A 62,578-nucleotide genomic window follows, 5' to 3' on the forward strand; every position below is an offset into this window, starting at 1 on the left:
TTTATTAAACACTTATAATCGTCACTGATATCAATAAAGAACAACTAAGCCAACACTTTTCGGAAGCCTGACAATCATCACAGAAAAAAACAAATTTGAAAGCACTGTGTTCTCTGGAATGGAAAATGCCTTACTTTCCTGACTAAACCCCATAAAATTCCCCTCAAAATACACTTCAAAGTAGTTACTAAATAAAAAAAGCTCAACTCACCAACAACAATGCCGTAATAGTTAACGACAAGAAAGGTAAAATCATAAATATCAGCACATAGAGACCCGCGGCAAGGGTTTGCAGTCGTCGCTTTGGTGGCACATGCACCGGTGCCCACTCAATTTTCATTGTTTTTGTTTTTTATTTATTTATTTATCACACTCTTATGAAATTAATGTTTCGTCGGTTTTCTTAATTAACATATATTTATTATATATTTGCACTTCTATAGACTTTTCACTTCAGATTCCAAAGGCAACGTTCAACTCCACGCAACGTCTCAGTCACAACTGAGGCGACCGTATACTTTCTTAGCACCGCTTATAAGAATGGGTATCTACATATAGTACTGGGGAGTGTAATAAATAATAAAACAAAATAAAACGAGCACACAATCAACCTTATCAAACTAATTTTTTCGGTTAACAGCACTTTCAATAAAATGTTTGTCCTAGTTCAACGACGGCGCGTCAATTAAGCATACGCTTCGACAGTGAAGACTTACTCGCACTGCTGCTGATAAGCGTCGTAGAATATTTAGAACTAATCAAATATTTTTGATTTCATGACCACTAGCTAAGCGCACGCACATATTTGTCTGGCAACTTATAGACGAAGGAGTACGGGGGTAGTTGGATCATTCAGTGAAGTTTATGAGACATTGTAAATGTCGAATGCAACGCTGTTGCTGACAATTACGATCGATTATAGGACAAACTACCATTGACATTTCAACAAAGTTTTAAAACCCGATTGTTTATTATTAATTTTGATTGATAAAAAATGGTAACTTAAAATTTTGTATAGCTCCAAATTAAGAATCCAAAGACCGCGCTAAATCACTCGGAATTTCTATTGAAGAATCTTCAACTATATCTATATATAAAATCTAATGATATACTCACAATTTCAGGAACAGAAAAAGTCAAAAGGTCATAGTACCATTGAAATTGATGGAAATGATAAACAAGTTTAAGAAAACTGAAGTTGAACCCAAGTCAGGAAGACTAGTAGTGCACGAAAGAAAAGCAGAAATAATATGAGTGAAATTATTCTTATCTGTCAAAAAATTACTTTATTTTCAAAAAACCACGCACTTATCAAAATATCCGCGTAACACTTCCACACAAAATGTCTGCTACTATGTCCAAAAATGTCTAAATATAGCTAAATGCATTTCAGTGAGTGTGTCAAGTATAATATTTTACTCATGTTTGTACTATATATAGTATGTATCTATCACTGAGATTTACAAATTATGCTTCGCCCGTCGCTTTGTTCCAAAATAAATACTATCAAGGGTCGATTTCTTTATCTTTGAAAATATATTTCATATTACAGAGGGATTGCTCAATTTAATTATAGATCTGAAAGCTTTGGTTTCCAAGACTTGTAAGTCGTTGACCCAAAATTCTAAAGATAGCTAATAACTATGTTTTTTACCCGTTCTATTGAAAGTTAATGAGATATACATATGTATATTATGAAAATTGGATTTGTTGAACGTATCCAATGAATATCCGTTCAAGAATGATCATTATATAACCCAATAAGTGTAAGCAGTGTTTCTAAAAAAATAATTTAGATAAATATATTTATGTTGCCATCAAATTGAGCTTTTCAAAATACAAAATAAAACAAAGAGATCGCGAGAGAGAATGAAAGATCTATTTAAAGAAACAGAGTAGTTTAAGACAATAACTCATTAATAAACTTTTGGGTTTCTAGATTCAATTTTTCTTTGGGGCTTCGATTCTGTGGGATACTAGAAGACTCATGCATAGAAGAGTTATCTTCCCTATAGTCAAAATCTTCAATAAAAATTTGATGTCTCCTTAAACATTCTATATCATAGGAAAATGATAATTATATGGTTTTCTCCATAAACCTACTTTGTCTTCAAAATGTGATCGTGTCGAACATAACTTTTTCTGACGAATGTAGGGTTTATAGCTGCCTCCGAACATAGTAGATTCTATTAAGAACACCTGTTACGTTTCTTATTCGACAGTAGAACCATAGGCATCTGAAGCTTTGTCATAGGGGGCATTCTCTGGAAAAAAAGCCACATGAAAAAAAAAAGTTCTTTATTTTCTTTGGCAATTATATATCTTATAGTACATGTAAAACCTACAATAAAACATATGGTTTTAGGTCTGTGTAACGCGGGGTTGCCATATTGTAAGGGGCCAAAGTTTTTTGTAAAAAAATGTTCGAACCGCCATAACTTTAAAACTAATGAACAGATTTTAAAACACCATGTGACTTTTTTGTACAGAATTTCTCAAACTTTGAAACTGTATATCGTAAAAATTTTTAAAATTAATATTTCATAGCAAAAAATGAAAAAAAAAAATTTTTTGGAATTTTTAAGAACTTATGCCCCCTTCGATTTTTTTCGAAAATATCTTAAAATGTTCCTTATTTCATCACCTTTTTACCCCCCAAAGGGAATTTTGAGACAGGAATATTTGTATGAGCTAAATAAAAAACCAACTCAGAACATGATGAAAAATCATTGATTTATGCACTATTATTATCAGAATTTAGCGTAACCCAGGATTAACGACGTGGACGTAGCAGACATTTAATCCCTTTTTTGTTTTTTTATTTATTTTTTAATATTTTTTTTAATTGGACGTAGCATACATTTAATCCCTTTTTGTTTTTTTTTTTATTTTTTAATATTTTTTTTAAATTTTTTTGTATTTTTCAAATTTTTAATTTTTTTTTTGTTTTTTATTTAAAATGATCACGTACTTGAATCTAATCTACGTAATAACGGGTGATTTTTTTGAGGTTAGGATTTTCATGCATTAGTATTTGACAGATCACGTGGGATTTCAGACATGGTGTCAAAGAGAAAGATGCTCAGTATGCTTTGACATTTCATCATGAATAGACTTACTAACGAGCAACGCTTGCAAATCATTGAATTTTATTACCAAAATCAGTGTTCGGTTCGAAATGTGAAAATCCGCTTTTTTATCGACAAATTTTGTTCAGCGATGAGGCTCATTTCTGGTTGAATGGCTACGTAAATAAGCAAAATTGCCGCATTTGGGGTGAAGAGCAACCAGAAGCCGTTCAAGAACTGCCCATGCATCCCGAAAAATGCACTGTTTGGTGTGGTTTGTACGCTGGTGGAATCATTGGACCGTATTTTTTCAAAGATGCTGTTGGACGCAACGTTACGGTGAATGGCGATCGCTATCGTTCGATGCTAACAAACTTTTTGTTGCCAAAAATGGAAGAACTGAACTTGGTTGACATGTGGTTTCAACAAGATGGCGCTACATGCCACACAGCTCGCGATTCTATGGCCATTTTGAGGGAAAACTTCGGAGAACAATTCATCTCAAGAAATGGACCCGTAAGTTGGCCACCAAGATCATGCGATTTAACGCCTTTAGACTATTTTTTGTGGGGCTACGTCAAGTCTAAAGTCTACAGAAATAAGCCAGCAACTATTCCAGCTTTGGAAGACAACATTTCCGAAGAAATTCGGGCTATTCCGGCCGAAATGCTCGAAAAAGTTGCCCAAAATTGGACTTTCCGAATGGACCACCTAAGACGCAGCCGCGGTCAACATTTAAATGAAATTATCTTCAAAAAGTAAATGTCATGAACCAATCTAACGTTTCAAATAAAGAACCGATGAGATTTTGCAAATTTTATGCGTTTTTTTTTTTTAAAAAGTTATCAAGCTCTTAAAAAATCACCCTTTAATTAAAAAAAAGCAAAAACTAAAAAATCAAACAAAAAAAATTAAAAATTTGAAAAATACAAAAAAAAAATATTAAAAAATATTAAAAAATAAAAAAACAAAAAGGGATTAAATGTCTGCTACGTCCACGCCGTTAATCCTAAGAAAATAAAGAACTTTTTTTTTCAAGTGGCTTTTTTTCCAGAGAATGCCCCATAGATATTTTTATTTCTTAAAAATATGTTTATTCATTTCTAAGTGCTTGTAAAGCTGATAAGAACCACAAAATGCAATGCGTTATGATATAGGGAAATATGTATCACTTCACAACTTAAGCACTTAGGGGAAACTTATAGCCATTGTTGGAACCAAATATTCAAGCAACACTGTTTACTATTTATTTAAGATAAGCTGATATCTTTGAAAAAATACATATTTATTATCACCATATATATAGTGTCCGACCGATACCAAAATTTTGGCCGATACCGATGCCGATGCCGATTAATCGGCCAGTTGGCAAAGAATCGGCCGATGCCGATGCCGATGCCGATTCTTTCATCAACAACTTTATTTAGAAAATTAGTATAGTAACAAAATAAAAACAAAGACAAATAACACCACAAATAAGTAAACAACTCTATTCATATGTAAATATGAAGTTGTTTATTCATTTAATTAATATTCGAAACTAAATAAATTATTATTATAAGATATATGTTGATAGAACAAATAAGTTATTCGCGTTTTCTCAAAGCGAATCAGCAATCAGCAATATATCTTTTTTCCTTTAAGGTGGTATACCGGTGGGACATTTTCAAAAAATCGATTTTTTATTTTTTGCTTATTCGATAGTTTATAATTTCAAAAATATCCTGTGAAAGCGGTAAGATCGTATCTTGAATAGTTTTTGAATGGCAGCGTTCTAAAGTGCAATCGCTCACAGGTATAAGCCGCTATAGTCGAAACTTTAAACGCGTTTTTCACGAAACGACTTTTCACAAAATTACTGACATCATAACTCAACGAGATATTGACCTATTTAAACTGAATGTTCTTGAATATATTTACTATATAATGACCTACGATCTTTTTGATTTGATGAAAATTGTCAATTTGGCATCTAAAAACGACCATTTTTTACCTAAAAAATCGAAATTTTTTTCAGAACTACTTTTTTTTTGTGTTTCAGTTACTCATTCGGCCGTAATCATGTCAGCAGTTGGGGAACAGTTATGGCACCTCCCAAGACAGCCCATAACTCCTTTATTTTTCAAAATTTTTGAAAATAAAAATCTTAAAATATAGTATAGTTGAAAGTACACCTTATTATGTCCAAAAAACTTCGAAACATTCGATTGAGTACTTTCTTAAAAAAAATTCACTAAAATCGCCTAATTTTTCATGGGTAACACTGGTATAGCCCCCTAAGGTAAAATATGAGCATTAAGGCCAATATTCGAAAATAGTAGGTCTAGTAAAAATAATCCGTTATTTTCAAAGAGAAAGTCGGCAAATGGTGATAGTGACTCAATAGAAACTTCGGAAGGTTGTTTGGGAGGTTCTTTTCCATGTACCTTGTAGTCCAGGTCAGCACCAAGTGATTATTATGAAACTTTTAAAAATATATTAACCAAGTTACGAATGCTTCTATATCCTCAACAACTTTAAACAAAACTGTGCATATTTGACATAAATCGAATGATTCTAGCAGTGCTAAATAAAACCTTTCATTAATGCAAAAATATTGAATTTCTTTATACTAGACTTAAATTATCACCATGATGAATTTTTAGCTTAGTCAAATGTGATTCACTGTGTTTTATATGGTAAACAGAAGAATTAAAATTTTATGCTCTAACGAAATTGAAAAAGAAAAATGTATTTTAGTATAATCCGAAAGAAGTAGAAAGAATCGGCTAAGAATCGGCCAAATATGGCCGATGCCGATGCTTAATTTTGTGGCCGATACTGGCCGATGCCGATACCAAGGCCGATTAATCGGTCGGTCTCTACATATATATGTGTGTGTGACACTATTTTAAAACGCAAATAATTTACTTCAATTTCTACATCGATATTGTGTCATAAAAGTATGTGTATACCATATGCAATGCTTAAGTGCATGTGTATTGAAATCAAGTGATATTAACCATTGAGAAATTTATCACGAAAATTGTGTTTTTGTTGTACTTGAATTTTGCTCTTTATTTCCCTTTCCATATTAATTATACGCTCTGGTGCCCGAGTGAAACAACGACACATTTGGAACCTCACTTTGCAATTGACAGCTTCACGTAGCTGCTGAGAGAGTTTAAATTGCTAATACGAGAGTAGAAATTCGAGAACCTTCTGCTAAAACATCACACTAGTCAAGAAATAGAATAGTTATGACAAGAATGCCCTGACTAAAATCGGGTAGGGTATCAAGTATCGGGTAAAAAGTATCGACCTTACATATTATTTTCGGAAAGTTGGTACAGATGGAGAACTTAGTTAAGTCGGCAAATCAACTTTTTCTCAATGATTTATCGCTTTCACGATTTTCAAGTTTAGGAATCTTTCCTAAAAATATTCGTTTCAATCTGAAAATAATATAATCGACCCACTAGTAGTACCTCCGATGTACGTAGCGTGTTCAAAAAATAACGGAAATTGTAAAATTTAAAATTTCACGCGTTTTGAGAAAGGCTATCCCAAAAATCGAGTTTGAGAAGTTGTTCGACTATTGGAAGAAGTGCTGGCATAAGTGCATGATATCGAATGGGCTATTTTGAAGGCTACGACATTAATTTAGACGAATGAATATATATTTTTTTCAAAAAACGAAAATTCCCGTTATTTTTTGAACACACCACGTATAACAGTCATTATGTAATTTGAAACTAGTTGCTTTCTTTACAGGGTATGTATGTATGTATGCAAATTTATATTTCAAAAACTGTCTGCAACATTTTCAAGATATTCAAAATTTGTTCTAACCATTAATCACAGTGGTGTTTTAAATTTTTTTTTTTTGTTTTTTGCTTTTTTACTTGAAATTAAAAAGTAAATATTTGAAAGCGAATTTCAGCGGCAAATGTGAAGGTTGAACCAGGCTGAATTAAATAAATGTTAATTAAGTGCCTAAGCACAAAGTAATTGAATGGAACGCCTACAATGCAAATGGGTATGCACACTCATTGTTTACACTGAGTCAATATGCGTTGTCAATTGTTATTGTTTCATATAAAAAAAAATAAAAAAAAATAACAACAACACGTGTATTAATTAATGATTTTAGCGGATCACAAGTTTAATTTATTTTTGTTTGGAAAGTTTTTTTCACTTTTGGGCAAATTATTTAACATATACATATACATTATGTATGTATGTATGTGTACTTCCGATTTATTGCTCAATGATTTGTATCACTTTTTCTATATTTAATTTGACACATTTTTTAACTAAACTGAAAGTTAATTTTTTTTTTATTATTGTAGGACTTTCAAAATTTTCAAACAATATTAAATATTATTTTATATATATTTTTTTTATTATATTTATTTTTATATTTTTATGCATTATTTTATGCATTTTTTAATAATTTTCCCGCATACTTTTATTGCCTTTTTATTTTATCCACGTAAATATTTTTATAGAACCAAATGTACATATGTATGTAAGCAAGTAATGTCGTAAAAATACAGAAAATAAATTTCAAACGTTCTCAACTGACACTCGCAACCAGCGGCGATTTGCAACGACTAACCGCTTGTAATGCTTTCAAATGAATTTTTGATTCAACGCCGCAAATAACGAGTAGTTGTTAGCGATGTGCCGAATAGTCATATACGGTGTTATAAAAGGGGTGCTCGATTATATGAGTTAATTAAGAATACAGTAAAAGCTCTTTATTCGCGGGGTATATGTTCCGTAAATATGCCGCGAATACTGAAACCGTGAATACGGGATGGTAATTTATATGGGATTATAGGGGATATGTTCCTAGGTGACAAAGAAAAAAAAAAAAAAAAGTATTTAAAAAAATGATTTAATTCAAGTTTTTGAACATTTCAACTAATTATCTTAAGGCTTAGGCAATGGTTTGAAGAATTTTGTAATTTTTTCTTGCTTAGCAGTTTTCAAAAGCTCCTTCAATTCAGACTGATACACAGCAGTCGCATTAGCAATTTGTCTCTTAAAAATTAAACTTCGTTCCATAGACGGATCAATGTTCTTAAAGAAATCGCAGAGCTTCAGTAAGATTTTTAAAATTGAATGTCACGTTTCCAGCAGGGACCGTAACTCTTATGACTTTTATCAAAAAAATCAAAAAATAAGAGTTATTTTTGATTTTTATATATTTAGATCAAAAATAAAAATTATTTTTGATTTTTATTTTTTTAGATCAAAAAATAAGAATTATTTTTGATTTTTATATTTTTAAATCAATAATAAAAATCAATTCCAATATTTCGCATATAGTTCACCTAAAAATCATGATGGTGTAATCAAAACTTTTCTACGATGTTCCTTTATGTATGATTTTTTTTCATTAAAAATTGTAAAATAACTCTTATTTCCGGTCCCTGGTTTCCAGTGCTTGTTGAAGCCTCTTCTTCAATAGGTTGGGTTCAGTTCCATGTGAGCAATTTCTATATGGAAATATTACCAAAAGTTCAAAAATATTGCGAAAATAGTGGAATATTTAAAATTTTCTTGTAATAAGATCTATTTTACTTTTTTATTAGTCCATTCGACAAGAATATTGGGTTGGATACCTATTGGAATAACTTTATTATTATGTATGTGCTTATAAGATCCGCGAATAAAAAAATGTTTAGTCGCGAATATAGAAATTGGGTCTCATTTTTTTAATCCGCGAATAGTGAAAACGCGAATAAAGGAAGCGCGAATAAGGAGTTAGTTAGCCAAGTTATAGTTAGCCAAGTTCTTAAATATTGACAGATTTGAGAAGACAGTTAAAACTAATGCGCGGTTTCACAGTTCGTACTTAAGTTGTGCCCAAATAAAATCTTAGCTAAGCATTGTTGTTGACTGAGTAATAATTTGCGTTTCACAGTCGATGCTTATTTTCTATAAAATTCTATTATGATTTATGGCAGCACAATGAAAAACATTTGTTTACAAATACCATCTGACAAATTGAAATTATTGTTGATGAAAAATAACTTTGAGACGAATAAATTTAGAATCTGGGAAATGGATGGAAACAATAAAAGGACACCGAATTTCACCGCAAGCGAGTGGGGGCACCTATTGCAACTCGCAGGAAAGCATATAACCGTCATTGAATGCAAGAAATTCCAAAAAAAAAATTTTCAGTAAATAATTTTTATTTTATTTCTTTGACAAATAAGTCAATATTCAAAACAAAAATCAGCTGTTACTTAAGCACTACTTAAGTCTCCCTTTTTCAGTACTTAAGCAGAACTTAAGTATGAACTGTAAAACGGAATATTTCTGTTATATCTTAAGCACAACCTAAGCACTGACTGTGAAACCGGGCATAACAGTTACAAAATATCCTATAATATTTTTACTATAAATAATTCATATCATCGACCGAGTAGAAGATAGTTCTGTGTCAGATTTAGATTGATGAAAATCCACTTTTAGCAAATGATTCAAAAAATATGTATCTATCTCAGTGTGCCAGTGATCTGCTATAAGATTTGTAGTTAGGATTTTGACTGTGATGTAATCATCTTCCACTCAGATTGTTTTTAAATCTGTATATAAAATCACCTTTTCTACTTCAGTATAACCAAAAACTATTTCAAGGATTTTCAAGAGAAGACAATGCTTATTTGAATGCAAGAACACACCATAAAGCTTGAAAGTGTTCGTACAGATGAACTACCTCATTTGGAGATACATTGGTTTTCATTTTGGAAACCAATTTCGTGATTCTAAAATCACCTAGACCGCTTTAAAAGAAATTAGACGATGAGATATCTTAATCCTTTCTATTTGGAACTTGTAGAATACAATTTTTTTCGACGAAATATTGAAACAATAATTTGATCAACTCAAAGAATTCATGACGAGCTCTAGTCTATATTAGATTGAATTTTCGAACTCAGGCCTAAAAGAGTAAGAGAAACCCTTTGATGTTAAGTACCGGAACTAGAAACATCTTGTATGAATCAAAAAAATTCGGTTACAAATTTATTTCCGGTTTCAGCTAAAGTGTCATTACCTCCAAGTGTATTTCCTATAGGTCGAAACTTGCATATATAGATTATGCAATTTTCAATGTATTAAGATTAGTAGAATATTACTGGTAATGATAATAAAATAATTTTTCAATATACCGATAAATGTCAATGGGTCAAATAAGTTTCAGTCCCCATATAAAAGTCACTATTCTGAGTCAAGGTCATATCAAGGTCAACTTTAGTAATCACATAAGAAAGTCTGTATCTTGTAACACTATTCTCAAAATTAGTACTGTACAGTTAAGATCAAGGTCATATAAAGGTTAAAGCTCATTTTCGTTCCCACGATGGTCGGGTGTACGTGAATCCGGTATTTTACTGTTAACTGTGTAGAATTTTTCAAATTTACTTTTTGAATATTTTCTTCCGCAAATTTTTCGAAAATTATCAGTACAACCGTTAGTTCCGCTTTCCGAACGCAAACGTACATCTCCAACGCAAACACAGAGCGAACGAATTTACAACGCTTTGAAGCTTCTGTTCGAAACAATTGCGCGAATTCTTACAAAATTTACATATTTATTTTAAATGCATGTATGTATGTGTGTATATAATGAATAATAAATGTAAATGCGCTTGTAATGCACTCGCTGACACTTTTATTGCCTTTTATTTTGTTTTGTCATTCATTGCTGATAGTATTTTAGTATTTGTACTCAGTGTTTTATTTTTGCAATGTTAAGGCTATGTGTGTGTGTGTGTGTGCATGTGGGTATGTGTCATAACTGACCAGTGATCACTGTTGACCGTGAGTGACGTGTACAGCGCGTCACCGCTTGGCAACTCGCTCGCTGCCGCCTGCCTGACAGCTGATAAAGTGATCGAACAATGAATATATGCATGTGTGATATAGTTTTACAATAGATTTGTACCCCACATTATTCTTTATGCTTAATTTATTTTTGTTTTTATTACAACAACATATGCATAGTTACTTGGCTGCTTCCCCCAATTTTCTGAAACTTAACGGGCGTTTGTTGATTTTTTTTTTCAAATACTTTTATGAGTGTTATCAAACGTCTGGGCACTTGGGAGAAAGCAACGGTCGAAATCAGAGGTCGCTAATAGTGTACCATGAAGTGTCCTCGAAACTACTATAAAGATATTATATAAATTTGAATTTGTAGGTACATATGCCTTGCTATGATTTACCGTTTAAAAAGATAAGTATGCGTGTGAGTACAATTCGAAATATGTGTGTTCACACACTATTTGGACTATGGAATTCTCTTATCGGTCTTTAAATTGTGAACAAATGATTCATAATCTACATTCGAAAGCATATTTAACTAGTTGTGAGTTCCACTTTGTACCCAAAATTGCGTGCATTCAAATAAATAAGTGATTATCATCGCCATTTGTACGCTTAACTACTTTTATGACTGAATTAAAAGGCAATTTCCAATCATCGCATTTTGGAAATTAGCATTTATCGGCTAGACGAAACTAAAATCTACCGATTTTTCTTATATAAAGGGTGTTTTTTTAGAATCGCGTATAGAGATAGCTGTCAAACCAGCTGTCAAAGTCTAATATTTGCATATTTTAAGGCATAAAGCTCGAGTAACCATTATCATACAGAAATGTGGCTGTCAATTAACCATTTATGTAGTACAGAGTCCAGTTAGAAATCTTTTTACGAGTTTACGCCCATTCAAAGATCTTTACTGATACTGATCACCTGGAAACCAATATTAGATACATTATTGCCTTGTTGAATTCGGTTATACTGGGAAAAGTTGTGACCATTTTGAAATAAAGATTCAATAGCTCCAGAACAAGAACCTACTTGAATGAATTTTCCAATTTTTTTATTACTTTTATGTTTTATTTAAAACCATTTTTTACAAATAGCAAATATTCTTCCTCTCCTTTATGACTCTTTTGGATATTATGCCTCAAGTAATTTAAGCTTTGGTGGCTTGGCTTTCACCATTTTTGCGCCCACATCAAAACTATAGAGAAATGAAATCGATAAATTGGTTTAGGAACTTCGGACAAACGAAATATAGATTTCAGTCTATCAACTTCCGAGCGTTTGAGGAGTATAGACGAATCAAGTCGTAAAGGTACTTATCAGAATGGGAGGTGTCTCGCTTTTTTCGACTACTTAGTAGAACTTGGAACGCTATCTAGCTCTACAGAATCGGTCCAGACAGAGCAAAACCCTTTTAAAAAGAAACCTCTTTCGATTAACAACTAATGGGGATTAAAAAATCTTAGAAGTAATTATCGGACTTTATTATTTATTATTGCTGATATTGATATTATCGGAAGCAACAACCGCGCCGTTTGTTGTGCTTTTTCCCGCAGGAAAAATAAGGAAGCGAAGCGAATGGGTCTGGAGGTGAATGAGGATAAGACGAAATATCTCCTGTCATCAAACAAACAGACTGCGCATTCGCGTCTTGTCTCCCACGTCACTGTTGACAGTCATAACTTCGAAGTCGTATATAATTTCGTATACCTGGGAAGCAGCATCAACAACACCAACAATGTCAGCCTCGAAAACCAGCGCAGAATCACTCTTGCTAACAGGTGCTACTCTGGACTGAGTTGGCAATTGAAAAGTAAAGTCCTTTCTCGACAAACCAAAATCAAACTCTACAAGTCCCTCATCATTCCCGTCCTACTTTATGGTGCAGAAGCGTGGACGGTGTCAACATAAGATGAGACGACACTAGGAGTTTTCGAGAGTAAAATTTTGCGCAAGATTTATGGTCCTCAGAACATTGGCAACGGCGAATACCGCAGACGATGGAACGATGAGCTGTACGAATTATACGACGACATTGACGTAGTTCAGTGAATAAAAAGACAGCGGACACGCTGGGCTAGGTCATGTTGTACGAAAGGATGAAAACACTCCGGCTTTGAAAGTGTTTGATGCAGTACCCGCCGGAGGAAGCCGAGGAAGGGGAAGGCCTCCACTCATTTCTATTTCTAGGTTTGCCGATTTCTAGGTTTCCAACGCGTCTTGTATTATAAAAAAATACTTTAATTTCTACATTATCTCTATTGACATTTTCGTAAAGTTAAAAGGGCCATAGTCCTTGACTTCAAGACGTTTAACTGCTCGTCGACCTTAAGAATTTTTCTTCTGGCAATTGTGTATGAAGCTTTAGTTTTCAATGAGAATCGCGCTGCTGTGTATATCGATAGAATTTTATTGAAATGATTTAAGGTCTTGAACAAGTCTTGTAGAAATAAGCCGTTAAATAGCCGAAGCGCAATCGATTTATTGATCTTTTTTTGAAAATTTGCAACTTAGTGGTTGAAGTCTCTTATAAAGCAACACCAAAGCCACTAATTGACTTTGAAGCGCCATGCAAACATTCACCCAACTAATAATTTTATATTGACCTCTGCATTGCCTAGTTCAAATGATATAAACCATAAACATACACACGTACAAACATACTAAATACATTACAATTACACAGTTGCACTGCGATTTGCTTTTAAAACATGTTTTTCAACTTTTTAGTAAGCATTTTACACCATGACTTCTTTACACTTAATCACATACTCGTATGTATATGAGATAATTCTTATAGCTGTTCATACATACATACAAACATGTTTATTACATTTATATTTAATAGCTAAATTACAGCTAAAATGTTCACTAATTAAAGAGCCTTGAAACATGTCTTGATAATTGCATCTTTCAATAAAGGTCGTTGACTTTCATTGTGGTTAAATGTATGTATGTGCATATGTCAATGTTGGATATGGAAATATCAAGATATGGAAATAAATCCCTCTTTTAATTTACTGTTATATGTAATATTACGAAATGTTTTGTGATCAGCGCAGATTCAGTAGTTTTAGTAAGGTTATGTTCAATTACATACAAATCGTTGTTGAGAGAAGAATAGAGGTATCAAAATACGGGAGCGTGGTGAAAACGATATGCTATGAGATTAAAGAGACTCTGAAAACGATCGAAATAAATTTTGAACTTAAATATAAAGATAAGAATGGAGAAATTCAGTCATCTAATGATGTTAAGAACGGCGATTAGATGAATCTGTAATTAGATGACTTTAGAACATTCCTTTAAGATTTCAGGGCATCTACCCGAAAAATTACTGTTTTTTTTATTACAAAAAAATTCAAAATCATCGTAAATTAACTCAACTACCAAATCACTTACGCATTACAATCAACATTACTACTTAATTACCAGTTTGACATTTTCATGATTCTCTAAGTATTCAATTTTATGTGTCTCAAATAATTCCCTTACACCAAAAACGACTTTTTGATGAATTTCATCAACATATTCCGGTTGAGGGTTGTCACTTTGTTGTACTTCAATGGGTTTGCCAACTGTTGTAAATATTATAGAAAGCTTAATAAGTATTTTTAAATATAGTAATTAAATACCAAATAAATTAAATTCAGCATTACTCACCCACTTGTACAATGCGACGCTTAAATGGTATTGGAAAGCCACCACGCCCCTTTACTAGTACTATCGATATACCAAGCAAATATTTTATTATCAATTGCCAATACAAAGCCCATTTCCCGTCATAACGCTCGAAGCTGTCCACCTCACCAAAGGTGAAACACGGAACGATGGCAGCGCTAGGGGAGATGGTAAACAAGAATTTTATATATTGGCCGAAGGATCTTCTATATATAGTTCGGAGTAACAAAAAAAGTATAAATACATTTTTCTAAACAATGGCAACTCTAATAATATCTTTATTTCTAGGTAATTAGCATCAAGTCCACTCCTAAGTATCTTTTTCTTCTCACGTGGTTGGCTCAACTTACGTCTCCAGCTTATCTTTCTGGTTTAAACCCCATCAGAGCCTAGTCTAGACTATCAAACATTAGTCATTTTTGTAGGGGTTTTCCGAAAAGAAAGTCTAAATTGTACTAAAAGAGGTATGTAAGGCATTAAATTTAATGATACTTTTCAGTATTATTCAACTTGTCGGATTTAGTCGGAAGTCGGGTAGACAGGGTTCCCACGAAACTGAAAAGTCGGGTCTATGAAACTGAAATGGACTCAGATTTATATCTGGCCAAGAACAGTTCACTCGACAATATTTCCAAACCAATTTTAAGAAGGTTGCTGGTACTACAATACTTCACAGGGTCGCGTCGGCTCCTTGTCTTGGATACAAAATTCTGCTTTGATTGAAGAATACTATTGAGGTTAATCTATCTCTGGACGAAATCAGCGTTATTACTAATTACATATACTAATTCAAAACTGCCGTGGGAAAGTGGAAGAATTCACGACGAAATAGATAATCGAAACATTGGAACATTGTACCGCTTTTTTTGCATGATTTGTATGATTATGTTGGTGCAAAATAGATTTCTGCTTTTTAAGAAGCAATACCATACTTACCCACTTTTAATAGCCACACGAACGAAGCCTTTACGTCTCAAAAATGTCAACACATATTGGTCCGGACGAGAGTCTAAAGCCTCCTGTGCGCCACCAACCATAATGAAAACACCGTTAGATGTGTAACCATCATCCTGCCAGCGACTGGTCAAATAATGCAACAGCGACCTTTCCGAGACCGAAATAAAACCGCAAAATCGCAAATATTCATGGAAAAATGGCGTCAAAAAGGTGGCATTCAAAATCGTCTGTTTCGGACGAATGCCGGGAAAGAGTGCGAGCCAATTGTCGATGTCAAATGTGATGTTAATGGAGCAGCCATAACTGTTCGTACAAAATGTAATTTATATACAATTTTATTTAAAATATTATATTATTTATTTAAAATATCAACAATCTCCACATTCCATTTGAATACTTACGTAACAACACCGTGTGGAAAATTCGCGAATAAATAATGCCGATTAGCAGGTAAGTCTACAGTTTTCACTAATTCGATTGGAAAATAATGGCGTAGTTGCTTCCAAAACCAATTACTGCGCAGGAATCTGCAACTATATTATGCAAAAATTTTATTTGTATTAATCAAATTTATTTATTTTTTAATCTCACCCGTTTCCTTTGATGTTCCATGAAATGAATTTCGCGCTTGATAAGTGAATATAAAGAATGTAGCAGACTATCAATATCCTCCAAAAGTAGTTGCCATAAAGCTAAAATAATGATTAATAATATTTTACATTTTATAATATCTTCATTAATATTAAATAAAAAATAACTCACAAGCAAGCAAATTGTCACGATCCAGCAACACGGGAATACCATTACGACTAAAAAAAAGTATACTATGGCAGCAAGTAGTCCTATAATTTTCTGAAACCCACATCCTTGCTTTATTTTTGCCATATTTTTAAGATTTCTGCTTTATTCTTAAAATGTACCATTAACTTTTGTGTCACAACGCCAAGTGTTTAAAGCTGCCGACCGTTCATTTGTACGCACTCCAAATGCTAAAATAAATTATATTTATTGTAAAAACTAAAGCTTTAAAATTAATTAAGCCAATTATTGACATGGTTTTTATGCCCCGAGGTGTTGCAGTATACATTTTTTACGAATTTTATATAAATAATATGACATCTAGAACATGGATAAAGAAACTAGTATTTGTAACTAGCATTTTTACTAGTTTAGGCTTCTTGAAAATCAATAGCTCTTAAAGTTGCTCTTAAAACAATTCTGCAGATGTCTCACTAGGAAATAGAGAAGTCATACGGTGGCTGAATCGAATACAAACCGATAAACTCCACACCACTACGTCAATGTCACACGCTCCCGTATACAACAGTATGCTAAATAGATACTTATTCCTTCTAAGTTGTTTGGGTTTATTCAGTTGCTTATCCAACATGTCTTCCGTCCCACAACACAACTTGTATTCTGAATTTGCTGTTGGGCAATTTCATTAGACTACCTTTTTTACACAACCAATATAACAACAACTATTTAGTAAAGATTTCTGAATTTCCAACTGTCGCATTACCAAGTATTTTCCACAAGTTTCCATCTATATCTATCTAAAATAGACCAACTATGTAGTTTAATAATTAGAACATCTAATTACCAGCATTTTCGGCAAATCCTTTTGAATATTGCAGTAGTATATACATTTACTTATCCAAGCTCGGCGCTGATATCTTCGACAAACAACCATCACAAACCAGCGTATCTGTGCTTCAATGTAATTGAGTACTACTAAATCAGAAAATATTCAAATACGGACTTAAAAGTGCTCACTCAATGTCCGGTTAGCGCCAATTCGCCATTTAAAATGTTTTAAGTTTATTATTTCGTCTATTTCCGGCTGACTGAAACCAAAATTTAAAACAAATTGACAGTCATGAACCTTTTGCGTATTCACAATGCATATTTTGTGAACTTTCGTGGAAACGAAAATTTCATTCACTTAAACTTAAAGACTATTAATGTGCCACTTATATAAGCTAAGCAGTATTTCCTCTCAATGCATTCACATGTTTATATTCATAAATAATTCGGCGTTTATTGTATATTCGATTTTAAATACAAATTTAAATCTGTACACTCCGCTATTGTGAATCACAATTTGCTTAAAAGAATGAAGAAGCAGTGTTTATATTCGCATAATTTATTTTATAAATGGAACGGTAACCCTACGAGTTTCGCTCAATTTTGAATTTAACCAGCCGACTGCCATTATTTTGTATTTGTTCTTGCGCCATTTCGATATAAAATAGTTTTACGATTTTATCTTGGTTTACAGTTAATCTTTCAATAATTTCTATATTTTTATAAAAAGGTTGGGGAACTAAAGCGGTTTATAATGTCAAATTCCATATCTGAACATAGTTCGCTTGGTAGCATGTGTGAAGAAGTGCGTCCCTCTTTCCTACGTGCGCGTGATCCATCTGTAGATCGGTGTTTTCGACCGCGTCCTGACCGACAAGTAAGACTTTTCGATGAAATAACAGAGGAAGGCCAAACTGAATATAACAGCGATGCTGATGTTTCATCTTCTTACGAAGACGTCTCCACACCATTAAGTGAAGCCAGCAGTGATCTAAGCGCCGATTCAAACGCTGCTTTAGTATATTTACGTTTAAAACCTGTCACACAATCATCTACATCGTATACAATTTCGCCTGCTGGTAATGTGCTTATCACCGGACCACCTAATGATACATCATCTACCAGCAACAACAAAAATAAGATGGAACAACATTATAGTTTTTCTGCAGTGTTTGACAGCACAGTGAAGCAGGATGAAGTGTATCGTATTTGTATAGCACCACGCATTGAAAATCAGACTGACAGCTTTACAGTGCTAACATACGGCACATCGGGTTCGGGCAAAACATTCACATTACTGGGTAATTTGCGATTTATAAGCTTAACTAACAAAAACAATAAAAAAATATATTTTGTTAAAAATAGGTAACCCCAGTTATCCTGGTATTGTGCCGCGGGCGGTAGAAAATATATTTCGTATGAATGCGTCCAATATTTATCCACAACCTGCAATCAAATTAGAGAAAGGTTGCGCTTGTATATTGGATGATGAGGCACTAGCGCGTGAAGAAAACATGCGTCAGGTATTGTTAGAGTCATGCGCCGGACTAAATGCAGACCATGAGCTGCTGGAGCAAACGATAAAAGCCGAGCATGACTTTCAAACACTGGTGCAACAAGAAGTGTCCGTTTTTATTTGGATATCTTTTGTCGAAATATACAATGAATTAGTATTTGATTTGTTGGCACCACCAACACAACAGCCAAAAACCAGTCACCATATGGCGCAGCAACAACAACGAAAGGGTTTAAAAATTGTAACGAATGACGGCAAGGTTTTCATACAAGGTCTAACCTCAGTGTATGTGAAATCATGTTCAGAAAGCTTAAAGTTATTGCATTGGGGTTTACAGCATGTTTCTTATGCATCCACGTCTATTAATGCCAACTCGAGTCGCTCGCATTGTATATTCTTTATCGACATAATTAAATATTACAGCTCTGGTGTTGTTGTCGATGTAAGTCTTTGAAATATAGCTGTATTGTTATACTAAGCTGGTTACTTTTTATTTGCAGACTTCTTATAAATTCTGCGATTTAGCTGGTTCTGAACGTTTAAGTAAAACGCGAAACGTTGGTTCGCGCCTCAACGAAGCAAAAGGTATTAATACATCATTGATGACACTAGGCCGTTGCCTGGATGCAGCTAATAACAATAAAAAGTTGAAGTCAAAGGGTCAAGTGATACCAGTGCGCGAATCCAAATTAACTATGCTGTTACAAACTGCATTATTAGGCAAAGAAAAGCTAACGATGATAGTGAATGTCACACCTATGGATACATTTTATGAGGAAAATATGAATGTGCTGCGATTCTCTGCGATAGCTAAGAATATAACATTCAAACAGCCAGCGAAGCCGGTGAATAAATCGCGTTATTCGTTCGTCGTTGAAAAGGCGAAATCAGCAGCTGAAGAGATCATATTGTAAGCCTTTGAAACTAAAATTTTAAATTTTGTTGTATTAACATGTTTTTATATATCGTGCACAGTTTACGCAGTGAAGTGGAGCGCTTAAACTCGGAAATCGAATATCGTTTGCTTGAGCAAGAAAGACTTTTGCGCAAGGAACTGGTTGAATCATTTGAGAAGAAATTGGAAGAGAAGCAGAACGATTACGTTCAAAACTTGAAACGCGAACTACAAATGCAGCAACGTATGCATGATTTAAAGGTATATAATTTTTATTAATTTCCAGTTTATTTAGTGCTAAAATATTATTATTTTTTTTTTCAATTTAGATCGCTTCTCTTAAACGGCAATACGAAAACCAAATTGAAGATCTGCGTGAACAACTCGAAGGTGATGATGAGGAAATAGAAAAGAAACGTCGAACATTGGAATAACAGTAGCCTAATTATGTTCCATTATTTAAATTTATTTGTATAGACTACATTGTTGTATTAGTTGAACTTTATTATACATTTATTGTATTTGACTTTAATATTATTAAAATGTAATTTCGTTTCCTTACTTTTTATACTGGCGCTGTGCCATGCTTTTTGAAATAAATGGAAATTGAAATTTTTTTCTTAAAATACGTTTTTAGCAACAATTGATTTTAATTTATTTTTTCTTCAGTTGTTTAAGTGTCAAACTAAAATGTTTGTTTTGTAATTATGCTGCCGCAATCAACTTTGAATTCGCCTTACTTTTTAAAATTTACCAAGCAACAAAGAAACGAGCAATACAATTTGTTTTCTAATTAAACAAAAATCTTCAAATTAAATATTAAAACTAGTTACCACACTTGTTGATGAATTTTTACACATTATAATGCCGCAACGGATTAAAATATTTCAAAGACTTGCTTTTTAATAAGAAAGTTTGACGTTTATACAAATGTTTTCCATCTTTGATCATGATATGATTTTGAAATTCGAACTGATTCATAAAGTATTCATACATACATTACAACATAGTTTTTATTAAATTGTATTTACGCCTATGAGCTCCTTGCTATGCTTGTGGCAAAGCTTGAGGACCTTTCTCCAAGACTGCCTTAATAGTCTTCATCATAGTTGGTATGAGACCGATATGTCTGTCCACACATGCCACAGTACAATATTCGAATTGATATTGATATTTGGAGAGTTCGGCTTCGCTAGGGTTTAATGGCAGTCTTTCACGCGCGTTCTCGCTGCATTTCTTAAAAGTGTATAAGTTTAAACTATATAAGTTAAACATAAATAAATATTATTAAGGCAATGCACACCATGACACAATTTTGCAAACGTCCTTGAAACTGTCCCAATTCTTGTTGTAAATAATCCTGAGCTTTAGTTAGAGGCACAGCACAACCCTCAATACAAGTCTGCACGGTATCTAAAGTTCCACGTTGGTCGTCACAACACTTAGATGCACACAAATGCATTTCAGACTGCGTGGAATAAAGTGTTCGAGTGATACGTTATTTTTGAAAGCTGCATACTCACCTGCATTTTGCGTAAATGGCTCGAGTACATTTCATTGATCATATCGGATACGGCGCGTTCGACGCGTTTACGTTGTTGCTCTATCATTTACGAGTAAATACACTTATGTGGGCTGTTAAACGATGAATCTTTACGAACGATTGTTAGCCTAACACATTTGGTAAAATAAATTCGCATACAATTTGTTAAATTTGAATTTTCCTAGAAATAAACTATTGCCAAAATATTTGTTTGACATAAATTCTAAATGCTTTTCTTTATTACTCCACATTTATATTTTTTTAACAAACAAAACAATTGTTCCTTATTTGCTGTTCAATTTATGTTTCAACATAATCGTCACAAATGGTATTCATTTTATAAAGTTCTATGATTACACATACGCACTCATATCTTTTTCATCATCAAGATACTTGGTAATATGTGGCGTTAGTGCTAATTATGCTGGCAATTAAACCTGAGGTATGGACTCTGGACCTTTCGCCAATACGGATTTTATTGTTTTCATCATAGTAGGTATTAGTCCGACATGCTTGTCCACGCACTGTATAGCGCAGCGTTCAAATTGATCGGTATATTTGGCAATATCTGATTCGGAGGGATTGGCCGGCATTTTCACCTTGACATCATCGTTACATTGCTTAAATGATAAGAAACTAAATCAAGATTATATACTTTTTAGATAGTAAGCTTTATGGCTTACCATAACACATCGCTGCAGGCGTCCCTGAAATTCACCCAACTCATGTTGTACATAGTTTTGTGCGCGTGTTAAGGGCGCCGAACATCTGTCCACACATCTCTGAACGCTGTCAATGCTGCCATTCATGTCCTGGCAACATTTAGCCGCACACAAATGCATGTCTGTCTACAATTAAATTACGACGATCACATACATAAGTTTGTAAAGTAAACATTCGATTTTGATGGTATGTCAACTACTCACCTGCATTTTACGTAAATGACTTTTGTCCATATCGTCTACCATCTCGGTAACGGCACGTTCAATGCGTTGTCTCTGTTGTTCGATCATATTTACAATTTAATTTAAGAAAACTTAAAAAATTATACAATAATTGTGGCTAACTGCAATTCAAGTGATATGATCAGAAAATAAGAAAACGTGCAGCGATTAGAACAATTGATAAGTAAAGAAAACTGGATAAATGTCAAACTATAGATAACCCTCTAAACAGCTGGAAGCAGTGATGCCGTGTTAAAGAAATTTAATACGAAGTCAAATTGTACTATTACAGTAAAATGTATAGAATTGCAACCTAAAAATTGTTTAAAATTACTCAATAACCTTATTTGTGCATAAACCGTTGTTTACTGTTGATTAAAAATAAAAAAAATGTATTATTAAATTCAAAATATATCAAGCACACACATATTTATTTTTATATAGTGCTCAATGTTAGTAAAACATCATAAATGCAACCCCAACAGCTGTTGTTATTGTCCTATATGCGTTTGACATAACACTTTCTAACCTAAAATAAATTATACGCTAATACGAATCGCTTAAATTTACTATTTTTCAAAAGAAATGTATTCTTTATATAAAATAAGCGCAGTGGCTATTCGCGCGCCACAAATTCCAAATATTTTACCACGTCTTTCAAATATACACAACTCGCAAGCACTTCGAACTTTGTGCACAAGCAAGGGTGTTACAGAAGACCCACAAAATGCCATTGTAGAAAAGGAAACACCAGCGGCGAGTGCTACTAGTGTAAAAAGTGGATTTGCATTAGCTTTTGATAAGCACACAGAGGCGACTACTAATAAACCTGAAGAAGTTGTTGACGATGAAACGTTTGCTTCATTGTTAAGGAAATCGAAATTTATAGATGTAAATATTGACGAATATTACTTTTAAATATTATGAAAATAAAGTATTCTTAAATATTAGTTAGGTGATGCGGAAGGCAAGCTTGTGAGTGGCAAGATCTTCCATGTCGTTGGAGATGATTTATATATTGATTTTGGCTGGAAGTTTCACTGCGTATGCACACGCCCAGTACGTAATGGCGAGTAAGTAGATACATTGTTTGTAATAAGAATATTTATATTAATAAATTGTGAATTTTAGGGACTATGTGCGCGGTGCCCGTGTGAGGTTGCGCATCAAAGATTTGGAACTCTCAACGAAATTTTTGGGTTCAGAAAAGGATTTGACTATTTTAGAAGCTGACTGCCAATTGCTTGGTCTGTTATCATCACCTGCTAGACAAAGTCCAAAGTCATTAAATGTGAATTAAAAAAAAAACTTTATTTACATAAAATATAGTCATAATCAATACAGAAAATATACAACATATTACTATTTACTTATAAAAGAGGTTTTATAACACTTATATGTATTCCAATGTCAACTGTAGATTACATGGTTTGAATCCTCTCCTTGCTTCTTACATTGAAACACTTCATAGTGGTGATTTAACTCTTTGATTGCGTGCAGCTTGAAACGCGTAACCAGTGCACCATTGTAAGAGCGTTTTTCGAAATAAACTCTTCGCGCGCGACTATGTACCAGGCCCATTGCACACATTAGACACGGTTCTTGACTTAAATACAAATCATATCCAGTACATAAATATGGTCCATATTTTTCTAAGTTATCCACATTAAGAGTAGCATTTTGCTCAATGTCGTCACATTTTAATTTAGCTCTCGGTAATTCTGCACCAATTCGTATATCTTTAAATCTCTCATCGGTACGTATAAAGTCCAAATAACGTTTAGGAATACCACTTATGATAGGATTCACTTTTACATCGTTATACAATTCTTCATCATCATTTGCGAATTCATCTGAAACCTCTTCTCGCCAAGCGCCACCGTCTTGTGTACGTGCAACAAAATCGACCAGCATCATTGGGCAATGCATTACTGGACTAATTGATGCACGACTACTCGCCAGAGCAACAACTGACTTTGTGCGTGGATCAATGCAGATGCCACAGGGTTTGTCGTTTTCCATACAATTTTTAATTGTTAACAACAAATGCATAATGTTAGAATGGAATTTACGCTCCTTCTCATTGAATATACTTCCATTGTGTAATGATTCCATATATTTGTCTGGATGAAATTTGCATGGCCAACATGTTTGTGCCAACTCATATTGCCAACGTAGCATAGGCGGCAAAGCAGGAACGTCGTATTCACGTATATTTTTGCACAAAATATCAACCACTTCATTACCAAGCCCTACAGATTCTAAATATTGCGTTATGTTTTGATCCTTCAAGTCGCCAACTTTACATAAAATTATATCCAGTTGCCGTACACGTTTCAAATGCTGCAGGTTCATTTGTTCCAGCGGTAGCATTTTACTTAGTTGGTACATTACATTCGATATTTGGCGCTTGTTGTCCAATTCGCTTAGGTAAACTGTAACACGTGGAATCTCCTTCGAGTATTCATCAGTCAATATAGCAGATGCATACCATTCGGCATTATCGTTTAATTTCAAACGTTTTATTGGCCGAGAGTTGTCTTCCGCCATAGTAAAACACAGTTTAAATAAATATTAATGTATAAAATAGTTAATAGAAAAAAATACACCAACATGTGTACATATGTTCAGCTAACTTGCTTTTGTCGCTTCTCCTCATTTTCTAAACAATTATAAACAGCTGTTTCCTCTTTGTCAAAAAAAAAATAAACAAATAAGAGCAAAAGAGGGTGCGCTGATGAACCATTGAACTGGTTTTAAAACCGCAAAATTTTTAAAAAATAATTCTTTGTGAAATGAACCAAAAAATACACTCTTATTTATGCAATATTTTTTTTTTTATTAATTAATGAATAATTTTCACGTTTTCTTTTTACTTTAATTTTGTGATGATTTAGAGCACTGGTAACTGCTCTTGAAATAAAAACAAACAAGTCAAAAATCAGCCGATAAATAGAGAGAAGAAGCAGAAGCTTTAAATGCTACCATCTTTAGTTTTAAAGTGCATGTTTGTTATTTTTATTAAGTTTCTTTGTAAAACTGTATAAAAAATATAAAGCAAAGAATATATAACAATTTCTGAATTTTCGAAACTTATGATTTTTATGTCATATTGACTTAACGCCTCTCATATGGTGCTGTTAGTGTTATTGCAAAAGCTTTACAAACGTAGTAATTGGACAGTGGCATCACCGGCAGTCGGGTGATAAAATTTGGCAGCAACAAAGTTGTTGAAGAGCTTCATTTGGTGAAATTGACAAATTGATTGTGAAGAAAGCAAACAACGCAGCAATTTTAATTTTAATCAATAATCTTAACATAAAGTATCCTTAAAATAATTCAACCGACATCACGTGCAAGTGTTTGAACGTACAGTTATTTTGCTCGGCAACAACAACCTGCCCCCACCTTGCTTTGGAAACTACCGTTCTATCAGTGCACCTGAATTCTTAATAAGTGGGCCTGGTGGACCGGATAACAGTTATTTATCTACATATATAGTCACTAAAAAGCAGAACGTGAATAACAATTCGATATAACGGTGACGTAGACAAAGCGAAATGGAAGTCGGTGAGTAAAAACGCGTACTCCGCTAACAAAATTCAACATATATAATCGATAAACAATTACCTTGCGTCGATCCACCCCGCACCTACTAAAACACCGTGTTAGAGACATTATAGTGTCATGAAATTATATTCATCTCAGTTTTTTGTGTTGTGTTATTCACAGAACAGCAATAATATAATTAGCATGTAAAAAATGGTGTGGTTTATTTAAAAGATACATGTGCGTCGTGTTTAAAAACAATGTGTTATTATCAAATGACGTAGCAAATTAAAACAAAGCTGTTTTCCACTTACCATAATGTGCCAAAAGCGCGACCACCGCCCCGTCGCACACTCATCTCCTACATCTATTTGTGTCTTGCACTTTCCCAATGTTTACAACGTTCGTGTGTTTGTTTTCATGCTATTGTCGGTACTCACCGGCTGTAGCCATAAAAACGCGCTAGCCGTTCATTCGCTCTCAAAAGTCGCGCCACCATCTACGCCGGGAGCACTAATTGACCTTGGTTTCTTATTGGATGTTGAGGCTCGCGCCATTTCTACGTTAACGTAATGTGTGCTGCCAGATGTACTGCCAAAAATAAGTTCTAAATCATGTTACGTTGCGTACAGTGAGTGATTTTGAATATGCACTTTTTAAAATTAAAAACAGTTGAAAACATGTATATTGTAAAAATTACAACTTAATTAAAGTGTTGTAACTGTCAAATGGCTACGATGTTTCGTTGACAGTGAACTTGTAGCCGAAACAAGTTTGAAAATATGAATGCACTGTGATGTGTTCTGCAATATTTCGCACTGTTTTCAATGTTTTCCCTCTGTTGACATATAAACAGATGTGTGTGTGTGTGTATTTATACGTGCATTGACATCAAGTTCGGATTACAAAATTCTGTTTTGTTCTATCTAAATATAGTGAATATTACTTCCTGAAAGGCTTAGTTATATTCATATAAATTGTATGAACTAATATTTAATAATTAATATTATGGAAAGTCGGACGAAGAAATAATATATACTAGTGTTAAGCCTCATAAGCTTTTGAGCCGTTGGTGGCTCATATATGCGGCATATCTGATGGACGTTTTATTCGAAATCATATCAAATCAAATTTTCGTCCCGTTTAGAAGAAATTAGCAAATGCGGAAACGGTTTGTTGTTGTAGCGGAAGAAATATTCACCAATTGTAAGAAATATTGTCAATTTGGCAGTCCGGTTCCGTTTCGGTTATGTAGACCAAACTTTCTCGGAAATGTCAGAAACGGTATCAAGATATACCATCCACCTTGTTTTAAAGCTATTCAAAGAAAATAATAATAGTACAATATTAATTTCTACCAGAAATAATGCAAATTTTGAAATAATATAACGACTCTGCAATATTTAGTAAATATTAAAATTCAGTGCATATGAGTGTCACAGCATTGCTTAATTGAACATGTCATCTATAAGAATCATCGATTTTTTGTTTCAATTGTATTTTTTTGGTGTCAACCTTTTAATTAATTTTTGGCGATTACGCCTACATACAAACATGTATACATAAATTGCGATTAATCGCATGATTGGAAGCTGTTTAAGTTCATGTTTCAATATTTATGGTCGCGTGTAATCAGTAAATGAACGCATGCCAATGTGTAGTGATCACAGCGATTTAATGAGAATCACCTCATCATCGTTTGTCTACGATTGCGCTAAGCGAATGTGTCTAATCGCTTCAGCGTCCGACATTGACATTGTTGATGTATCATCATCATGCCGCTGCTCTTGTTATTCTTTTGTTATTTTGCATCTTGTGCAGCAATAATAAATAATGTACAATAATATACAGATGTATATTTTGCGGTTTCGTTATCAATTTTGTAGACTAGTACAAATGAGTTGTATTACATACATACATATGTATGTATGGGTGCACGTTGCTACCGGCTAAAAATTATATAATTTTAAATCGAGAAAGTTTATGTATGTTTGTATATAACTTTATCTGCTTGGCCAAGGCAATTATTATATTGACATTTAATCTGGCACGCGTATATGTTTGTTTTTTCGACACCGCTTCTTGTGGTGTCTAGTAAATTAAGAGTTTGTTTAAATGTACTTATTGTCGTATATGTACATAATTAAAAGTACAACGGTGTATGTATATATATATTTTTTAAGTGCGTGGAATTTTCACAGCTGAGTTTTTACTTTTTCTTTTTATTAGCTAGAATGATTTTTATTTTTTTTTTTTATAAAAATAATTATACTATAAAGTTTTACTCTCTCTGTAACTCTAAATAGCTAAATTATCGTTCTAAAAATCTAAATAAAATCAACGTTTTCAAAATAATATTGAATAGAATACTGCCGCTTTTGTTGTTGTTGTAGCTACATAAAACGTCCTCAAAAAAGTTGTGGAGATTTTGTCAAGGTGACAATCCTTTAATTAATATATTTCGCTGTCCATTTCGATTCATAGTACCCACAACATTTGGAAAGAGCTCAGCTGAAGAGTAGCTACTTACAGAGTCCTAGTACATAGTTTGTTTTTGTAACGGGTGATTTTTTTGAGGTTAGGATTTTCATGCATTAGTATTTGACAGATCACGTGGGATTTCAGACATGGTGTCAAAGAGAAAGATGCTCAGTATGCTTTGACATTTCATCATGAATAGACTTACTAACGAGCAACGCTTGCAAATCATTGAATTTTATTACCAAAATCAGTGTTCGGTTCGAAATGTGAAATCCGCTTTTTTATCGACAAATTTTGTTCAGCGATGAGGCTCATTTCTGGTTGAATGGCTACGTAAATAAGCAAAATTGCCGCATTTGGGGTGAAGAGCAACCAGAAGCCGTTCAAGAACTGCCCATGCATCCCGAAAAATGCACTGTTTGGTGTGGTTTGTACGCTGGTGGAATCATTGGACCGTATTTTTTCAAAGATGCTGTTGGACGCAACGTTACGGTGAATGGCGATCGCTATCGTTCGATGCTAACAAACTTTTTGTTGCCAAAAATGGAAGAACTGAACTTGGTTGACATGTGGTTTCAACAAGATGGCGCTACATGCCACACAGCTCGCGATTCTATGGCCATTTTGAGGGAAAACTTCGGAGAACAATTCATCTCAAGAAATGGACCCGTAAGTTGGCCACCAAGATCATGCGATTTAACGCCTTTAGACTATTTTTTGTGGGGCTACGTCAAGTCTAAAGTCTACAGAAATAAGCCAGCAACTATTCCAGCTTTGGAAGACAACATTTCCGAAGAAATTCGGGCTATTCCGGCCGAAATGCTCGAAAAAGTTGCCCAAAATTGGACTTTCCGAATGGACCACCTAAGACGCAGCCGCGGTCAACATTTAAATGAAATTATCTTCAAAAAGTAAATGTCATGAACCAATCTAACGTTTCAAATAAAGAACCGATGAGATTTTGCAAATTTTATGCGTTTTTTTTTTTTAAAAAGTTATCAAGCTCTTAAAAAATCACCCTTTATAAATATAAGTTGAATAAACTTTGTGTTGTTTGTTGTAGATGCTTAAATTAGTATCATAACGTGCTTTGAAATAATATTTGTATAACCGTATAAGACGTTAAGCACGTTTATATGTGTGTAAGTATGTATGTAGTGTACTATATTTCAGCTCTATTCAAAAAATCAAATTGGCACCAATGGTACAGCAAATAATACATACGAATGGATTTACTACATGTACATATTTATGTATGCATGAATTTATGCATACATGTGTGTAAATGAGGAAAATTTTTATTATCGCATTGATTATACGTGCATAATAGGAAAAGGTCTATTTTTTTGCACAAATGTCAAAAATTCAAAAGTATCACATTCTAAGTATCATATATATTCATGTGATAAGCAGCTAATCGCAAATGTCGCACGCTTTTTGAATATTTGCTCCTGGCAGGCGCATGCTCTTGTATATATTATAATGTATAATTACTGTATATAATTTCTATATAAATGTATATATGAACGTTTTCCTTCATAAATATGCACCTGTACATTTCCATACATACATACATAGGTGTTGTGTGTATGTATGAGATCGGCAACTAAACAGCGGCTGAGTCGAGCGCTTGGCACAGCGCAACGGCACGCACCGGACCACAACACAGCACAGCTTGGCGCAGCGCGGCGGCAATCCAATTGAATCCAATTCCATTTGCAAGCAGTAGGTCAAGCGTATGTGATAACATTGCTGAATGGTGGATTTCAAGTTTCAGTCACCGCTCGACTGCCGACCACTCAAGAAGTTCACAAAATTATTCATGTGAATACCGCATACACACATATACAAATATATATAGACAGTCCAGCTCTAACTCGTACTATAAGTGATCGTGTATGGGAAATGTGCTTTCATTGAGGAATAGTCGGCTTTTAAAAACGCTGCGAGTTTTGCTAAATTGGAAATGTGCGTATTAACTACTATTTGTTGTGTGTTATTTGGCACCATTATATATATGTATAGCTAATAAATGCATAACGTTTATAAAATTTATTCAATGAATCAGTGAAATATTTGCGCCAAATTCAGTGACAACTAAGGTTAAAAAGAAAAACTTGAATGCAAATGTTGGTTAAAAAGATTGGTGCGCAGTTGCTATTATTGTGTTAATATTGTATAAGTTTTAATTAGAGGACGTTCTAAGACACCTACGTATGTACTTATGTTTGTTTGGAAGACACGACCTGGATTCATATTCGACCAAGGGCTCTTTGCGTATGAACGTTGCACAAAATTATTTGTGTAATGTTTAAAGCTGTTTCCAAAATAATAATAAAAATGTTAAATATGCATATAAATAACTGTTTAAAAATATTTTTTATAAATAAATAGTAGTGCTGAGGGGTTCTTATTATTTATCCCTTTTAAATACAATTTATGGTTTCTCAAATACAGCCCTTTAAATGATGTAAATAATTAATTGAAATAAATTAAAAATATATATTTTTAATAATAATAAAGAAATGTAAAAAATAATTTAAATCATAAAAAATAAAAAATTAATAAAAAATTGGAAATTAAAAAAGAATATTATAAATAATAAAACAAAATATATAAAAATTAAAAGAATCAAATTAAGATCATAAAAAATAATTAATTAAAATTTGAATAATATTAAAAAAATGTAGTGATATTAAAAAATTATAAGATCTTGGGATTCCGTAAAAAGTTTCAAATATTACATTTTAATTTATTTTAATATGAATATACTTTTATTTAATTCAATTTAAAATTAAATATCCCTACTAATACAGTAGTTGTGAAAAAATAAGTACCATATACATATATATAACTACACAAATATCGGAATAATATTACTTTTATCAACGGAAGAGTAAAACTGAGTCTTAAATAGAGAGCGAGAAAAAGAAGTTTTACCAAAAATTGTATAAGAATTTTAAACAAAAACACAGTTTGTAAAATAACAGCACAATAAATATTCAGTATAATTGTAAAAATCTAAATTCACATTATGCCATTGATAAGCATTTAAAAACTTCGCATGTATTTGTTTATTACTTGTGCTAATTTGTATGCAGATCACAGTACTGATATGTATATTGCATAACAAAATTCTAACTTTTTATTATTGTTGTGTTGTTAATTATGTGTCGTCGAATTTGCTGTCGGAAGTGCCGGCTAATATTTCCGACTATCTTAAACTATATATTAATTTATTTGAAATTAATTGCAACTAAAACACATAAAAAACTCGTTTAAACGTTTTGTTTATCGTCTGGAAAATTTAAAATCTTTTTTATAATATCTCAAGCTCACAAAAACCACATCTTGCAGTGGCTACCCAGCATTCAGCTTACAAAAAAAAAATGTATTTCTTATTCAACTGTTATTTCGTAGTGTTATTATATGATAATAATACTATTTTAGGCTTTATGTAAGTGTTTTGTATATATATATGTGCATACGTATACTTGCATGCACGTGCATGTTTATATATACTGGTGAATCGTATGATCGTTTCGTAATGTCTTATAAACTGACACAAATATGTGCATATATACATGTATTAATGAATATGTACATACATGTATATACATTTTTGTATCTTCTATATACATATGTATATTGCGTGCAATAGCTACTTGAATCAATTATTTCTCCAAATCACTCATACGCACTGTCTCACAATTTTGCGTCAATTCTAGATGACGTTTGTGTGTTTGAAGGAAGCGATTTATGTGATTACGAATCATGTAATAAAATCGTAATTATATAAAATTGTTTTTGAATTACAACAACAATTATATTTTTGTTTCAACTTTCATGCTTTTACAAGTTTTCACTTAATTACTTACTATTAATATTCATGCACTGATGCTAATGCGCTATTGGAATTCAATTACTTTGAAATAAAATCAAATCAACATTATTATTTCGGTTGGGAGTTCAGTGATGATATGTGAGCCGCTATCAGCTTATCAGTAAAACATTTGAAGGGTACACCAATGTTAACTTTGATTTTAAATGCAAAAATTGCAGATTTGATTTACGATAAGCCATTGATTTCATACAATTGAAATGATAAACTAAAATAGATTTATTTTTATGACCGTAAACATATGTACATTTTCATTATGGAGAGAACAGAATTGTAGCTGCAATTTATTTATGTTTTTCTTATCAGTGGCAAATGGTTTTTCTGGTTTAAAGCGGCTAAGCAATTCAGATTCAGATTATAAATAATCTAAAAAAAACTTCGTTGCAGCAAAACAGTGTTCGATTTATTGTAGAAAAAATACTATAAAAATACTGCAAGCTTTTGCATTATAAAATATCATTAAATTGCTAGTTTTTATAAAAATGTTCACAAAATATATTTTCGTTTTTTTTTTTTTTTTTTTTGTATTTATTGCTTTAGAATTATACATATATTTTTATTACTATTTCTTTATATTTTTGTACAATTAATTATTATTTTTTTCTAATTAATTGAATTGACTGACACTCTTTCCACCAAAAAATCATAGCTTGTAAAATCTGTTTTCACCTAAATTAACTTATACATTTCTATTTATAAGCGCAAAGCATGCGTTCATTAGCTTAAAATTGCTAAGATCTTCTTCCTTTTTTAAATAATATGAAAAATTGCATACAAAATGATGTAGACATTGACCTGGCCACTAAAAATAAAAGAGAAAAAATGCGAGCATATATACAAATGTATATACGTATCGCTTGCGGTCATTATGACCGTTGAACGCCGTACTACATTTAACTCATTTCGTATATATACATATGTATGCTTGTATGTGTGTCTTGCCTTTTGTTTAACTACTTCTATACCTGTCTGTCCGCATATTCGCTTGAATGCATTAACATATATTTAACATTTCGCTTTTCTTAAAGTTGTCAGCGTCTTTTTTTCACCAAATTTATGTGTTTGGATTTTATAGGTGTTTACATTAGAGATGCCCTATTTTTTCTTACCTTTTTGTTTTAATGATTTTTTAAACTGTATTAAATATTTCAGTTATGTTTTATGACCTATTTGCAATTATACTTGTCTACAGTGTTAACCAAAACCTATTTTTATTTTCCAATACACGAAAAAAATTATAAAAAAATCCATAAATGTTATGAAAATATGCAACTCGAGAGATTTTATTTTTATTCTTTTAATTCAACTAGAGATGCTGAGTGGCTGTTAAAAACATTACTTAAAAAAATTCATTGGTTTTTGATCTACCCTATATTATTACTATACTAATGTTATTATTTTTTTAATTTAAAGTATTCCGCTAAGGTATTCGTCACACTTTTATATCAAATGCGCCAAAATGTAGGCAAAACATTGCTTGTGTAGTTGTTCTTCCTACCTGAAAATATTCTCTATAGCTAAATTTAGCTCCTGATTACTTTTTTACAATACCTCTTCTTCTGGTATTTATAATATGTTTAGCTTGCCCTTTCGTCTTAAGAAAATCTATAAAATTCCCACAAAATTAAATATCTCGCATATTTTAACGTCTTTAATGTATTTACATACATAGATATGAGCTTATACGAGTTTTTTTGTTTTCTTTCTGCACTTTAAACTTTTACTTTTTCTCTTAATTTAGCTTTACTTTTTAGATTCCGTTTTAATAAATTTAGCCGAAAAATTAATTTTTGTTTGATTTCGCTTTCACATATATTTATACATATTTAACTATGTACATATGTATGTATTTATACATGTCTAAATGCTTTGATGTTCGTACACTTTATTGTAATTTGAGTTATTCTGCGTCGCCACGCTTTTAGCCCTTTTTAATTATTATTTGCCCTTTAAATCGCATTTCATACGCATACAAATAAGAAAAAGTAGAAAACGAAACATAAATATTTAATATTTATTGAGAAAGAAAACGCTCTAATACAGCCACACTTCACCTTCCTCCTCTGATTCTAGCCACGAACGCTTAGAGAATAAATGCACAGGCACTTAATTCAAGTATGCACACACACATATACACATAAATATATGCATTTGGTGCACTAGTGTTGTAAGCACTTCAGGCTCCAAACGCGGCTAGCATTATTGTCGCATGCCACAACTCAACTCAACACCACCTCGTTCGCTCGCTTTTATTTACCGCAATTTGTCACACAACTTCCATTGATCGCCTCAACGCTCACGCCATTCAAACGGCACCGTAAACAACAACAAAAACATTGTGATAGAAGTAAACAAAATCGTCTAACTGCAACAGGTGCAAACGTAACGAGCGTAAACGTAAACGAAACCGAAAGCCGGTGGTGGAAAGCAAAGAAAAGAAACTAGCATAAGTCGCACACACAGCTTGCTGTGGCAACATAAGTACATATTCACCTTGATCGATGTTCATCATCATCACCATAATACTGACAACGCTATGTCTTGCCATCACAATCGTTTTGTCAACAATTTCGCGCTCGGACAACGCTAATCGTAGTAATCAAGCCGCCGTATATGGCGCGGAGCATAGCATAAAAAGTACCTACTTACATAACAGTATATATATATATTATACATATAAACATACATAATATATTATGTGACCGTCTCGGCGCAAGTACATTCGAAATAATTTTAATTTTTTTCATTTTTTTCCTCTTCACACTTTACAGATAACAAAACATCGGGTGAGCCGCTAAAGGAACCGTCGCCAATCAACAGCAACAGCAGCAGCAACAACAACAGTGAATGTGTGAATCGCATTAAGAAAGTACAATTTTCGAATGAGAATATCACAATAGAGAATAATCATAACGACTTTGCTGCCAGCGGTCAATTACATCATAAACATTGTAATAACATCGAATTGAGTAGTAATAATAGTGATAGTAGCAATAGCGAGATCAGCATGAGTAACGATACGTCAACGGAGCGTCCCAGCTTTTTGGTAAGTGCAATGACATACATGGCAGCTAAATGTTTTAAAGTGTTTGCCGTTAAGTATCCCAACATAGCAAATGTTATAGGCACCTTAAATATTTCAAAGTCGTCTTTTAGGCGCTGGATGCTAGGATTTTGAAGTTAATAAGTAAGCAGATATTATAGTATCAGCCATCTTTAAAGGAGCATAATCTTTATGCTCGGTTGATGGTTTACGTGACAAATGTTAGATGAACGGATAGACTACCGTTGGGGAGTGAATACTGCAGAGCAGTAGAAGGTCTAAAAATGCAAAGATCTTCGGAAGGAATTTACTTGGAATATTTTAAAACTATTTAATCGATCAGATTCATTGTTATACGTAATTTATCCGGCTTTCGGGAAAGTCTGTCTGAAAATCTACATCCCGAAAGCTTTATTGTTGTTTTTGTAGCACCAGAAAACATTCCCCTGGCCCTTGGCTGGTTTAAAATGAATTCGTTCCTATTACATACACCCGAACGACCTGGTAACGGTTCTGAGACTGTCTCGGAAGTTTAAACATACAATTCTATATAACTGTCAGTACTGACTCTCTTCATTGGTGAAATCAAATTTCTGGTGATTCGATGCTAATAACTTTCTCAATGTTATCTTAAACTTCGGGATTACGGATTTCTTTGTCTCCACACCAATGTGCAGATTTTATTTACATCTGCCAGGAATGTTAGAAATTTCCCTATGGTCCGACCTCGTCGAAACAGCTCGTCTCTTGGGGCTCGCATTAGATCACCTCGATGACAATTTATTTGCACTTTCCCGTTAAGAAATGTTTAGATAACCATTACAACAGCAACGAAAGTTTATCTAAAATTTTCGGTTCCCACAACAGTAGTTAGGTCTACACAACCGCTGTTTGTGTTTAATCTAGAGCATTAACTACAATTAAGTCTACACAATCGAGTACGATTAATATGCCGAAGTTCTTTTGACTTTAGATCACACCATCTACGAATACGCTTAGATTCACTTTGGCTAGCGTCCAAAGAACTACTAAATTATGCTTAATTAAATATCAGCACTTGAGAATATTTTAATTTGGACATTTTGTTGTCAATTTAATCGCACACAACTTATTATACATACATGTATGCATTTGTGCTATGGCTGTGTACGACAGGGCGTATAAGGAACGAAGTTCAATCGCAACGATAATGACTTGTGAATACACTAACCTAGGTACAGTTTTTAAAAGTTGCAGCAACAAAAACAAACACAATGTTTACTTTTTAAAGTCTGTTCTAATAGTTGTTTACCGATTGAATATTTCATTGCATGCAAATTTAATATGAGTTCTGAGTAGGTTAGGAACTTGATATTTCTTTGCGCCGATTTTGCATACAAAACGTATTTACGTTTATATCTCTGCTTACTTAAAAATTAAAAAAATAGTAGCTAGTAGTTGAGTTTAGCAAAATGTCAGATCTTTTGTGAAATGTTGAAATTTCCTTGAAGCTAAGTTTGCAAATTTTTAATAATTTTATGAATAACTTAGCGCTTAAGATTTATTGGTGCAAAGCTGTAAAATGTTGCGTTTGTATTATATGCATTTTTATACCGTTAACTTATGACATTTACTCACTAATGCATTTTTTTTATAGGTTGGAGACGAAGTCGAAGCCAATGGACATGATGAAGTCAGCGAAGCTAGTGATGAATTTCCACAAAAAATGCAAAATGAAATTCGACCACAAATTGATTTAATGGAGCGTCGCAAACGTTTGAGGTAAATATAATTTAACATACAATATTTCGATATAATTTTTTACTTTATTAAAAAAGCTATTATTATCTTCAAACTTTTCGAAACACTTGTGAGTCAAACTAAGTTGAAAACCACGCTTGAAATATGCACTTGTTCTCTTATATATTCACAAAATTAATTTTTTATCTTTTATTTTTCTCGGACAATCTGTTTGTCACAATTTATATTTGAATAGTAAATTACCTCTAGACCGAGCTTAATTATATAAAAAATAAACGTTTCTCTTGCTGTTCAATGGCATAAAATATTCTTCAATCTTGTTTAAAAATAGTTATTTCGTTAAGAATCTCACCTACATACAGTGGCTCACAGCTTATTTCGTGTAAGCTACAATTTTGATAATACTTATATGAAATTAATATTTTTTGCTCTGAACTAAATGAACGAATGATGCAATTATATTGATAATTTAGTTTTAAATACAAAACATGTAAAAAAATTTACAAAAATATTCAAATTCAATATTTTATTAAACAAAAACCGAAAACACTCATAATTCATGGGTCACAGCTTATTTCGTGTGTTGGTTTTCTCGTTCATGTGATACCTTTAAATAACGGATGCAGAAAACTAACGGTAAATCAAAGTGTGAACTATGAATACTTAACAAGCAGTTTATGTTCTAAAAACAATGCAGATCAGTTGCAATTACGCGGTATATCAACATGGGTCCACGCACTTCAATTGAAAAACGCGAATTAGTTATTAAACATTTTCAAAGTGGAAAAACGCAAAAACAAATTGCTGAAATGGTTGATTTAAATTCATCTACAGTTAAATATATAATTCAGCGCTTTGTACGTGAAAATCGCGTGCATAACAAGGGTCGAAAGGCTCCTAATAAAATTTTTAATGAAACGGATGAGAGGTGGATTTTAAAAAAGATTAAAAAAGAACCAATGTTAAGTGCTCCAGCGGTGACCAAAGATGTTGAAATGTTTCTCGGCAAAAAATGTCATCCAGAAACTGTGCGCAGAATATTAAGGGATTCAAATTTTCATGGGCGAACAGCACGGAATAAGCCTTTTATAAATAAGAAAAATAAAAAAGCCCGTTTACAGTTCTCAAAAGACCATTTAAACAAGGACAATGCTTTTTGGAATACGGTTATTTTCGCCGATGAGAGCAAGTTTAATCTTTTTGCGTCAGATGGTAAAGCATACGTATGGCGGAAACCAAATACTGAGCTCCAAACAAAAAATTTACGCGCAACAGTAAAACATGGTGGCGGTCATGTAATGGTTTGGGGGTGTATGTCATCTGCAGGCGTTGGTCGATTGGAGTTTATAGACTCCACTATGAATAAAGAAGTTTACCTAGACTTACTGAAGCAAAATTTGCTTCAAAGTGCAGAAGACCTGGGTATACGTGACACTTTTCGCTTCTACCAGGACAACGACCCTAAACATAAATCTGGTCTTGTACAAACTTGGCTCATTTGGAATTGTCCACACCTCGTCCAAACACCTGCACAGTCACCAGATTTGAACGTTATTGAAAATGTATGGCACATTCTGGAAATTAATATTAGAAAACACCACATTTCTAGCGTCCAAACTCTAAAAGCGGCTTTGAAGGAAGAGTGGGGTAAAATATCACCAGATTATACAAAAAAATTGGTGGAATCAATGCAAAACCGCATGAAAGCTGTAATCGAGCAAAAAGGTTTTTCCACAAAATATTGAAATTTTATTTTGGTTTACTTTTTATAACTTTTTAGTAAGAATTTGTATACCACACGAAATAAGCTGTGATCCATGAATTATGAGTGTTTTCGGGTTTTGTTTAATAAAATATTGAATTTGAATACTTTTGTAAATTTGTTTACATGTTTTGTATTTAAAACTAAATTATCAATATAATTGCATCATTCGTTCATTTAGTTCAGAGCAAAAAATATTAATTTCTTATCAGTATTATCAAAAATGTTGCTTACACGAAATAAGCTGTGAGCCACTGTATGTATATTCATCTCTCAAATTCCCATTTGAACATTTATTTGTTTACAAAATTAGCAAAAAAGAAAAGTAAATATTTTGTCTAACCCTTCGAGAGATTTATCTATATTGCATAAACGATAGATATTTATACCATTCATAACATGTTATCATAATTTATAACTTTTTGCCTACACTGTTTATTAGATTATTAAATTTTTTTATCAGTTAACAATTTTAAAATTGTACTAAATGGTGCTCTCATTCTCAACGTATATAAATATGTGTTCACATTATCTCATACTATAATTTAAAATAACTTATGTCGGCTACACTTAATAGAGACACTAAATCTAGCCTGTCACACAATGTCCAATATATTATTGTTCAATTCCTACTATTGAGTTTTATTACTAAAATAATTAATGTATATTCCTCCATTTAATAAGCAGAGAAGAGCTATTAAATAGTCCAAAATAATATTAATTATTACGGGCACTTCGTAGTGACAATACATCCAGTTCTAAAACGTGACGCTTGTGCAATATAGCGCCATAAATCTGACACTTGTCACGATACATTTGGTGCTTGCTCTCTTCATAATAATATATATTATTTTATATTATTGGACACAGATATTTCTCACACACATACTGACACAGCTACATTATATTTCATTATTTTTAGTCATATATGTATTATATCTCCAAATGCTCTTCTCTTCAAACACATAGTTCAATAATTTAATTATTATATGACCACAATCCTTTTCGAGCTCTCCTTAGAGAAAAATGATAACAACTGTTTCGTATACTTTACATTTAACAAATCTATACACTTGTCACCTACTTCTGTGAGTATTATAAAAAATACTCTGAGAGCGCAATGCATATTTCATACAAAGTGTACTCAATTACATCGAGAATATAAAAGAGATTATGCCGGCAAAACCACAAGGCGTGAGTGGCTATGCGGGCGCAATCTCTGCGGGGTCAAAAAAGAAACAGTACTGCGGGAGCATTTAATTCACACACACACTGCTCATACCCCAACGGCGGTTGTCAAACTTTTTTGTTTTGTTTCAATAGTTCAGTTGTCAATATCATTTTTGCTGTCATTTTATTTGTTGTGTGCTATTACGCGTTCACTTCCGCTCATAAAATATAAAATAGTGAATTCTTTAAATATTTCTATGTAGTTTGTGCAATGTACATTTGTAAATGAATGAATAAACGGGCGAGACATAAATATGCGTTGGATACGTTTAGCGACCGGTTTGGCGCGGCCAATATCAAAGCTGAGCAGCAGCTACAGGTGACTACGGCAAAATGACTTTTAACGTTATTTAAGTGCGTATGTACATACGTATGTATCTATGTGTATGTATGTCTGTTATGTTTGCAAGCGTGAGCTGCACAGCTGATTGGGGGGCTGCCACCAACTATTTGTATAAATAATGAAAAATGTATGTACTCATACATTTGGACGGTGAGAATTTTTGCTGAAACGTGCATATATCGTACGTACATAGTATATGCGTCTGAATCGTATGGTTTGCACATATTCGCACTCAACGAAATTAAACACCAGTAACTGTGCGACAACGAAGTCAGTTACTCTTGGCACGCCGTGTAGTGTGGTTTATTAATGTGTACTTAAAGTTATCGCCGTGGATAAAGAAAAAACGCCGCCTCCTTATAGTATATAATTGTGCTTAATTGTGCGTTGTCAAGGATATTTTCTGTGTAGTGTTGTGTTTGACAAACGAAAGTGATTAGTCGTTTGATTTGGCCGGATTCCTATGCACGCATACAACATTTATGTTAGAGGAGTTTCTAAAGTGGTTATTCGCAATAATGAAACCCAGCAATAGACGCTTCACTATCGGTGAACCAACCGAGGAGGAATCAGCTGTAACTGAGTCTACTGCCAGTTCCAATGTCTTAACTCCCATTATAGTTGTGGATGATCATACGATTGAGGTAGCTAAACAAGCCGCGCCTGAAAATAACTCGGAAATAAGCTATTGCGCCAATTGTAACAACAATAATGATGTGGGCTTCAGACGTAATTCATCGCAAATCAATTTATCCGCAACGCAGAAGGCAGATCTAGCATTGCTATCGCCCGCACAGGCGCAAAGGACTATAAAGTAATCCTTACCTACATTCAGCTGAATATATAAATATGCATATTACTCATTAATTGCTTGCGTGTGCTTTTAAATATCACACAAATACTACATACATACATTCATACATAGTATATATGTACATACGTAATGACACTATTAACGCAAATGGGGCACTGTGTATGCTGAAAGTTGTAAAATATAAAGGTTAAAATAAATTATGATCAATTAAAAGTAATGCAAAATTCTTAAGTGATCATAAAAAAGCTGTTCTAAGTTCGAAAGTTCTAAAGTTATAAAGAATTGGGCAATTTGTTTTTATTACAGTAATATTTGTGTAAAATTAATGTTTATTAATTTTATATATTATTTTTATTTAATTTATTATTTTTTTATCTTATATTTTCATTTTTTTATTCTATTGTATGATTATATTTTTTTATTTGAAATACATTGATTTTAAATTCTCCACAAATTATTGCATATCCTTGTGTATAATTCTTTATTCTCAACAAACTTACTTACATACTTACATATATAGCAAAATATTGTGGTTAAGAAAATTATGCTGAAATTGTTATGAATCTTCATTTACATTTAACGGCAAGAGTAAATTTTTTTTGTACATTTATAAAGATTTTAAAGAAAATTACTATTTGATTTGTTATTGCAATTCAAGAAGAACGTTATTTGAAATTTAGATTTTTTTTTAATTTTCATAATTTTATTTGAAATTATTAAAAATTAAAATCAATTTTTTCCAACACAATTTCAATATCACTTTCAATGTCACTTTTATTTATTTATTTATTTTTTTAATATTTATTTTTTTATACGAAAAATATTGTTTTATCCGTTAATCACTTCGACGACTCGTTATCTACGTCCCAAAATACTATACTAGCACTTTACTTTTTGTACTTTACCACTGATAAAACTATTATTTATTTATATTTTATCATTATGATATCAAGAAAGAGACTTCAAACACAGATAATGAAAATTGGAGAGTGATAATATTTTGAAAAACATTAACCTTTAAAGATCCATACGTAGTTTTCTTAATACGATAGGATAGAATAAGTAAAATTATGAAAAATAAAATTAATTAAAAGAATTAAAATTTAAAAATTAAATATTTTTTTTTTAAATTTCATTAACAATGCTCATTACGATATGAAGGAATATTAAGAGCGAAATTTTCCAATATATTTAGCTCTACTTTTTGATTTATAATTATATTTACTGTGAAACAAACAGGAAAAAGTATCTTTTATAATTGTATGATATTTAAAAAAAACTTTAATTTATGAATTTTTATGTATCAATAAAGTGATACTGTAACATATTCCAAATATATTATATATTAATTAAAAATAATGATTGAACATAAAAACAAAGTTCTCAAAAATGCTACATAACCTCTATTTGTAGAAACATATTTAATTTTTTGTAATTTACTTATGGATTATGAATGAATTAAATTCCATGCAAATCTAGCCATCTTCAAACTGAATTTCATATAATTTTTTAACACACATTAGTTTAACAACAGCACACTATCACTGCCGCTAACCATTTACGTCGAAAGACATTGATGACCAACTACTGATTACGAAGCCACTACATTGCCTTATTGGTTTTTGTATTTTTTTTTTTTTGTCTTTATGTAGCCCACATAATTTTGACAACAAAGTTAAGTTGATGCCGCATATTTGTGACATACGATTTCTATATCAACTCTGCTCACTCTCTTTTACAAAACTCAAATATCAACAAACTGGTTAGGCACTATGTAAACACAAATGTACATTCATATGTATTTAAGTATATATGTATGTGGAAATGTGCCTTTTGGGTTTTATTTTTTTTGATTTTGCTGTATTCTTCTCATATTCAATTTACACCATCACGCCAGAGCGTACATATGGCGAGAGCCGCACACTAGTCACGCAGATTATATGCAGTGATTTTAGGCAATAAACATTTTGCGCTCCGCTTTTAATCGAGTACAATCAAAATTTGTGGAAGTGCACTTTATTTGGACGAGTCAGAGCCATTTCATTCCGTAGTTGTTTACACTTACACGTTTTTCATTTCAGTTTCATTTTTTTCGCGCTGCCATTAAGTTTGGCTAAATTAAGAATTCGGTCATAAAATATGCATAATCGTTTGTCTTTCGGTTTTAGGCCGAGCATGTCGCGTGGCACTGGTCTGGGGCAAGATCGATATCAGGACCGTGATTTTCATATCGCCACACCGGAGGAGTTCGTCAAGAAGTTTGGTGGTACTCGTGTCATTAATCGTGTGCTAATCGCGAATAACGGTATTGCTGCTGTGAAATGTATGCGCTCCATACGTCGTTGGTCCTATGAGATGTTTAAAAATGAACGTGCCGTACGCTTTGTTGTCATGGTCACACCTGAGGATCTTAAAGCCAATGCGGAGTACATCAAGATGGCTGATCATTATGTGCCCGTACCTGGTGGTTCGAATAACAACAATTACGCCAATGTTGAGCTGATCGTCGATATTGCACTACGGACTCAAGTTCAGGTGAGTGTGAAGGCCCTTGAAAATCATTTCAGCCATTTACGATGCTTCATAATGTCATACGATCGATTCACGTACATTTCCATGGTTATTCAAACTAAACTAAAAAAAAAACAAAAGCAAACACAAACAACAATTAAAGATAAACTGCTCAAAGCTCACATAATCAAACCGGATTTCAGTGTAAACAAGTAGGGAAGCTGCATTTTGTTTACTTTTTTATTTTGTCTTACATTTATTCGCTGCTATTGTCATGTAAGACGCATTTACAGTGTTAGGGCTGTCAATTTTTGCATTGACTTTGTCATACTATGCGAAGTTAATTTTGCGATTTTCTTACAGGCTGTCTGGGCTGGTTGGGGCCATGCTTCTGAGAACCCGAAATTGCCTGAGCTCTTGAATAAGCAGGGTCTTGTCTTTTTGGGTCCTCCAGATCGTGCTATGTGGGCGCTGGGTGATAAGGTTGCCTCATCGATTGTCGCACAAACGGCCGATATACCCACACTGTCGTGGTCGGGTTCCGGTCTGAAGGCACATTACAATGGCAAGAAAATTAAGATTTCAAGTGAATTGTTTCAACGCGGTTGCGTCAGTAATGCCGAAGAAGGTCTGATTGCTGCTAAAAAGATTGGTGAGTTGAAGTTTTATGTAAAGAGTGTAAATATTTTTTATCAAAACTCATTAAAATTTAAATGATTTCATTACTCTTTCCGACAGGTTTCCCGGTGATGGTTAAAGCATCCGAAGGTGGTGGCGGTAAAGGTATACGTCGTGTCGATAGCGAAGGTGAATTTCCAGCGCTCTTCCGTCAGGTGCAAGCCGAGGTGCCCGGTTCACCCATATTCGTGATGAAGCTCGCACGCGGTGCCCGGCATCTTGAGGTGCAATTGCTTGCCGATCAGTACGGCAATGCGATCAGTTTGTTCGGACGTGATTGTTCGATACAGCGTCGTCATCAGAAGATTATTGAAGAGGCACCGGCGATTGTGGCACAACCCGAAGTGTTTGAGGATATGGAGAAAGCCGCTGTGCGTCTGGCGAAAATGGTTGGATACGTAAGCGCCGGTACGGTGGAGTATCTGTACGACCCAGATGGCCAATACTATTTCCTTGAGTTGAATCCACGTCTGCAAGTGGAGCATCCTTGCACAGAGATGGTGGCGGATGTGAATTTGCCCGCCGCACAGTTGCAAATCGGTATGGGTATCCCGTTGTATCGTTTGAAAGATATTCGTCTCTTATACGGTGAATCACCGTGGGGTTCATCGGTTATTAATTTCGAACTTCCTGAGAATAAACCACAACCATCGGGACATGTAATTGCTGCACGTATCACTTCCGAGAATCCCGATGAAGGTTTCAAACCCAGTTCGGGTACCGTGCAGGAGTTGAATTTCCGATCGAGTAAAAATGTATGGGGTTACTTCAGTGTCGCCGCTTCCGGTGGTTTACACGAATATGCCGATTCGCAGTTTGGTCATTGTTTCTCCTGGGGAGAAAATCGTCAACAGGCGCGTGAAAATCTAGTCATTGCGCTGAAGGAACTTTCGATTCGTGGTGATTTCCGTACAACAGTTGAATATTTGATAACTCTGTTGGAGACCAACAGCTTCTTGGATAACACAATTGATACCGCTTGGTTGGATGCTTTGATTGCTGAGCGTGTACAATCGGAGAAACCCGATATTCTATTGGGTGTCGTCTGTGGTGCATTGCATATTGCCGATCGCCAGATCAACGAAGCATTCTCCAGCTTTCAGACATCGCTCGAGAAGGGTCAGATACAAGCCGCTAATACGCTGACAAATGTAGTCGATGTTGAGCTGATAAACGAGGGTCTGCGGTACAAGGTGCAGGCCGCCAAAAGTGGCGCAAATTCTTACTTTCTACTCATGAATAACTCCTACAAAGAGGTGGAAATACATCGTTTGTCTGACGGTGGTCTCCTGATATCATTAGAAGGCGCCTCTTATACCACCTACATGAAAGAGGAAGTGGATCGTTATCGTCTGGTAATTGGTAATCAAACTTGTGTTTTTGAAAAAGAAAACGATCCTTCACTATTGCGCAGTTTATCTGCTGGTAAGTTGATTAACTTGCTGATAGAAGATGGCGCCCATGTTGCTAAGGGACAAGCCTACGCCGAAATTGAGGTTATGAAAATGGTTATGACACTCACCTCACAAGAGGCGGGCACAGTTTCGTTCTTACGTCGCCCCGGTGCCGTGCTCGATGCTGGCTCACTTATCGGCCATTTGGAATTGGATGACCCTTCACTGGTGACCAAAGCGCAACCGTACAAGAATCCCTTCCCACTATCTGAGAATACACAAGTGCCTGAGAAGCTGAATCGTGCGCACAACTTGTATAAATCCGTTTTGGAGAATACCTTGGCCGGTTACTGTCTACCCGAACCGTATAACGCACAACGTTTGCGCGATGTCATCGAAAAATTCATGACCAGCTTGCGTGACGCTTCATTACCCCTGCTCGAATTGCAAGAGGTAATCGCCTCCATATCGGGCCGCATACCAGTTTCTGTGGAGAAGAAGATACGCAAGTTGATGACACTGTATGAGCGTAACATTACCAGTGTGCTGGCACAATTCCCCTCACAGCAAATTGCCGCAGTCATCGATAGTCACGCTGCCACTTTGCAGAAACGCACCGACCGTGATGTCTTCTTCCTCACCACACAAAGTATTGTGCAGCTGGTGCAACGCTATCGCAATGGTATCAGGGGACGCATGAAGGCCGTCGTACATGAATTGTTGCGCCAATACTATGAGGTCGAGTCCCAGTTCCAGCATGGTCACTATGATAAATGTGTCGCCTTGGTGCGTGAGAACAGCAAGGATGACATGCAGAAGGTCGTGAACACCATCTTTTCGCATGCGCAAGTCTCGAAGAAGAATCTACTAGTCACACTGCTGATCGATCATTTGTGGTCCTTTGAGCCGGGTCTAACTGATGAGCTTGCAAATACGCTGAGTGAATTGACTTCGTTAAATCGTGCCGAACACTCACGCGTCGCTTTGCGTTGCCGACAAGTGCTTATTGCCGCTCATCAACCCGCCTACGAACTGCGTCACAATCAAATGGAATCGATTTTCCTGTCTGCAGTCGATATGTACGGACATGACTTCCATCCGGAGAATCTGCAACGCCTGATCTTGTCGGAGACGTCGATATTTGATATTTTACACGATTTCTTCTATCACACGAATCGTCAAGTCTGCAATGCAGCGCTAGAGGTGTATGTGCGACGTGCCTACACTTCGTACGAGCTCACCTGCTTGCAGCACTTGGAGTTATCGGGCGGTTTACCGTTGGTGCACTTCCAATTTTTGTTACCCACCGCACATCCTAATAGGTATGTACACAAAATTATAATTATCTCGAACATTATAATTGCAATTAAAATACTAAATTCCATAACTGCTTACAGACTCTTCCCACGCATGCTGCAGGATAACGGCGAACCACCAGAGAAACTTCTTGGCTCATCGTTCATGCGTACTGGTTGCATGGCCGCCTTCGATTCGTTTGATCACTTCGAAATGCACTCGGATGAAATTCTGGATCTGTTGGAGGACTATGCCTCACCTGCCTTTGTTAGCGCAAAGGTAAGTTAATATTTTTGTTTGTATTAAAAAATCTCCATCACATACCTTTGTCGTTTATTTATTCTCTTAGATTTTGGAAGCTGTTGAGGCCGTTGATTCCATTTCTGATGGCCGCTTGAGCACATCCATCAATGTCTCACTCTCCGATCCAATTACTCGCGCCAACGCCGTGGAAGAGGCAAAATCCACCGAGCCCATACACATTATAAGTGTTGCCGTACGTGATAACGGTGATATGGATGATTTGCAAATGGCGCACATATTTGGTAGCTTCTGTAAGTTGCACCGTGATGAGCTCTTCCAACGCCGCATACGACGCATCACCTTTGCCGCTTTGAAAAAGTAATTAATAAATGTCATAAATTCCCTAAATACTGATTTAATTCATTATATTTGTATTTGATTGTAGACGCCAATTCCCGAAATTCTTCACTTACCGTGCCCGTGACAATTTCGAAGAGGACAGAATATACCGCCACTTGGAGCCCGCTTGTGCGTTCCAACTCGAACTGAATCGCATGAAATCATATGAACTGGAAGCTTTGCCGACGGCAAATCAAAAAATGCATCTCTATTTGGGTAAGGCCAAGGGCTCAAAGAGTCAAGAGGTCACCGATTATCGTTTCTTCATACGCTCCATTATACGCCATTCGGATCTGATCACTAAGGTAGTTATCGAATATATTAAAGAAATATTTTTTTAATTTGTCATTAAACCCCGCTTTATCTTTTCTTTTCGTAAAGGAAGCGTCATTTGAATATTTACAAAACGAAGGCGAACGTGTTTTGCTCGAATCAATGGACGAGTTGGAAGTGGCCTTCTCACATCCGCATGCCAAACGCACCGATTGCAATCACATATTCCTCAATTTCGTGCCAACCGTTATAATGGATCCGGCGAAAATCGAAGAATCCGTTACCAAAATGATCATGCGCTACGGACCACGTCTATGGAAACTGCGTGTGTTGCAAGCTGAGCTTAAAATGTTGATCAGACAATCACCACAATCACCTACACAGGCCATACGCTTGTGCATTGCCAACGATTCGGGTTACTTTTTAGACATTGCCATGTACACAGAGGTCACAGATCCAGATACGGGCATTGTAAGTAGCGCGCATGTCTACTCAGGCTTGAGTTTATGAATACTAACGAATTTATATTTCCATTTTTTTATTAGATCAAATTCAAGGCCTACGGCGAAAAGCAGGGCTCACTACATGGGCATCCGATTTCTACACCTTACATGACCAAAGATTTCCTGCAACAAAAACGCTTCCAGGCACAACAGAACGGCACCACATATGCCTATGATATACCCGATATGTTCCGTCAAATGACAGAGCGCCATTGGAAGGAATACTCGAAGGCACGCTCCACCGTGGACATAAGAATACCGGACAAAATTTTGCTGGAGTGCATGGAACTGGTGTTGGATGATGATAATCTCGTTGAGATGCAGCGCTTACCAGGCGAGAATAATGTGAGTATTTCATGACCTCATATTAAATTTCAAGACATTAATATTGTCCAATTACTTTCGGAATACAGTGTGGCATGGTTGCCTGGCGCATTGTGCTGGCCACACCCGAGTACCCAGAGGGACGTGAAATGGTTGTGATTGCCAATGACTTGACATCGTTTATGGGCTCTTTCGGCATCAAAGAAGATGTGCTCTTCCATAAAGCATCGATATTGGCACGCGCCAGAAAGGTGCCTAGGGTAAGTTAAATTTTTCCTGTTTTTTTTTTTACTCTCTTGAGAGAGTTTCTTAATAAATGAAATGCTTGCTTAACATTTCAGATTTACATTTCGGTGAACAGTGGTGCACGTATCGGTTTGGCCGAGGAGGTGAAATCAATGTTTAAGGTGGCATGGGAAGATCCCGAAGAGCCGGACAAGGGTTTCAAATATCTCTACTTGACCACCGAGGATTACACGAAAATCGCCAATTTGAATTCCGTGCGCGCCATACTCATCGAAGATGAGGGTGAACCGCGTTACAAGATCACCGACATCATCGGCAAGGAGGACAGTTTGGGTGTGGAGAATTTACGCTATGCCGGTCTGATTGCTGGCGAGACATCGCAGGCGTATAACGAAATTGTCACAATGTCAATGGTGACGTGCCGTACCATCGGTATTGGTTCGTATTTGGTTCGTTTGGGTCAACGTGTCATACAAATTGATAATTCACACATTATTCTCACTGGTTATGCTGCGCTCAATAAGGTGGGTTGTTCAAATTCTTTGCGCGCTCATTTTTAACGTGGCGTCATTTTTATATATATTATTTTATTTTATTTAACAGTTGCTTGGTCGCAAAGTGTACGCTTCCAATAATCAATTGGGTGGTGTGCAGATCATGTACAACAACGGTGTCACACATAAGACTGAAGGTAGATTTCGAGATTTTGTTTTTATTTTTTGTTGTTGTTATATGCAAATTTAACGCAAACTATTTACCGTTAACAGCCTTGGATCTCGACGGTGTGTATACGCTACTGCAATGGCTTTCATACATTCCAGCATACATCGGTTGTGATTTGCCGATTGTATTGCCAAACGATCGCATCGATCGTTCTATAGATTTTATGCCAACAAAATCGCCATATGACCCCAGATGGATGTTGGCTGGACGCGTAAATCCAGGTAATAATTGAATGCGAGTGTACCAAATTTTCGGTTCTGCCCATACTTGTTATTCTTATTATTTTCTTTTTGTTTGTTGTTGTATGTATAATGTATTTCAAATTTTTCTCATTCGCACCATTATTTAGTTAATCCCAATGAATGGGAGAATGGTTTCTTCGATCGTGACAGTTGGGCTGAGATTATGTCGACGTGGGCGAAAACCGTTGTAACGGGACGCGCTCGCTTGGGTGGTGTGCCGGTTGGTGTTATTGCCGCTGAAACGCGTACGGTTGAAGTGGAATTGCCAGCAGATCCCGCTAATTTAGACTCTGAAGCCAAAGTAAGCATAACGGCGCTCGCAACAAAAACAATTCGATTTTAATTGAATTTCTCACCTTTTAGACACTTCAACAAGCTGGACAAGTCTGGTATCCAGATTCTGCATATAAGACAGCGCAAGCCATTAAAGATTTCGGACGCGAAGAGTTGCCATTGGTTATATTCGCCAACTGGCGTGGTTTCTCCGGTGGCATGAAAGATATGTACGAGCAGATTCTCAAATTCGGCGCTTACATTGTGGATGGTTTGCGTGAATACAAAAAGCCGGTCATTGTCTATCTGCCGCCAAATGCCGAGTTGCGTGGTGGTGCCTGGGCCGTCTTGGATTCGCTAATTAATCCACGTTACATGGAGACCTATGCAGATCCAGAGGCGCGCGGTGGTGTGTTGGAGCCGGAGGGTATAGTCGAGATCAAGTACAAAGAGAAGGATTTGTTGAAGACAATCCATCGCTTGGACACAACGACAATTGCGGTGAGTTAGCGCCACCAACTTTTTTATTTTTTTGTTATTTTTTTCTCTATTATTATTTTTAATTTTTTTTCTTTCATTTTATTTTTTATTTTATTTTATTTGTTTTATTTTTTTCGTCATTCACAGCTCAAGAAAGAGTTGGAAGAACTCATCGCTGCCGGTGATAAAATCCAAGCTGCCGTCGTTGAGGAGAAACTAAAGACACGCATCTCACAATTGATGCACGTTTACCACACGGTGGCCGTGCATTTTGCCGATCTGCATGACACACCCGAACGTATGCTGGAGAAGGAATGTATTAGCGAAATTATACCATGGCGCGAGTCTAGACGTCTACTGTATTGGCGCTTGCGTCGTTTGCTGCTCGAGGATGCGTTCATAAAGCGGATAATCAAAGAGCAAGAGAGTCTATCGGTGGGTCAAGCAAAACAAATGTTGCGACGCTGGTTGGTGGAGGATCGTGGTGCCATGGATGTAAGTATTCAATTAAAATCAGTGAATGAATCAGTGACATGAAGTAACTTTTTCAATTCTCTCTCCGTTTAGGCGTACATCTGGGATAAAAACGAGGAGATGGTGCATTGGTATGAGGAACAGAAGCGACCAGATTCACTTGTCACCAAGAATATTAACGCTGTGAAACAGGATGCTATAATCTCGAAAATCACCGAAATGCTGGAGGTACTATCATTTTTACTTTTATCAGTTTACATATTTACTTATATTAATAATATTTCTCGTTTATCTTTTAGGATTGCCCGCATGTTGCTTTAGATGCTGTTGTAAGCATATGTCAAGGTCTGACGCCCATGAACCGTGGCGCTGTGGTGCGCACATTAACGCAATTAGAGTTGAATGAGGAGACGACGGCTTCAAATACGCAGGGATGATATCGCGCATATTAATGAATTAATATTGTTGTATTTGTATATATAAGACTTGTGTTATGTTGATGCATTGACTTCCAAAACGGTTTATGTGACACAACTACTACATGCGCACATACAAACATACTTATTCTATTCATACACAATAACAACAACTGCAACACTCAACGAAGTTTAGTCCCTTACATATGTAGCAAAACTAGCAAAACTGTACTGTTAATACTTTTAGATAAGCGTACATAGGTGAACGAGTGACCAACACATCTCACGTTCACAGCTTCGTGCCGACACACTTCGTATACGCTTTGTTAATGCAAATTGTTTAATTTTCTATTTCACGCTAATTTAGTTTATTTTTATGTACATTGGCTTTATTAAATAATGAATTATTTAATATAAAATATGCATATGTAACTAACGACAGCTTGTTAATGCGTTTACTATTCATATTTATTAAGAAAGTTACTACCAAAAAAAGAGAATAATAACAACTGAAGGAAAAAAGCAGAATGGCAGCACAATACTAATGACTAGTTACAATTTACATAATATATACATAAATTAATACATAAAGCGGGTTGTCAAACCATGTTTGATATATACATATAATTTAGTACAGTGTATCTTATAGCATACTTTTTTTTTTGAATTGTTAAAAATGTACAAAAAATAATGAAAAATAATTAGAAACAAAAAAAAACAAAAAACCTTAATATATAGTAATAGAAAACTTTTCAAATGCATACATACTCTATTTAGTTGTGTAACAAGTGTGAATTAACGAACAAAGTGGATGTTAACTATTGTAAATTACATAAAAAAAAATTAAACAAGTTTTAAATTATCCACAGACACTAAAATTATGTCTAGCCTAAGGCTAATTAATATATAATAAATGGAAATATAAATTAGTAAAAAACAAATCGCAGCATTATTTTTTTTTAGAAATATATATAAAAGGGAACATGCTCTCTAATACTTTTCTGGCGATTGATGTTATTCTAGTAGAGCTGTTTTCATACTCAAGCAACAAAGTTGCTAAGAGAGTATTATAGTTTTGTTCACATAACGGTTGTTTGTAAGTTATAAAACTAAACGAGTTAGATATAGGGTTATGTATATCAAAATGATCAGGAGTTGAAATCCGGATGTCTATCTGTCCGTCCGTCCATCTGTACGTGCAACGGATAACTTAAGTAAAAACTAAGATATCTTGATGAAACTTGATACACATGTTTCTTTGGACCGTAAGAGGGTTGCGAAATCGGACCATTGCCATTGAAATCCGAAAACCTATAAATCTCTCATATATCTTAATTTAATTCAGAGGGAATGTTTTTCTTCTAATAGTGTGTCTCTGTATCAAAAAATGGTTAAAATCTGGCCATAACTTCCCCTAGCTCCAATATACCTAATGAAAGGCTTTTCAAAAATACGGTGGTATATCGGTTAATATGTGAGATCTCTTAGGAAAATTAAGTGAGCGTGTATAATGTACAATAGTGTGTGGTGAAAATGAGTGAAATCGGTTCAGGAATTACTTCAGCCCTCATATACTATATATGATGATTTTCGTTATTCCCTTGGACTTTATGCCGAATACGAGTATATGGGTCAAATTGTGTGTTATCTTAATAAAATTACATCAATAAATAGCGAGAGTGTAAAATGTTCGGTTGCACCCGAACTTAGCCTTTCCTAATATGTTGTTATAACTGCTGAAGGGCGACGATTATTTTTTAAGGTTAAGGTTAAAGCAATTATTAAACGTTTGCAAATGTATGCCAAATATCCAAAATCAAAACCTTTTTTAAATTCAATTATAATATAAAAATGTATTTTTTCCGGTTTTTTATTTTTATTTTTCATTAAATTAATGTGAAATATGAGGCCGTCTCAAAAAAATATTTAAACCCAAAAACAAACATATCTTTTTGAAAATGTCTCGTGTGTATAAGATAAGATATATCATTTAAACGTATCAGTTCAAAGTATCCAATGTATTTGTCATCCAGTTCGGCTCAGCCGCTGCGATCTTTTCAATAATAGAGTTGACTTGATAGCATAACGATTGGATTTGGCGATCCCATTGTGGCAACACCTCACGACTCTCAAAATGCACAAGACCGGATATTTGATCTATATGCCCGTTCATACGCTCCTCGGTAATCATTTGCGAAGCAATGTTTTCAGCCTTTGCAGCTGGTATATCAAGTAATGCGCCCAGTTCCTCAAATGTTATATTATTATAGAGTTTACTAGCAGAAAGCAAATTGTGCTCAAATACAGCACGATCCAGTATAGATGAGCCGTCAACGGTTATAGCTTTTTGATGCGGTTGCAGCAACGCTTCGAATTCTTTTAATTCCGAACGTCGAATTATGCGATCTAAATACATTTTCTCAAGTATAGAATAGGCTGGTAGCTGTTGACAACGTTCGTCTTTGAAAAGTGTTGCCAACATGCGTGAGCGTTGCTGTCCTGCAGAAGCTAATACAGTGCAAATTAAAGCACTTCTTAACGCATCCATGCGATCACTTTCGCTCATCGTTTTGCGATAGGACAGTTCGTTATAGCGTTGTGCAGCCTCAATGAATTTTCGACGATAGTCCAAGACATGAGCGTAGCATTTTTTGTAAAGCACCTACAAAAGAATTCCGTTTTTAATTAGTATGTTTCTGTATTTAAAATAAAATTAATTATTCACCTGTAACTCTTCATCAGTCGTCTCAGTTTGCAACAAGGATGCACGATTTATATAAAACTCAGCTTGGGCAGAATCATCGTCCTTTAAGTAGAGACTAGCAATTTTTAAATATGTTTTGAGCTTATAACCGACTGGGTACTGCTTTTGGCCAGTCTCTAGTGGTATGCCAACCAGCACATTAGCAGCATCACGCCAAAGTTGATTGCGCTCATAAATATCGGCTAAATGTTGCCGTATACCGGCTACTTGCTCTTCAAAGGATATCACACGCGGTTGCACCTTCTCCAGCGTAAAATGTGAGACTTGTCGCGAAATTTCATCAGACAATTTGCACAAAGAGTTGCTAACGTCATTAAGTATTTGCCTTGAAATGACCAAGCTGACATGCTCATTGACTATGGCTTCCACGAACAGCTTTAAGGTGTCCACAAGTTCACTGCCTGTATTGTTGAGCACCATTACTAGCAGTTGCCGGTACTTGTCTGCTTGCTCTTTGTGTGTGCCCGAAAAATTTGCGAGCGCCATAAGCTGCGTACGCAGAGCACTTGTACCGATAGACATTTTGTAGAGTTTAATCTTTAATATAGCTTCCACAAAATGTGTACAAATTAAAAATAGCAACTTATTAAACTATTTACAACAGTTTCCTACTTGTTTCTGCAATTTTATGTTATCATGCAATTTCTTTACCGACTGACTTCCAACAAGATTGCCACTTGGAGAAAATATCGCGCTTAATTTAGTGTTACCGGAAAATCTTTGTTCACATTTCAATTATTGCTCTATTTTTGAAAACAATTTTTAAATAAATTTCTGCGACACAATTCAATAGGTTATTTATTAAAGGCTGTTAGAATAAAATTGTTCTGATGAGTTCATTGAAATATTTATAGAAAAATCTTTTATCAAAATAATTGTGAATGCAATGAAAAGAGGAAGCATGTATACTTTGTATTTTTTTCTTTTTTTTAATGTAGACCCATTCACAAAGTCAATTAGCTATTGTTCACAGAAGTGATTACACATTTAAGTCAGCAGGTGTTATAGTGAAAATTTCCAATCAAGTTTTTTTAATAATTCCTTTTAAATCGTACGCCAATACTTTAACATTTTAACGGGTCAGTGAAAAAAGAGAATAGCGATAGTCGGCGGCGGATGTGCGCTTGGTATGGATTGTATGCATTGAAAATGGATCCACATTCTAGGAGTACTATTTGGAAGACCAATGGCAATATTTGAAAGACCCTTCGGTTATAGACACAAACTCGATGACACACAGGCGATAATTTGCGTAATTGAGACAGCACAGGAAGTGAACGGCCACACGGTAATTGGAAAAATCATATTTTCAAACATTTACCACAAGCATATGAGACTTCATATGTTCAGATATGTCTGTATAGAACTAGATTTGTACAAGTGTAACAGTGATAGAAAAATCAATATTAAGTGACGCCGTAAGGTGGAAATTTGGGGTGGTGGTAAACGCAATGCCAACAAATAGCATACAATTGAAGAACATAAAATTGTACACAACTATATACACACATATTTTAAAATTTATCTCATCATTCTAGGAGTATTTATTGCGTTTGCAGCGTGGCGCAAATAAAGAAAATTGTTGGAAGATTTTGCGTCGCTACAATGACTTCGCTGAGTTGCACAAATGCCTCTGCATATCTGGTATCGATCTGCCCATGCCAGGCAAAAGGCTTTTTGGTAATATGCGGCCAGACTTCATAGCTGAAAGAAGACAAGCATTACAGGTTTACATAAATACAGTACTAATGAATCCCATTTTGGCATCGTCATTGCCGGCCAAACGGTTCGTCGATCCGGACAGTTACTCGCAATCCTTTCATGGTAAGTGCTTAAATGTCTACACTACTAAATCATTTATAATTAATTACCCACGTTGTTATATACATATACACACAGGCAGTGGTATTGTTCCTAACATAAGCAGTCGCTTGGGTGTCATTAAATTTAATAGGATATATGTTATAAAATTAGTGTAATGTAATGAGGCGCACCCAGTCCCACATGAGATAGCCTGGCATATGTACATAGCTTTGTACATACACGCCATGAATTGTTTGAAGGATTATACACATTTAAGTGCCATGCTCCTGAGTATGGAAAATTACATATGTATACACGAACATTGTCTTGTGAACGGAAGTATGTATGTCGCGTGATTGTTGGGGGGACCTTTGTGTCAACACGAACACGTCATACTTGTGGTATGTACAAACGTGTGTATATATATCGTTTATGCGCATCTGTTGCTTTCTGAGTAATAACAGTGTATATTTGTTTATGAGTCGTTAATTTAAAACTTAAAGCATAAAGATTAAATAAAAATTAGTTATATGAAAATTATGTTGTAGTTACATAAACAAATGATATGATTGGTAATGAAGAAATATTCCTCACGCGTGAGTAATAATCGAAAAAATTAAGACAGTAATCACTAATTATTTAAATCCAATATTTCAACAACATTCATTAATAAAATAACAACAACAATATTATTCCACTTAGATCAAGCAGTGCAAAATGCTATGCTATGTTTACGCAGCGAGGGTATTTGGACATTGGGCGGCACACTTGGTCCCATAGGTTGGCGTTTACGCAAACATTACTTCAAAGTATCACCGAAGCCACCAGAAAAGACTGGCAACAAGTTACTCGTAAAAAGTGGCTCACAAACACATCAAGGCAAACACTTTGCTGCGTCGAGCAGTAATGGTGGTGGGGGTGGTGGTAGCAGTAGTGGCTCAATAGATGGTGGCAATTTAGATCCGTCTGAGCTTGTTTTAGAATGGATCGAATATGGACCCGATAAGTATATAGACGAAAAGGAAATGAGTGGCATACTGAAGAGTCTATCAGGTTTACAGCATCCACATATTGAGCCAATCGTGTATGCGGCACACAACGAGAATGGCTGTATAGCTGTGCGTAGGTGAGACATACATTAATAATTCATTTTTCAACGTTTGTTACTTTTTTAATATTTTGTTATTTTCAACAGATTTTATAAACAAGGCACATTGAAGGATATATTATGTATGGCAACGCCAAAAAATCCATTCCTTAGTAAGTACGGTAATCCAAAGGGCCGAACGGCGCTAACCATGAAACAAGTAGCGATCTATGGACGTCAAATACTGGAGGCTTTAATATTTATACATTCAAAAGGATATCCATATGGTATGTATTTGGCTGAAATACCGTTATACGCATTTTATAAAATTTGTCAAAACCAACAGGTCACTTACATGCCGGCAATATTGTCATCGTTGACGATTGCGTAAAATTATTGGACATCGAGAATTACGTTTTAGGCGTACCCGCATTCTATCGACCTTTCTTTGTGCAGCACAGTAAAATCCACTCTGTCGAAGCTATAGATGTGTACAGCTTTGGACATGTGCTCTTCGAAATGGCTATGGGCTATCCACTGCAGGAATCGGTAGTGCGTCAAATTAACGAATGTCCAGAATCTTTAAGTAAGTTTTACGAGAAATGTCGTTGATTTGCCCAATTTTAATATATATTTAATGCTACTGTAGAGAACCTCTTGGAGAGTATACTGTCAAAAGAGTCAGTTAGAGCTGGTTTACCAACGCTACAGCAACTCATTAGCCATCAATTCTTTGCGCAGCATGCTAGTAGTGCGGCTGGCGGGTTTAGTTGTTGCAATGAAGATTCACGGCGAACGCATTTTAAACTCTCACTAAATGCCAAGGAGTTTTTAAAGCAAGCCGCGCTGAAAGCTGAGTTAAGACTGCGTGAGGAACAAAAATCTGTTAAAAATCAAAAACGTATTGTGCGTGTGCAGGAGATGATGAGCTCCGAGGAGGAGAAACGCAAATCGAAGCAGAGAGCGGTAATTTGTTTTTAAATAAATTCGTATTTTTAATTTAATATTTATTTTTTTTATAAATTAATATTTTTTCATATAATTAATTTTTTGTTTTAAAAATTTATATTTTTTAATATAATTGTTTTTTATAAATTTTTATTTTTTTAATATTAATATTTCATTTATTTTTTTACGTTAGTATGTAATTATTTTGAATGTTAATATTAATATTGATTTAATTTTTTTAAAGAAACTTGAGCATAAACAGTCAAAACTGAAACAACAAGGTTCACTGCAAGCGGGCAATGGGCGTTTATCACTTTCCGCCGCTAGTGGCTCGGCAGCGCTTGGCACTTTTGCCGCTGGCGTCGCACCATTCGAACGCACGGACAGCGTATTAAGTATGCATATGCCAAAGGAGGTGAATACAGCGCCTTCTACTGCTTCCAACACGGACATAAAATGTATGTAAAGTAATTTTTTGTAACAACAACAACAATATATCATTTTCATTTTACTTACAAAGCTCCACCACCTACTCCATTTGTGCAACAACATGCACAAGCGCAACAACAGCAACAAGAGCAGCAGCAGTCGCAACAACAACAACAACAACATTCTGCTACAAAACAAATAACTTTTTTGGCAAATATCGAACGTCAAGCATCAACACCAAATATTTCCACAGACACCGAACAAAGCGGTGATCCCACACGTTCGGCACTCCTAGAGTCGATTTGTAAATTTAATCGTGGCTCATTGCGTAAAGTGCGCTCTAATGACTAGAAATAACTAACCAAAAAATATAGTACATAGCATATACTATAAATATGTATGTACCATATGTTATAAGCGTGCTGAAGAGGACGGGAACCAACTGTTCCTTTTCATATTGTTTCATGCACAATAATTCCAGCCAAATTCAATCACCACCTCCAGAATAAAAGCTTTTATATAATATAACAACACTTTCTAAAATGCAGCATCTAAATATTTAATAGTGAAATCAAAAAAAGAGAAAATAGAAACTCAAAGTAATCGATAATATATATGAATTTTACACGTGCTAGTATCGTTGTTAACGTACATAAATGTATTTAAAGTAAAGTATCAGAACCACTGTTTAATGTCATAATACTAACTGTAAAACTGTATTTCACCAAATATGTAAACAAAATAGTGATTAATATAGTGGAATTCATATATATATATTTATGTATAGTCTATACATATGTATGTACAATTAAGTGTGGTGTTGTCTTTGTAAAGCCTCCATTTACGCTTTTTACATATTTGTCACAATTAGTCAAATGCCATGGAAAAAATATGTATTAAATACTAGTGTTTTTTATACAGTTATGTTTTAACTTTTATTATACAATTTTTTTGAAATCAAAGCTGTTATATATTTTAACTTTTTTTCTACAAATTATTTGAAAATTTATTATTTATGATGATAAAATGATTTAAAAAGAAAGCAAACTTTTTTGCGCAGCTCTTTTATCCAACTTATGGTATTGTTGTTCATTAATGATTTTAAAGACTTCGAAAAAAAAATTCTTTTAAATTGCTTTTATTTAAAACTGTATGCCAAAAATAATTGTTTGTGTTTAACATATTTCTCGAAACAATGTTACTTTATTCAAAACTTTGTTTTTTTTAGACTTAAATATGATTTTGTATAATTTATATATTCTTCTGTAAACAGTTTTATTCTAATTTTAAGTATAATTTTGTTCAATATTTTATACTCGAAACTCAAACCGAAATTTGTACATACATACAAGAAAAACAGTTCCTTCATAAACAACAAATTTTGAAACAACAAAATGCGTATTATTTTCTTTCATTCCATTTAATTTATTTTTTTTTAATGTTTTATTTTATAATAATGATTTAAAAAAAATATTTTTTTCACAATGTGTTCTTTTTAATAATGATTTAAAAAAAAAAATTTACCAATGTTTTATTTTATGAAAATGATTTAAAAAAGTTTTACATTTTTTACCAATTTTTTTATTTTTTAATAATGATTTTAAAAAACTTAAGGTTATACCTTTGTTTTTTAAATTTTAACTTAAAAAATGCATACATTTAGGCGCATTACCACTATTTCAGCTTTTTGTAACTGGGAACTACACACTCGAATATAACTTCGAAATTTCAATATTTATGAAATCTAATTATAAACAATTCCAAAACATATGTTTTTGTTTTATTAAATTTTTTATGTGCTTTAAAATTTGTTTATAAATTAAAATGCTTTATTTTCAAATTTTCTTTTATTTCGAAAATCACTACACATTACTTGAGCACAATTTTACTTAAATAACATAAATTATTAGAATAAAGTAATACTTCGAAAATCAAAAATATTCACCACACATATTAGACGCACTAGCTGCGCTCATTAGATGAATCACTCAATACTCACCATGAAACTTCCAATTCCACTCTTTAGCTACGTATAAAATAGTAATATGAAGAAGCACTCTAAAAAGCACCTTAATCTACTTTTAAGCGCATAAATACATACAAAATATTCAAAATCAAATCAAACGTGCACAAAATTTTCAACTAAAATGATTTTGTTACTAATTTTCAAATCAAAATCACCAACACTTTATAATAACTTAAATATACTTAATTAAATAGAAATGTACCAACGTGATATGCATTAATATTATATTCTATACCCAAATATTTATTTATGTAAATATGTATACAAAAGTATGAATTTATTTTAATGAAATTTACAAAAGTAATCCACAATACTTTTAGTCCACAATTATATTGCAAAAAAAAAAATAATTTTTAGGAGTGTAGAACAACAAACACATTGTGTTATGGCTGGCAAAGGAAACACTAAAATTTTACCAAGCAACGTAATCTAGATTTGTATATATTAATTTTGGAATTTAAACAGAAAGGTAATTTTTATTTTTTTGAAACTTTGAAACCCACCTAACCCCTTAATTCATTAGGTACTCCATTATAAAAATTATTTAAAATAATTTGAATAGTTTGAATTTTATAATTTTTTATTTACTTATTATTTTTTATTGTTGTGCTTTTTTATTATTTTTAATTAATTATTTTTATTATTTGATTTTTGGATTTATTATTTCTCTTTTATTTTAATATAATAAAATTTAAATACTAAAGATCGTTTCAAATAATTTGACTTTGAAAAATAGTTTGCTTTTATATTATATTCTATTATTAGTAATTTAGATATAATTGTTTATTTTTGTTTTTTATTTTTAATTAATTAATATTTTTTTATTTTTAAAATTATAATTTATTTTTTATATTATTATAATTTTTTTTTTGTTATAATAAATTAGTGGTCCTATGCTCCTTGCACGCGTAACAGGAACTAATATATATATATATATATATATATATATATATATATAATAATACTGTAATAGAATTAAAATACAAAATATTTTATTTTTAATTAAAATATATTTTTTTTTATTTTGTTGCTTAGTGTTACAAATAACAGAACTGATTTTTGAAAATACTAAATATATGATAACTGAAATGAATGACCATTACTACTTTTTTATTTAAACGAATTTTCGAAGTATTGAATTTATTATAAACCCTATAACTATTTACAAGTCCAATTCAGTGTTGGCGCAATTATATGTACACTTTTGGCGCTATCTCTTAAGTAATTATGTATTAATATAAATGTGTGTGCAAATATTATTGTATAACTGCACCTAAATGTCGACATTGAGAGAAAAAAAAAAACATTATTTATTTGTTAAAAAATTGTGTCAAAAACTCTATATACATTTGTATGTGTGTTTGTAACGATTTTATTATTGTACTAAGAATTCGAAAGTATTTATTTTTAATATTTTATCAGCTCAGAGTTATTGTTGTTAAAAGACAGAATAGTCTAAATCCAACAGATCATAGTTTTAACAACAAACCGGGTCTGCGAAATCGTTCAATGGGGAATGCTGCTACAACAAGAACAACGTGATCTAGGCTTTTGCGACACCAAAAAAAACAGAAGTCAGCTGTATGCAACCGTAGTGTACCCAGATATATATTTGATCAGTTTTTGAAACCTCAAAACAATAACAAAATCAAGTTAATCAAGAATATATAATGGGCCTAATCATTGAATCATTGTATTTAAATATTTTTTAAAATTCAAAAATGTCAAATTCAAAATTATATAAAATTATAAGCAAACATTTCGAAAATGTATTTTAGCTTCAAAAACTATATATGTATGTATACCTGCAACTATCAGTAATTACAATCACTATGCTCGATCGTTCAATCAACACTTTTTTTCAGTTCACCAATGTGCCAACACTGTCAAAATCTATATGTATGTGTCGATTATCCCGAACAATCACAATCAGATAACTTTCTCTACCAGTTCGGTATGCACTTATGAATTACTACTAAATAAAAATTAAATAAATAACTTTATATATATGTATATGTGTGTGTTTTAGCATATATGTATGTATGTATGTCCTTCAAAGCAAGTCTTATACTTACAATTAACTAGTGATAAATAATAACATATTAAAGTATAACAAAAAAAATATATAAATATACATATAATTAAATTTAGGTATTTACATA

The 62,578-nt window shown here is 33.9% G+C and overlaps 10 protein-coding genes across 16 annotated transcripts in view; 4 read left to right on the top strand and 6 right to left on the bottom strand.

Annotated features, from left to right (window-relative positions):
* LOC105217389 (2-acylglycerol O-acyltransferase 2) overlaps positions 1-7,675 on the bottom strand; it is an 11,096-nt gene extending 3,421 nt beyond the window's left edge. Inside the window, exons 1-2 of one of the 3 annotated variants that reach the window (XM_011192361.3) lie at positions 7,517-7,675; positions 212-548 (exon numbers count right to left, since the gene is read on the bottom strand). In XM_011192361.3, coding sequence (XP_011190663.1) covers positions 212-340 — 129 coding nt within the window. In that variant the 5' untranslated portion in view covers positions 341-548; positions 7,517-7,675. Of the gene's footprint in view, positions 1-211; positions 561-7,516 lie in introns of all 3 variants that reach the window. The other 2 variants (XM_054233783.1, XM_054233784.1) reach the window with 2 other exon arrangements.
* Positions 7,676-11,993: 4,318 nt separating this feature from the next.
* Positions 11,994-17,687, bottom strand: LOC105217388 (2-acylglycerol O-acyltransferase 2-like). Its single transcript, XM_054233667.1, has 8 exons — positions 17,313-17,687; positions 17,140-17,244; positions 16,299-16,525; positions 16,128-16,228; positions 15,938-16,069; positions 15,516-15,839; positions 14,562-14,737; positions 11,994-14,476 (listed from the first exon to the last, which is right to left on the bottom strand). Exons 3-8 carry the CDS (start codon positions 16,419-16,421, stop codon positions 14,319-14,321), a joined length of 1,014 nt encoding a protein of 337 aa, XP_054089642.1. The 5' UTR covers positions 16,422-16,525; positions 17,140-17,244; positions 17,313-17,687; the 3' UTR covers positions 11,994-14,318.
* A 39-nt stretch (positions 17,688-17,726) lies between these two features.
* LOC105217386 (kinesin-like protein subito) lies at positions 17,727-20,162 on the top strand. Its single transcript, XM_011192359.3, has 5 exons — positions 17,727-18,424; positions 18,489-19,081; positions 19,140-19,549; positions 19,615-19,795; positions 19,864-20,162. Exons 1-5 carry the CDS (start codon positions 17,878-17,880, stop codon positions 19,966-19,968), a joined length of 1,836 nt encoding a protein of 611 aa, XP_011190661.1. The 5' UTR covers positions 17,727-17,877; the 3' UTR covers positions 19,969-20,162.
* A 249-nt stretch (positions 20,163-20,411) lies between these two features.
* Positions 20,412-21,200, bottom strand: LOC105217385 (protein FAM136A-like). The gene is made up of 3 exons (XM_011192358.3): positions 21,058-21,200; positions 20,838-21,002; positions 20,412-20,770 (listed from the first exon to the last, which is right to left on the bottom strand). Exons 1-3 carry the CDS (start codon positions 21,142-21,144, stop codon positions 20,582-20,584), a joined length of 441 nt encoding a protein of 146 aa, XP_011190660.1. The 5' UTR covers positions 21,145-21,200; the 3' UTR covers positions 20,412-20,581.
* A 77-nt stretch (positions 21,201-21,277) lies between these two features.
* Positions 21,278-22,219, bottom strand: LOC105217384 (protein FAM136A-like). The gene is made up of 3 exons (XM_011192357.3): positions 22,004-22,219; positions 21,761-21,925; positions 21,278-21,697 (listed from the first exon to the last, which is right to left on the bottom strand). The coding sequence occupies exons 1-3, from the start codon at positions 22,088-22,090 to the stop codon at positions 21,509-21,511; spliced, it is 441 nt and encodes a 146-aa protein (XP_011190659.1). The 5' UTR covers positions 22,091-22,219; the 3' UTR covers positions 21,278-21,508.
* A 300-nt stretch (positions 22,220-22,519) lies between these two features.
* LOC105217382 (28S ribosomal protein S28, mitochondrial) lies at positions 22,520-23,380 on the top strand. Its single transcript, XM_011192355.3, has 3 exons — positions 22,520-22,912; positions 22,973-23,094; positions 23,153-23,380. Exons 1-3 carry the CDS (start codon positions 22,607-22,609, stop codon positions 23,319-23,321), a joined length of 597 nt encoding a protein of 198 aa, XP_011190657.1. The 5' UTR covers positions 22,520-22,606; the 3' UTR covers positions 23,322-23,380.
* LOC105217383 (probable inactive tRNA-specific adenosine deaminase-like protein 3) lies at positions 23,312-24,964 on the bottom strand. Its single transcript, XM_011192356.3, has one exon. It carries the CDS (start codon positions 24,569-24,571, stop codon positions 23,432-23,434), a length of 1,140 nt encoding a protein of 379 aa, XP_011190658.3. The 5' UTR covers positions 24,572-24,964; the 3' UTR covers positions 23,312-23,431.
* Positions 24,965-25,425: 461 nt separating this feature from the next.
* LOC105217381 (acetyl-CoA carboxylase) lies at positions 25,426-52,300 on the top strand. 5 transcript variants are annotated; one of them, XM_011192350.3, is made up of 20 exons: positions 34,062-34,589; positions 34,724-34,998; positions 36,632-36,756; positions 43,053-43,419; positions 43,759-44,047; positions 44,134-46,789; positions 46,865-47,042; positions 47,113-47,384; positions 47,452-47,710; positions 47,787-48,149; positions 48,224-48,526; positions 48,595-48,765; positions 48,847-49,275; positions 49,355-49,442; positions 49,519-49,695; positions 49,824-50,017; positions 50,080-50,490; positions 50,617-50,964; positions 51,037-51,171; positions 51,243-52,300. In XM_011192350.3, exons 1-20 carry the CDS (start codon positions 34,454-34,456, stop codon positions 51,378-51,380), a joined length of 7,314 nt encoding a protein of 2,437 aa, XP_011190652.2. In that variant the 5' UTR covers positions 34,062-34,453; the 3' UTR covers positions 51,381-52,300. The 5 variants fall into 5 exon arrangements, with proteins under 5 accessions (XP_028899371.2, XP_028899370.2, XP_028899369.2 ...); XM_029043538.2 differs by lacking the exon at positions 34,062-34,589 and adding an exon at positions 25,426-25,591 and having other exon boundaries at positions 44,134-47,042; XM_029043537.2 differs by lacking the exon at positions 34,062-34,589 and adding an exon at positions 29,732-30,019 and having other exon boundaries at positions 44,134-47,042.
* LOC105217380 (COP9 signalosome complex subunit 4) lies at positions 51,371-54,930 on the bottom strand. Its single transcript, XM_011192349.3, has 2 exons — positions 54,085-54,930; positions 51,371-54,021 (listed from the first exon to the last, which is right to left on the bottom strand). The coding sequence occupies exons 1-2, from the start codon at positions 54,643-54,645 to the stop codon at positions 53,359-53,361; spliced, it is 1,224 nt and encodes a 407-aa protein (XP_011190651.1). The 5' UTR covers positions 54,646-54,930; the 3' UTR covers positions 51,371-53,358.
* Positions 54,931-55,090: 160 nt separating this feature from the next.
* On the top strand, positions 55,091-60,446 carry LOC105217379 (PX domain-containing protein kinase-like protein). The gene is made up of 8 exons (XM_011192348.3): positions 55,091-55,411; positions 55,662-55,947; positions 56,629-57,052; positions 57,122-57,300; positions 57,360-57,599; positions 57,663-57,979; positions 58,206-58,419; positions 58,482-60,446. The coding sequence occupies exons 1-8, from the start codon at positions 55,310-55,312 to the stop codon at positions 58,739-58,741; spliced, it is 2,022 nt and encodes a 673-aa protein (XP_011190650.2). The 5' UTR covers positions 55,091-55,309; the 3' UTR covers positions 58,742-60,446.
* The last annotated feature ends 2,132 nt before the right edge of the window (positions 60,447-62,578 follow it).

The sequence above is a fragment of the Zeugodacus cucurbitae genome, chromosome 6 (assembly GCF_028554725.1).
Source record: "Zeugodacus cucurbitae isolate PBARC_wt_2022May chromosome 6, idZeuCucr1.2, whole genome shotgun sequence".
NCBI classification, from domain to species: domain Eukaryota; kingdom Metazoa; phylum Arthropoda; class Insecta; order Diptera; family Tephritidae; genus Zeugodacus; species Zeugodacus cucurbitae.

What these genes read in the sequence shown, in the direction of transcription:
- LOC105217381 (XM_029043536.2), top strand. Translation starts at nt 34,454, where the DNA reads ATGTTCATCATCATCACCATAATACTGACAACGCTATGTCTTGCCATC. An exon ending in CGCGGAGCATAGCATAAAAA is followed by an intron (nt 34,590 to 34,723) that starts GTACCTACTTAC and finishes CACACTTTACAG; the next exon opens with ATAACAAAACATCGGGTGAG. An exon ending in AAATCACCGAAATGCTGGAG is followed by an intron (nt 51,172 to 51,242) that starts GTACTATCATTT and finishes TTTATCTTTTAG; the next exon opens with GATTGCCCGCATGTTGCTTT.
- LOC105217383 (XM_011192356.3), bottom strand. Translation starts at nt 24,571, where the DNA reads ATGGCGGAAGACAACTCTCGGCCAATAAAACGTTTGAAATTAAACGAT.
- LOC105217386 (XM_011192359.3), top strand. Translation starts at nt 17,878, where the DNA reads ATGTCAAATTCCATATCTGAACATAGTTCGCTTGGTAGCATGTGTGAA. An exon ending in CAAAACATTCACATTACTGG is followed by an intron (nt 18,425 to 18,488) that starts GTAATTTGCGAT and finishes TGTTAAAAATAG; the next exon opens with GTAACCCCAGTTATCCTGGT. An exon ending in GCAGCTGAAGAGATCATATT is followed by an intron (nt 19,550 to 19,614) that starts GTAAGCCTTTGA and finishes TATCGTGCACAG; the next exon opens with TTTACGCAGTGAAGTGGAGC.
- LOC105217379 (XM_011192348.3), top strand. Translation starts at nt 55,310, where the DNA reads ATGGCAATATTTGAAAGACCCTTCGGTTATAGACACAAACTCGATGAC. An exon ending in GGCTGTATAGCTGTGCGTAG is followed by an intron (nt 57,053 to 57,121) that starts GTGAGACATACA and finishes TATTTTCAACAG; the next exon opens with ATTTTATAAACAAGGCACAT. An exon ending in TTCAAAAGGATATCCATATG is followed by an intron (nt 57,301 to 57,359) that starts GTATGTATTTGG and finishes CAAAACCAACAG; the next exon opens with GTCACTTACATGCCGGCAAT.
- LOC105217384 (XM_011192357.3), bottom strand. Translation starts at nt 22,090, where the DNA reads ATGATCGAACAACAGAGACAACGCATTGAACGTGCCGTTACCGAGATG. An exon ending in GTCATTTACGTAAAATGCAG is followed by an intron (nt 21,926 to 22,003) that starts GTGAGTAGTTGA and finishes ATTTAATTGTAG; the next exon opens with ACAGACATGCATTTGTGTGC. An exon ending in GCCTGCAGCGATGTGTTATG is followed by an intron (nt 21,698 to 21,760) that starts GTAAGCCATAAA and finishes TTATCATTTAAG; the next exon opens with CAATGTAACGATGATGTCAA.
- LOC105217382 (XM_011192355.3), top strand. Translation starts at nt 22,607, where the DNA reads ATGTATTCTTTATATAAAATAAGCGCAGTGGCTATTCGCGCGCCACAA. An exon ending in GGAAATCGAAATTTATAGAT is followed by an intron (nt 22,913 to 22,972) that starts GTAAATATTGAC and finishes CTTAAATATTAG; the next exon opens with TTAGGTGATGCGGAAGGCAA. An exon ending in CGCCCAGTACGTAATGGCGA is followed by an intron (nt 23,095 to 23,152) that starts GTAAGTAGATAC and finishes TGTGAATTTTAG; the next exon opens with GGACTATGTGCGCGGTGCCC.
- LOC105217388 (XM_054233667.1), bottom strand. Translation starts at nt 16,421, where the DNA reads ATGGCAAAAATAAAGCAAGGATGTGGGTTTCAGAAAATTATAGGACTA. An exon ending in TTTCCACACGGTGTTGTTAC is followed by an intron (nt 15,840 to 15,937) that starts GTAAGTATTCAA and finishes TTGTACGAACAG; the next exon opens with TTATGGCTGCTCCATTAACA. An exon ending in GCGTCGCATTGTACAAGTGG is followed by an intron (nt 14,477 to 14,561) that starts GTGAGTAATGCT and finishes TATTTACAACAG; the next exon opens with TTGGCAAACCCATTGAAGTA.
- LOC105217385 (XM_011192358.3), bottom strand. Translation starts at nt 21,144, where the DNA reads ATGATAGAGCAACAACGTAAACGCGTCGAACGCGCCGTATCCGATATG. An exon ending in GCCATTTACGCAAAATGCAG is followed by an intron (nt 21,003 to 21,057) that starts GTGAGTATGCAG and finishes TATTCCACGCAG; the next exon opens with TCTGAAATGCATTTGTGTGC. An exon ending in GTTTGCAAAATTGTGTCATG is followed by an intron (nt 20,771 to 20,837) that starts GTGTGCATTGCC and finishes TACACTTTTAAG; the next exon opens with AAATGCAGCGAGAACGCGCG.
- LOC105217380 (XM_011192349.3), bottom strand. Translation starts at nt 54,645, where the DNA reads ATGTCTATCGGTACAAGTGCTCTGCGTACGCAGCTTATGGCGCTCGCA. An exon ending in CGACTGATGAAGAGTTACAG is followed by an intron (nt 54,022 to 54,084) that starts GTGAATAATTAA and finishes ATTCTTTTGTAG; the next exon opens with GTGCTTTACAAAAAATGCTA.